Source organism: Papaver somniferum, chromosome 5, assembly GCF_003573695.1.
Source record: "Papaver somniferum cultivar HN1 chromosome 5, ASM357369v1, whole genome shotgun sequence".
In the NCBI taxonomy this organism is placed as follows: Eukaryota; Viridiplantae; Streptophyta; class Magnoliopsida; order Ranunculales; family Papaveraceae; genus Papaver; species Papaver somniferum.
Window position 1 is genome coordinate 130,591,467 of NC_039362.1, and position 72,089 is coordinate 130,663,555.

The 72,089-nt window shown below is 37.3% G+C and overlaps 3 protein-coding genes, 1 long non-coding RNA gene and 2 pseudogenes across 5 annotated transcripts; 2 read left to right on the forward strand and 4 right to left on the reverse strand.

Annotated features, from left to right (window-relative positions):
• Positions 1–28,050: 28,050 nt before the first annotated feature.
• Positions 28,051–28,150, reverse strand: LOC113284815 (annotated as a pseudogene).
• An 8,773-nt stretch (positions 28,151–36,923) lies between these two features.
• LOC113277809 lies at positions 36,924–38,206 on the reverse strand. The gene is made up of 2 exons (XR_003325146.1): positions 38,056–38,206; positions 36,924–37,922 (listed from the first exon to the last, which is right to left on the reverse strand). It is a non-coding gene; the product is annotated as an uncharacterized LOC113277809 (long non-coding RNA).
• A 4,480-nt stretch (positions 38,207–42,686) lies between these two features.
• On the forward strand, positions 42,687–44,615 carry LOC113282713 (probable protein phosphatase 2C 27). 2 transcript variants are annotated; one of them, XM_026531772.1, is made up of 4 exons: positions 42,687–43,024; positions 43,182–43,385; positions 43,543–43,754; positions 43,900–44,615. In XM_026531772.1, the coding sequence occupies exons 1-4, from the start codon at positions 42,860–42,862 to the stop codon at positions 44,492–44,494; spliced, it is 1,176 nt and encodes a 391-aa protein (XP_026387557.1). In that variant the 5' UTR covers positions 42,687–42,859; the 3' UTR covers positions 44,495–44,615. The 2 variants fall into 2 exon arrangements, with proteins under 2 accessions (XP_026387557.1, XP_026387556.1); XM_026531771.1 differs by having other exon boundaries at positions 42,691–43,024; positions 43,179–43,385.
• On the reverse strand, positions 44,511–46,240 carry LOC113282712 (hydroquinone glucosyltransferase-like). The gene has a single exon (XM_026531770.1). It carries the CDS (start codon positions 46,172–46,174, stop codon positions 44,744–44,746), a length of 1,431 nt encoding a protein of 476 aa, XP_026387555.1. The 5' UTR covers positions 46,175–46,240; the 3' UTR covers positions 44,511–44,743.
• Positions 46,241–53,535: 7,295 nt separating this feature from the next.
• LOC113279600 lies at positions 53,536–55,353 on the forward strand. Its single transcript, XM_026528281.1, has 2 exons — positions 53,536–54,428; positions 54,660–55,353. Exons 1-2 carry the CDS (start codon positions 53,536–53,538, stop codon positions 55,351–55,353), a joined length of 1,587 nt encoding a protein of 528 aa, XP_026384066.1.
• A 5,433-nt stretch (positions 55,354–60,786) lies between these two features.
• LOC113277810 lies at positions 60,787–62,261 on the reverse strand (annotated as a pseudogene).
• Between the last annotated feature and the right edge of the window lie 9,828 nt (positions 62,262–72,089).

The window sequence follows — 72,089 nt, forward strand, 5'->3', positions numbered from 1 at the left end:
CCATCATTGGATTATGAACATAGTATGTATTCTTGCATATATGTGATCCATGTCCGGAACTATAGTATGCATACCCGTATGTGTACCTGTTAGTTGTGAAATTCCGAGAGCCTAAGTACACATACCCATACACGTATTGGCGAAGGGTTTGGGTCCGGGAATTTCTGTTGTGCTTGGAAGTATGCGTGCGTACCCGTTTGCATACTGGCGAACCCAAACTCAGTCCGGTTATTGAAAGTATGCATACCCGTTTGCATACTTGAGTGGTTAAAGTTCTAAAATCGGTTTGTTCATGAACTAATACATTTATATATTAAGGAATGCATTCTATGCAAACCGTGGCTATAATTTTCATGAATTGATTCGAGTAAATCAACCCGATTTTGCTTCAATTGTGTTCTTGTATACTTCTATGAGAATATAGCAATTGAACAACTCTATAACTAGTTTCATTTGAGTCATATGAACTAGTTGTGGTTAAGATGAATAAGGTTGATAAGAGAGTGTTCATATAGCTAACTTTGGTTAACTACTTTGATCCAACCTAGTGTACACGTTTAGGTACGGTTACTCAAACCTAAATGAAGGTATATTTTATTTGTGTATAACAAGTTAAAGTTTGATCTAACGGTTGAAAGATATTAGCTTGAATATAATCAGGTTTTCATCTAACGGTGAATATTGAATGCTTTGTTACCAAGGTAACTTAGATTGCAAACCCTGATTTGAAAACTATATAAGGGAGAACTCTAGCAACTGGGAAACCTAATCCCCACACCTTCTGTGTGATACTAGTTGCGAATAGAGTCGATTCTCCTTTAATCTTATGTTTTTCACGAAACCCTGTAGGTTAACGACTTGACATTGGGATTGTGAAGCCAGACCCAACTATTTTCTCTATAGTTGCGTGTTCTGATCTTACTTCTAAAATCGTGATTGAGTATTATCTTTGCGAAGATTTTCTTGAGATTTATCTCCGATAGGTAAGATTAAAATTAGTTACAAACATCTTCGTCTCATCAGTCGTGATTCCACAATATCTTGTTTCGCTTCCATACGGTTAAGATTATTCTGAGGTGATTGATAATACTAGGCTGTTCTTCGGGAATATATGTCTGTTTTATCAATTGGTTCCTGTGCACCTTGATTTATCAAAAGACGAAACAAAACTCATAGGTATTTTTGTGGGAGACATATTTATTTATTCCAATAGACTTTTCTGTGTGAGACAGATTTGTTTATCAAGTCTTCGACTTTGGGTCGTAGCAACTCTTGGTTGTGGATGAGATCAGCTAAGGGAATCAAGTGCGTAGAATCTTGCTGGGGTTCAGAGACGTAAGGAGCGCAACTATACCTTGATCAGTGTGAGATTGGTTAGGGCTCAACTATATTCCAGTCCGAAGTTCATTGGTAGTAGGCTAGTGTCTGTAGCGGCTTAATACATTGTGATGTTCAAATATGGACTAGTTCCCGGGGTTTTTCTGCATTTGCGGTTTCCTCGTTAACAAAATTTCCGGTGTCTGTGTTATTTCTTTTCCTCATTATATTTTGTTATATAATAGAAATATCACAGGTTGTGCGTTAAGTTCAATCAGTTCTTGAATCCGACCTTTGGGTTGTTGATTGAATTGATTGACACTTGGATATTGGTTTGTGATACCGTCCAAGTTATTTCTCTTATTCAATCGGGTTCGCAAATTCCTATTTGTTTGATTGCAGATTGAATTGAGAAATTGAGATATAACTCTTTGATATACTTTTCTATAGATTGAGTCTGACGGTCTAGTCGATTCTCTTGAAAGTATATTGGAGTTTTTCTATTCAGATTGCGGAATGAAATATTGGGTGTGGTTGTTAGACCCCCGCTTTTTCACACCATAATTACTTCCTTCTGGAACTTTACCATTGTTACCTTCTTCTGGAACTTCATCATCATCAATACCTCTTCTAGCAGCTAAAATTCCTTGGTCATGATTAGTTTTATCAAAATAACTTTGTTCTTCCGGTGACGATGCCTGAGAAGGATTGCATTCATGGACTGCAAGTATTCGCAGTTTCATAAATTCCCCTCTAATTAAGTGTCGCAGCCAAGAGTTTGTCACCTTTGCAAGAAGGTGTTGAAAGAGGAATAACATGTTTATTTCCTTGCTTAACCTTTTGGAGCATATAGAAATAACACAGTACACAAGGAATAAATTAGAATTTGCATCTTAAAGCTAGCTACATGGTCAGGAACAATGTAAATGCATTGCAATAAGTCATCATGCTCGAGAATGTAAAAAATGACGACTAATCATGGACACGGTTGGCATGTTATACGACTAAACTCAAACTGGATACATGGGAACTTGTTTTTGGCAGTTATTAGTCCTTTTTTTTTTTTGAAAACCAAAAACTGAAACTTTATTAAAAAGAATTAAAGTTCACAAATACAAGGCAAAGTAGAAACAAGAAAACTATAAAAAACAAAACAAGAAAAGTTACTTAAATCTGTAATAAGGTTGGTCAGGTCATTCCATGATAGTCAAACTATTTGGTCTGTCTTCATAAGTAATTGTTTGCCCCTTCATGAGATGTACACCCTTCTTTGCAAAGTGATCAGCAGAAAAATTGACTTCCCTGTGACCATGCCTATAAGAAATTGAGAGAACTTTATCCTGCACTCTTTGCCATCTTGCAAATAAAAACCAGGGGATCTTCTGTTGCATTAGGGAATGTATACAAGCCTTGGAATCTGATTGTAAAATAATCTTGTACCTTTGATGTTTAGTGGCCCATTCTAAAGCTCTAATACTTGCAACAAATTATGCAATATAATTTGTAGTCACCCCAAGACCTCCAGATTCAGCAAAAACAAAGTCACCATACTGATTTCTAACAACAAAACCATATCCAGCAATGCCAGGGTTACCCCTTGAGGCACCATCACAGCATAAGATAATTTCCTCATAACTGGGAAGATAGAAGAACAGTTCAATAATTCTGATTCTTTTCAATTTCCTTTGTTGAATCAAAAAGTATTGCAATATCAGTACTTCATATTCAGATCCCCACATGGTACCTTTCATTCTACATTCACAGTCATGTGCCATCTTTTTAATCTTGAATTTCACCTTAAAGAGATCAGGTCTTGTATTTTCAAAGAAAATCTCATTTCTTAATAACCATAGTTCTGTTATAAGAGTATAAGAACAGACCATCCATATGTCTTTTATGATGGGACTAGAATTCTTGCATAGTGAAAAATACCTCCCATCCAGCTCCATAAGAGTTTGCTAAATTGACAATACCATAGAATATGGTTCATTGAATCTTCCTCTTGGTGACAGATGAAGCATCTAGAAGCAAACTGATAACCCTTTTTTTTTTCAAATTTTCATCAGTAGGACAAATTTCTCTGGTAGTTTTCCATAGATTAGCTGAGACAGAAGGCAGAACAACATTATGCCAAAAAATTTTATACCAATGAAGTTTAGGCAATGGCTTACTAATTTTCTCGATTGCATCAGAAACAGTGAAACAACCTGAATGGGAATTAATCCAAATCAAAGTATTTTTACCTGAAATTAGCAGTGATAACTGAGTAGCATTGAAGAACAAAAGGAAATCTTCTTGAATACACCATTGTCCATTTACTATAAGGTGCCGCACCTTCAGATTAGGATGTTAAAGAATAAAAGGATGATCAGGAAATAATTTAGTGATAGGTTCCTCATAAATCCAGATATCTCTCCATATGGAAATGTTTTCTCCAGTGCCAACAATCCATCTAGTATTTTCTTGGAAGTCTTTGATAACCCATTTGATACCATGCCACACTGTAGGCTTCTTGTAGTAAAATATCCAATTACCCTCTTTATCTTTATATTTAGCAAGGAAAAAACCATCCCATTCATCTTGAGAATTAAGAATTTTCCATAAAAACTTCATAAGCGATGCTTTATTTATGTCTTCAAGTTTTCTAATTCCAAGACCACCTTCTTCCATAGGAGAACAGACTTTTTCCCATTTCAATGTTACACATTTTTTTTCTTCAGCATTCCCTGACCAAAGATAATTCCTAATAATCCTTTCACAAGCAGCAATAACTCTCCTTGGCCACTTGTAAATAGACATATTATAAATAGGGATACTGCAAAGAACATGTTTCACTAGAGTAAGTCTTTCCTGGAAATTTAGTAATCTACCACTCCAAGCAGTGAGGCTAGATTGCATATATTCCACTAGGTGCCATAAATGAAAAAATTTAATTTTACCCAGCACCAACATTACACCCAAATATTTATCAGGGTAGTAAGACAGATTCATATGGAAAAACTCAGCAATTTGTCTTCTCCTTGTAATAGAAGTACCATTGACAAAGCATTTGCTTTTATCAGCATTTATAACTTGACCAGAAGCAGCTTGATAATCAACAAGTAGAAATTTCAGATTAGTAATACTTCTCATACTCCCATTACAAAATAACAATATATCATCAGCAAAAAGTAAGTGTGTAGGATGGAACCCATTCCTTACCACCATTGGCTGAATTTTATGATCAATGACCATTTTATGGATATTTCTACTAAGGACATCTTCAGCAATTATAAAAAGAATGGGAGAGAGGGGGTCACCTTGCTTGAGGCCTCTGCCAATACCAAAAAAACCAATTGGTCCACCATTTAACATAATAGAGATTTTTGAAGATTTAAAAAGCACCAAGATCCAGTTACAAAATTTTGCTGAAAAACCAAGTTTCTTCATAGTTCTATAAAGAAATTCCCAGCTCATAGTATCATAAGCTTGTGATATATCCATCTTGAGACTCAAATTCCCTCCTCTTCTAGTAGGAGACATTTCATTAAACAACTCAGAAGCAAGAAGCACATGTTCATGGATATATATTCCTACCCTTAATAAAAGCAAATTGTTGTGGAGAGATAATTCTATGCATAAGTTTACTAAGTCTCACAATAATAATCTTGGTGATAATCTTAAAACAAAAATTGCTTAATCCGATAGGTCTGAATTTTTTTGCATTTTTGGCACATTTAAATTTAGGAATTAAAACAAGGAAATTTGAATTCATACCACTAGGAATCAAACTGTTCTGCCAACAAAACTGAATAGCATCCACCAAATTATAGCTGATGATGTCCCAAGTTGCTATATAGAAGACACCAATGAATCCATCTGGACCTGGAGCACCATCCTGATTAAGCTCAAAAACTGCTGTTTTAATTTCATCAACATTGGGAGTTTTTTCTAAGAAACAATTATCATCTTCAGTAAGAATGTAGTTGCAGGAAATCCTACACTACGCCCCTCATATGATTTCATTAACACTCAACTCATTTTAGATTAACAATCTTAATTTTATTGATGAATCTTTGAACAATCTTACAAGAAAAGATAAAGGAATCAAGAATAACCACTGCTCTATATTTTCTCTCTCCTATTTACTTGTTTCTCACCCATAAAAAGATCTCTCCTCTTTACTTTACAACTGAACGACTATTTATAGGGAAGTACATAGTGGATGACAGCTAATCTGTCCTTTATTTTTGGATATGTCTTGCGACATTCTCGCAACCTTACAAATGTTAATCTCGCAAACTCTCTTATTTCCGCAGAATCATCACATTTTTCTCATGATTTTAGCTGACGTCGTTTATTATGTCATATCTGAAATTGTTCTGCGACACTGTTGTGTTGTGTTGTTGATAATTTCGCTGAGGCATTATTGCTGCGAGATTCTGATCCTACATCTTGCCTCTTCTCATATCTTCTCTGCAAAGTAGAGAATGATGTGAGAAATGTCGCAGCTGTTCATGTCTTCATATTCTGCATTTATCATACGTATTCTTTCTTCCATCTGTTTCTTGACACGTCTTCTGTAACCGCTGCTTTTCAACCGCTCACGTATTTTCGTCTTAATGGTGTTTATTTCTTCGAGTAAAAAATCTTCTTTATATATTCTTCTTACTCTTCTTTCCACTTTCTTTTTACTTTCTCTTCTCTTTTTATTCTCTAATCTCTGCAACTCTATTGTTCTTCCGTAAGTTCTGCTATTGTAATCCTTCCCTCTTCAATCTTCTTACTTTTTATTCATTCCCATACTCTATATTCAAATATTCCTCCAAGTGGCCATAAACATGAGAAAAACTTAAAAGACGTCCAAAAAGATCTTGCTGAGAAAGGTTTCACACTTTCTACCATTCCTGGTGAATGTGCCAAATCAATTCTTTCTATCAAACTTTTCTCTGATCAATATTGTGATGATCAATCAATCATAATTTCGCTAGGTCAAATTCTCGCAGGTCTCCCCATTCCTCTTTATGACCCAGATATTCCTCTGTTCTATGAAATTCTCGCTCACTCGGGATTTTCGCGAGCTATCTTCCAATTGAGTGGGGATTGCATCCGTCTGATGCTAGAGTTCGCTAACCGTGGTGCTGGTAAAGGGTCTCTGTACTCCAAAGAACTTAGGGATCTTAAATTCGCAGACTTAGAGATAATTGCTGAGAAATACACAGTAGCGAGTTTCTTTGAAAATTATGAATTGATCTCCAAGAAGAAAGAGAATACTCGCTGGGGTATTCGTTTGAAAAGAAAAGATAACATTGATGAAGCTAAAATACTCACGCAAGACATTGATTGGCATTATGGTAAGAACACAACTCCTTGCCAATCCAAAGATGATAAATGGTGTGTTTTTCCCTTGATGCTAAAAGGACCTTACATTGCTGGGTCAAATGTTCTTCCTGAGAATCTCGCTACCTATCAACCTTGGGTATTATCTTGGCCCGAGAAGGAGAAAGAGGTATGTTTCTTCCAGTTTCGTTCACTTTATATTTCTTTATTTATCTTTATTCTTTTGTTCGCTGAATCTTGCGACATTATACAGATCCAAAGACTGAAAGATAGTTATAACAGGACTGGGAAGACTAGTACCTTGTTAGCTCTTCGCTCATACACAGATGAGGTAAGAAATATTCTCTTATGATTTTAAACAGTATACTGTTGCCTCTATTTCTTATTTCTATCTGTGTGTAAAGATTATTGCTGAAATAAAAGAGTCTTCCAATGTTGCGAAGACTGGTGATAAAGGCAAAGGTGCTCTTCACAGGGAAAAACCAACTTCTCCTCCTTCAAAGAAAAGAAAAGTCTTTTCTTCCTCTCCTTCAAATATTCCTTCTCATGAAAACTCCGAGAATGATGAGGATGATAAGGATAATGATGACCTTGCTGCAAATGAAGATTCTCCATCTGAATCTTTTATGGCTAAGCTCTCTGGCCTCTTTTCTGATTCTTTGCAAGGAACGGGAGATAGTCAATTAGCTAACACCTGTAAAGCTATCGCTACAATTTGCGATGTTCCTTTGTTGGATGGTGATAATTCTCTTCGCGGAGTTTCTATATCAGTGACTCCCAATTCCTGCATTCTCTTAATAGTCTGGTATGCTTTCATCCTTTTACTTCTTCATTGTTGTAACTCAAAATCTCTTTCTATTTTAATACTTTTTATATTTTTTCGCAGGATGGAAAAGCTTCTTTCGCTGTTGCCTCAGATCTAGAGAGGAGACGCGAAAATCTTGAAAAGAAGAATCTTCAATTTCGCACAAAGAATGAGAAACTGGAAGCTGAAGTCAAATGTCTTCGCGAGAAAAACAGACAACTAGAAATTGATTCTTCTTCGTATAAGAAAAAAATCTCTAGTCTTCAGCAAGCTAATAATCAACTCTATGGTATGTTACTTTTCTCCTTTCCTTTCATTCATTCATCCTGTTGTTTTATCTTATTTAATTGATCCTTTTTGCAGACATTTATGGTCTTTCTGATGAAGCTACCATTATTTGTTCATTTCCTAATACCTTGGATAATGATACCCTTCTTGAGCGTCTAAATAAATCTTTAAATAGTTTCTCAAATGATAAAATTTCATCTCTTTCTCTGAATGAACTAAGATCTAAATTCCGCCTCTTAGAAATTGACCATAGATCTAGTTTAGGCTTAGCCAACTGATTTAAGCGTATCCTTCTTAATTCTAAAGAGAAAATCAACGAGTTGAGAACTGATAGACGCATTTATGTGTCTAATATAGCTCATTTGTATATATTGTTAGTACTCGATATTGTACTTATTTGGTTATTTTATGTCTTTGTAGGTGTTTTTGGAGAAATAAGCTTTTGCGGCGAAATTGGCTAAAAAGTGGTTTTTGCGCTCGTGGGAGAAAATTACTATACGGACTCTCACTTTGGATAAGGGGTAACCTAATTACTAAGGGGCACCCCATTTCAGGGCATGTACTAAAGGGACACCGGAACTGGATAGGGGGAGGTCGTCTTCAAAGTTTCAAAACTGGATTTTGGCGGGAAAAAAGGCAGCAGCGTCAACAGTTTTGGATCAATGATTTGAGCGACCTAGGAGGCGATTAAATGGGCAAATTTGGTACCCACGGACTCTACAAGACATAAGGGACCTGTTAGAAGCGATTAGACCCATCTAATTGGGCTGGATAAGTCAGAAAATCCACACAAAGTCAAGACAGTGCACACGGTTTCTGTTTAGGGTTTGAGATTAGTTTGAGAGATTTATGGGATATCTTGCGTGGGATATACATCAAAACAGTTAGGTAAAAGTCCTAGAAGATATTTGAGACGAGAGAATAGCTAGAAACAGCCTGTAACGCAACAAGAAGAAGATTATTCTTCAAACAACCCGTAAAGAATAATGGAGATTTCCAAGGGGTTGGATCGAGTTTCAAGGGGATTTAAAGCCTATAAATAGTTGGTTTTATGTCAGAGAAGGGGGATGAAGAGTTTGGGGTCAATACAGAGCCAGGAGGAGCGAAGAAGAAGGAGTAGCAGCAATGTTCACCTGCTGCTGCTGCTGCCATTAAAAAGCTTCAAGAACACGAAGAACAGACTCTCCAGGACAGTCTTATTTTCAGCAGCTTCATAGCAGTCTTATTTTCAGCAGCTCAACAGCAGAAGAGAGGTGTCGCAGTTTGCTGCAGTTTTCTGTTGTCGTTCTTTTCTGGACGTGTTTTGTGAGTCTCAGAACTACTATTTTATAACTTTTGACTCTTTTAATCACACTTTGAGCTTTGAATTAATATGTTGAGTGTGTGATTGATATGAATAGCTAAACCCCAATACTGGGATGATGGAGGAAACCGTTCTTTATGCATGAGTAATTTTATTTAATTCTTTTATGACTATTTGCACTATTATGAATGGAATAATGATTTTTATTGATTATTTGTGATTTTGTCTGATGATGTATGCTTAATCCATGAGATTCTTGATGCATCATGCTTATGATTTACATATAATACTTACAAAATCTATTTTTGGCAAAGTAAGAGTCGATATTTGTTATCAGTATAAGCTTTAATTGTCTAGAATTAATAATTGAATCGCATGAGTATAAGAATTGGTGAAATCCTGAGTCCCGGTATCTCTTGATCTTGTGACAATTTTGTATATATTTTTGCTTTAAAAATCTTTTCAAGTCCGAGCATCGAATCCGTATTTACCGCAAACTTAAGACTACAACAAGAACCAAAATTAGCAGTCTCATAGATGATAAGGATCGCATTTCTGATCAAGGTGCTAAGGCTTTGGCGAAATTCCAAGATACCCTTCTTGAAGTTCAACTTGAACGAGATGAAGCTAACCGCAAGAATACCGAGCTCTGTGAAAGAGAAAACCAAATTCGTTCTCGTCTTCTTATAAGTAATGAGGATGAATTTGCTTGGTCTGCGAAAATCTTAGACGATGCCAGAAAAGATTTAGGTGTAAATTTTAGTCTCCAAGTTGAGCATACAACCTTGATTAGAGATATGATTTCTGACAGAGAAGGTTATTAACTGTTCTCCAATACTAATCTTTTGTTTCTTATGAATTTTCATCAAGTTATTAATTGATTGCCTTTTGCTCACAGATTCTAAAAGTAGATATCGCAAAAGGATCGAGGAACTTGAAGCTGAAAAAGTGGAACTCGCAAAGAATCTTTCTTCTCTCAACGAAAAGTATTCTAGATTAAAGAATCAAATCAAGATCACTGTTGCGAACTTTAAGAATGATGTTATGCATTTTCGCAATCAAACTATTCAAATAGTTTGTGATGACCATAGTATTCCTCATTCTGATTATCCTCGTCTCTTGGAGGAGATCCCAAAGAACATTCCCAGTCTGATTATTTCTGATAGCGAAGCTGATGATGAAGAATCTGATGGTGATGAAGGTTCTGATGGAGATGAAAGTTCTGATGCAGACGAAGAAGGGAAAAAGTCTGATGAAGATGATGAAGGATCAAATAAGAAGTAGTCTTTGTTTCTTTCTTTAATCTTCTGTAATACTTGTACATTTATTCCTCCTTTCTGTATATTTGCGAATTCTTTTGGTTTTCCATATTCCTTAATATATGAGTTTCTTTTGTTTTGACCTGCATTCATTAAAACAATTCTTCCTTGCAATATGGTTAATCAATATAATCATTAATTTTTTAATTTTTGCGTAAATCTATCATGTGGAGACAAATAACATTTTCTAATTTCATTCATTCCCATACTTGCCTCTGGTATTTGTATCCAAATGAGAGATTTTGCAGATTTTTCTTATTTTGTGCCTCAACTTCGCAGTTGTTTATTTATAATTCCGCAATCTTATGCGAAGTGAATTTTGATTCTTTTCAAAATCTCATTCCTGTGTGGTCTTATTTTTCCTTCCTAATTAAAGGTCTTATTTTGCCACCTCTTGTCATTGCGACAAAATCGCAAGACGTTCTTGCACTTTCATGCAAAAACCCATTGATCTTGCCTTAACTTTATCTTTTATATTACGGCCTCTTCAGGAATGTTGCGACAATATGATAGGCCTAAATATTCTTGCGAAAATAAAGCCCCATGACATTGCCGTCTTGCGACGAAATCGCAGAACATCTTCGCAATTCCATGCAAAAACCCATTGATCTCGTCTTATCTTTTTCTTTTGTATTATTTCCTCTTCAGGATTGTTGCACAAATATGACAAGCCTTAATACCCTTGTGAGTAAAAATCCTCATGACATTTGCGTCTTAAGACACTTATCAGCTCCCTAATGGAGGGTGCCGCCCTTATCTTCCCCCTGGTTGCCCCTTCAAGGAGGCGTACTTCTACCATACAAGGTTAGCTCCTCCCATCCAGTCTTAACAAAAACCAGTTGTTTTCGCAACCTCCTATTCCGTTTACCTATAGGGCTTATGGTTACGAGACTGCACCCTAAGTGGGGTTTCTTCTGGCCGAGTGCAGTATAAGCCAAGACTTGTCAATAATGGAAAGGTACGCTTCAAACGCCCCTGGCACTCTTGACTCAACCGTGTACCTCGGCGTCTTGATCAGATTCTGCACTCCTTGGGAGAGTCCTTATTACCTTAGTCGCCCAACCTAAATCATATGCTTAAGCTGAGAATCCAAGGTGCCTCTCCCGGATGGGCTTTATTGACCCCAAATCTCCATGATTCAGGTTCCGGTGGAGGTGTATCCTTTCCCTGAGCCATGCAACAGGTACCCCCTTATATGACGTACTTTAGGTCTTACATTTTCCTCTTGCGAAATTGTATTCGCGAACTAGGGTGTACGCCATAAAGGTTCGCCCCTTTCTCTTTTGTCATTGTTCTCTGATTGTCTTTTGTAGAATTCATTATCTCTGCGAGATTCTTGCGCATCATCATATTGTATTTGCATTTCGCAATCTCAATTTTGTCATTCAATAAAATGTATTTTTGAGAATTTTATTTATTGCGAGAGTGTCGCAGCAAATCAATCATTCATACATTAACTTTGTTATCCTCTGCTTCTTTGTTATTTTTTGTTACTGTTTCCTTGGTAGTGGTATGTTCACCATTTTTTATTCTGAGCTAGCATTAGTTTGGCAACATCTCTTCTTCTTTTCTTTCGATTGCATCCACCATCAACCTCTCACTTCTTTGTGTCTCTTTGATTTTGTGTCGCCAATTTTCCTTGTTGTTTCCTCTTTCTTCGCAAGATTCTATCTCAGTTTCGTAACACCTCTTTCCATCAACCCAATCTCCCTTTATGATTCATACACCACTGGGGTGAGGGAATTTGATGCACTGGTGGAAAGTTGAAGCTACACCTAGAATCCCATATAGCCAAGGTCGACCAATTAATGCATTGTAGGATGATTCTACATCAACGACACAGAATAGGATTTCAGAAGATATTCGCTTCAATGGAATTTGCATAGTAACCTCCCCTTTAGGCTTGTTGGCAGTACCATTAAAACCATATATCTTATATGTTGATGGTATAAGATCATCATCTATTCCTCCCATAGTTTTATAAGTATGATAAAATAAGATGTTCACAGAGCTTCCAGTATCGATTAGAATCCTATTAATTGCCCATGAATCTTCAGTTTCATCATCCTCATCTTCTTTCGGTTTTGGATTAATTTCTAATTTTACTACCAATGGATTATCATGTACCTCTTCACCTTCGGGGATTTCTTCTGCGGTAAAAGAAATAATTTGTTTCTGCCATTCCTCTAGTGGCGATATTTTCTCAATATTCATAATTTCTCTTCCATCGTTATCTCTTGCGAACACTCTACTCAAAACATTGTCATGAAAATCTTCAATTGTCTTGTATGAATGTACGATAGAGTGACAGAATAGATTCTTTGCTTTTGCACCAACTTCTATGAAGAATGTTTCCTTCTTTTTCATCGTGTTTACTTTGTGATGTTCTGGTGGTGGTGGCAATGGTTGAGATTGTAGGTGCCCTACTAAAAAGTGGTTTAGTTTTCCTTGATCTATCATTCTCAGAATAATTCTTTTTACTTTTCTGCAATCATTTGTAGTATGTCCATGAAAATGATGATAAGAACAAAACTCATAACTTATGTGGTTTGGAGGTGGTTCTGTTCCCATGTTCCATGGTGTTGGTATATTCTCCATTAAAATTATAGCTTCCCATATTTTCTCCACACTTGCATTTAGAGGTGGCATCTTGATTTCTTCCCATACTACCTTGTGACCTCCTTGTCCTCTATTATAGTTTTGTCTTTGACCTCCATAAGTTTCTTGTGGCTGATCGAGTCTTTGAATCTTGTTATTTCCACCACGATTGTAGAAATTTCTTTCTCCTTCATACTCCTCTTGATCTCGGCTTCCCATAGCCACCAGTTTTTGTTGATTGTTACTCGCCACCTTCTCTTGTTGCACTTGCGAAGTATTCGCCACTGTGTTTATTAGCTTGGGTAATAAGCTTGCATTCGTTGTTTGTGAACTGGTGTTCGCAACTGGGTATGATTCCATTTCATTTTGCCTTTCCTCTAGATCAATATATTCTTCTTGAAGTTCTCGCAATTCAGTCATTGTGATCGTATTCTTGACTCTGAAAATTTGGATATACAATAGGTTGGTTGCAAACATAGCATTGATGAATGATAAGATAAGATATCTCTCATCTACACGGCCAGCCATTTCGCTACACATAGTCCTCCATCTTTTAGTTAGGTGCTTCAAACTTTCGTCAATCCTTTGTTTTAATCCAAACACGTCTTCAATACCAGGTCGCGAAGAATTATTACTTATATATGCCCCCAGGAATGTAGTCTGCAAATGATTGAAGGATGTTATTGTATTCTTTGGTAGACCTTCGGACCATTTTAACGCCTCCCCTGTGAAGCTGGATGCGAAATACTTGCATAATACGACATCATGATTTTCCCATTGCAGCATACACCTCACATAGGCTTTAATGTGTTGAATTGCACATGTTGTTCCATCAAAAATGCTGGTTAATGCGGGCAAATTGCATTTTGGAGGTATTCCTCCTAGTTGTACTTCCCTTGTAAATGGAGTTTTCGCAGCTTCTTCTATAGCTTCATCCAATTGTCTTCTGCCTACTTCTCCTCTATTATTTAGCACTCCTCTCATTTCTTCTAACTCTTTCAAGATTTGTTTATTTACACCTGAATTTTGATCCATTGTTCTTTTTAATTTCGTCTCCCTTCTTCTGCGTTCATGTCTTTCTTCTCTCGCGAAATTTTGCATTTCTTCTTCATTATCCTCATCTCGTCTTCTTCTGCGAGTCTCTTCTTCATCTCTATCTTGAATTCTCATATGATGATGTCTCTCATTTTCCCCTTCATGATTTTGTTCATTTCTTATTAATTCCATTCGCTGTCTTTCAGCCATCCTCTATACTCTATCATAATCTTCATTGATATTACCGTTATTCCGATTTTGTGTTCGTCTTCTTTCTCGGTTGTCGTGATTGTTCTGGCGAATTGTTTCCTGAAGCTCTTGTTCTTCCATTTCCGCTCTCAATCTTTCACGTTCGCAAATTAAACGTGCTTGTTCAGCATAATGTCTTTCAATTTCTTCCTCAATCGTTTGTTGATTTCTTTGAGTTTCTCTTTCATGTAAAATTATCCTTCCTTCCTCTCGATTTCCTTCGCCATCTTGATCATTTCGTCCCTGACGTTGTCCATTCTCTTGATTTCTACCATTTTTCCTATCATCAAAAGTTTCATTTTGTGGAACGTAACGATCATCAGTTCTTTCTCTATTTTCGCGATATTCTTCATTAGGATTTGATATTTTTTCTTGAATATTGTTTCCAGCATTAATTGTGGGTGAGTTTCGCCTCATTTATCTTCTAGTCGATCTTGAATATGATTTTGTAATACTTCTCGATCTTCTACTCTGTAGTCTCATATTTTTCATCCTCAATTCGTGATTTTTCCTTGTTAAATTCGCACGTTCTTCTGCCTCAGCTATTCTTTCTTTGTGTATTCTTTGTCTCAATGTTTCTAACGCTCCAATTTCCTCATCTCCATGAATTATTCCTTCATCTGCTTCTTGATTTCTCTCTACCTGTATATGGTTTCTGGTTTGCTGCTCTTCTTCTACTTCTTCTGCTGAATTTGATTGCCAAGTGTGTATACTCACCCTATCATAATCTGTATTCCTCCCTTGTACTAGTGTTTGTTGAACTGGTGGTTGAATTTGTTTTTCTCTATTATTTCTCATTCTAGTAGATTCTCCTATTTCACTTCTTTCCCTTCCAGCAATTCTCTTGCTTCTTCTAACAGTAGTTGGTTGTTATGATGTATTTCTTCTTCTAGCCATTTCTTCAATGTTAACGAATTGCAAGAAATTATGTAAAACTCTTAATCAATCACTCCAAATCTTCACAAATCTCAATATTAATCTTCAATTTTTTCTAGAATAATCTTCAATGTTCCCTGTTTCTAGCGCCATTATGTAGTTGCAGGAAATCCTACACTACACCCCTCATATGATTTCATTAACACTCAACTCATTTTAGATTAACAATCTTAATTTTATTGATGAATCTTTGAACAATCTTACAAGAAAAGATAAAGGAATCAAGAATAACCACTTCTCTAGATTTTCTCTCTCCTATTTAATTGTTTCTCACCCAGAAAAAGACCTCTCCTCTTTACTTTACAACTGAACGACTATTTATAGGGAAGTACATAGTGGACGACAGCTAATCTGTCCTTTATTTTTGGATATGTCTTGCGACATTCTTGCAACCTTACAAATGTTAATCTCGCAAACTCTCTTATTTTCGCAGAATCATCACATTTTTCTCATGATTTTAGCTGACGTCGTTTATTATGTCATTTCTGAAATTGTTTTGCGACGCTGTTGTGTTGTGTTGTTGATAATTTCGCTGAGGCATTATTGCTGCGAGATTCTGATCCTACAAAGAATATGATGAACAACATCAAAGATAGAATCATTAATTTGGGTAGGCTGGTATTCAAACTTCTTACTAAAGTAATCAATTAATACATTAGAAATACCCTGTTGATTAGAAATAATATTACTAGAACTGTCTTCAATTTCAACAATGGAATTTTGTTGCTGTCTCAATTTAATACTTGTATGAAAAAAATTAGAATTAATATCACCCTATTGAATCCATTTTTGTCTAGCTTTATCTCTCATAAAAGTATGATAGTTGTTTGCAGCAATATCATATTCACCTCTAGCCGTTACCAACTTGTCTAGCAGATTAATATCAGAAGGAATATTATCAGATGCTAAAGTAGCTGCCATAACTTTTTCTTCAGCAGTTGTAAGATTGATTTTCACATCACCAAAAACCTCCCAATTCCAGACTTTTAAAATCTTTTTGAGCCTTTTAAGTTTATTCATAAAAATAAAAATAGGATTTCCAACTAATTCTTCATTCTAGGAATTTAACACCACTTGCATAAAAGAAGGATGAGAGAGCCACATCTTCTGGAATCTAAAAGGAATGTTTGTAACTCTAGGAATTATAGTATCAGAACCAATAAGATAGCATGATCAGAAATACCCCTAGTACCCACATGATAATGCCAACCATTGAAAAAATCTAGCCATTTCAAGTTAAAGAAAGCTCTGTCCAAGTTACAAAGAATCCTTTTTGAACCAACTCTACCATTACACCAAGAAAATTCAAGGCAAGTTTTTGGTGCTTGAATAAGGCCACAGAAGTTGACACAATCCTGAAAGTCTCTCATAGCAGAATACAGAGGACTTCTACCACCTTTCTTCTCATCCACAGATAAAACAGAGTTGAAATCACCCAATAAAAGCCAAGGCTTATTTAATAAACTAATATCACATAAATCTTACCATAATTCTCTTCTATTGACAGTAAATGAATTAGCATGAACTCCAGTAACCAAAACTCCACTTATTTCAACAGTAATACATTGCCTAGAAGAAGCAATAACTGAGGGAGAACTAATTGTACAGTTTCAGAGCAACCAAATATTAGCTTTATTGTTATCATCAGAAGCATTATGAATAATCTTGTAATTCATACCAGGAAGTTTAATAATATTTTTCTTAAATTTAATTTTAGGTTCTACAACCCAAACCAGAGGAGAATTATTTGAACTGACTAAAGAATAAAGTTTATCTTTGGCCTTTTGTCTTTTAAGGCCTCTAAGATTCCAAAAAATTACTTTCATGTGGGGAGGGGAGGATGAGAGGGGGGAGATAATCCCCCTTTTTCAACCACATATTTTAAAACTTCTCTACTGGTCTTCCTAGTGGCAATAGATTTAGGAGGCTTTGGAGGAGGTTTTTCTTAGAAGCTCCAACCACCTTACTAGATGTTCCAATCTCAGGAGCGATAGGAATAAATTTTTCAATATTGGGTACAATGGTAACATGTTGAGAAATAGTACCAAATTCCAACAGACTAGAGGTACTAACCTCTTTAATTTCACCATCTTCAGAAGAAGAATCATCATCATTAGTGTCTTGAAGCATTTCAAACTTGTTAGTATTCAAGGGAATACCAGAATCAAGGTTAAGAGAAGTACCTTCCTTTTGGGGGGTGATCAAGGTCTCCACAAGTGTAGATTGCACAATAAAAGGAGAAGGAATCTCTGAATTCACTGATTGTGTGGCATTAAGGATTGTGTCAATGAAGCTTGTGGTTGCTCAGAACCTTGCATTGCTGGAGATGAAGTACTCGGAACCTGAGTGGCCATCTTAGATGATGCAATTCCATTGTGTATTTTTGGAGAAGTAGGATTGTGAATGACATGTTCATTTACTGAGTTCTGTTTATTAAATCTGCATTCACTTAAAAGATGTCCAACAATCTTGCATTTGTTACAAAATTTAGGTAGGTTAATGAGAGTAACCCCCTGAGAAAAGGCTCCAGATCTAGTGATGATCCATAGTTTATTTGGGATTGGTTTTGCTAAATCTACTTCAACAAGAACTTTAGCATAGAAACCAGTCTGGTAATTTAAGGTTGTTGCATCAACCTTGATTGGATTCCCAATGGCTCTACTAATAGTAAAGAGCGTTTTTTCATCTCAATATTCCAAACTCAAACCAGGAAATTGAACCCAAATCACTGCCTTAGAAGTACGCTGATATTCTGATCTAAAGTTAGGAATCCAATTTCTAATTTGAAGAATTTGATCAAGAACTTCCCAATTACCAGATTTGATATAGTTTTTATCTTCTTCATTATCTCATTTGATAGTAAAAAAGCCTTTCCTTAATGGAATCAGTTGACATGACCCTTTAAACTCCATTGTTTTCTCAAAATAGAACTTGCCTCAGAGAATTTAAGATGAAGGAGATCAAGTCGACCTATTAAAGAGAATCTCCAAGATCCATATCTATCATTATCCTGATCATCTATCAAATTAACAGAAGGATGATTATCAATTTTTTTTGAAAGGTCAACTATCGATGGATTTATTTCAGATCCATCGATATTTTCCACAAAACTCATATTTAATCACCACAAAAAGAGAAAAAACTACACAGAGATCCCTAATAAAATTGAGATGAGAAAATCGAAACACCAATCATTGAAATTATGAAGAGAAACACCTGAATTAATGTTGTTGTTGACCTTGAAGAAGAAAGAACGGAGAGAGAAAAAGGGTTTGAGTTGATCGCCGATTTACAGAGCCCAACTTAGCCGATCCCTAATAAAATTGAGATGAGAAAATCGATACCAATCATTGAAATTATGAAGAGAAACACCTGAATTAATGTTGTTGTTGGCCTTGAAGAAGGAAGAACAGAGAGAAAAAAAGGGTTTGAGTTGATCGCCGATTCACAGAGCCCAACTCAGCCGATTCCTAAATTTGTTTGTAGATTTTTTGGCAGTTATTAGTCATCATGATCGAAAATGCAAAAAATTGACCACTTTCTGTTAGTCATCAAGTTATTTTTTTCAAAACCATGATAACTAATAACAAAATCCAACACACGAAAACTTGTTTTATGGCAGTTATTAGTCGTGTTCATACTATATCACTAGTCGTCAAGATTTAGGGATGAAGATCATGACGACCCTTCCAGTGTTACTTTCAGTGATGAAAATGTTTTGAAACTCGTCATATTATTCATCATACAACCGTGAGTACCAAAAATAAACATGAAAAGTCGTCATGGTAGGTAAAGAGATACCATGACGACTGTATAATTGCAATTTAACAGACCTAATATGTCATTCAAACAATAAAATAAAATAGTAAATTGAGTTTATGTCATCACTTAGGCTTTGTCCTATGGGATAGATACCTAGCTGCTAGATTTGCCATCCACGTCAGCCTGGACAACCTCCTAAGTCCTATGGTATTGCTAATCTAGCAGCAAAACGCCGAATAAAACAGCGCTAAACGCCGAATGGTTCGGCGCTATATAATTTTATTTTTTAAAAAACTAATCATTATCTTTCTCTCCACCTTTTTCCTCTCTCTCTCCAATTTTTTCCTCTCTCTCTCCCTTTTTTTCCTCCCTCTATCACGTTCTCCCTCTTTTTTTCCTCTCTCTCTCCCTCTTTTTCTTCTCTCTCCATCACATTCTCTCTAAAAAATTAGTAAAATATATAGAGCGCCGAATGGTTCGGCGTTTATGTCACTTTTTGAACGCCGAACGGTTCAGCGTTTCAATCTCGCTGATAGTTGGACTGCGAGCACTTGCTAGGTGAGAGAACTATCAACTATCACTGTTAACTTTTGTCCAACACTTTTTTCTTGATTTGCAATATTTTTTGGCCAATCTAACGCTCCAATCTAGCCCATAGGGGTTAGCCTTACTTTCTCATTCTTACAATTTCTTGGTTCTTCACTTTCAAAGATTTTTTCTTCACCAACTCATTGTTTTTTTCTTGCATTTGCATTACCTTTTTCCAATTTGAGTATCACCAACAGGTTTTCTAGTAGGTTGTTTCATATGATACATGTTTGATAAGATTAATGAACGATAGAATTTTTCAAATTAACATCTAAAGATGAACTAATTAATGAGTTTTTTTCTTTTTTTGAAAACGATGGAGAGAGAGGAAAGAGTGATCTGGGCGTTAGGGTTAGAACTTAGAAGGAAAATGAAATAAAATGATTTTGATAAACTCGAAAGGCTACTTTTAATTAGGATTTGAACAAGGTATTAGGATAACTTTGCATTGTTTTTATCTCCCCTAGCTTCTGGATCCGCTTAAATGTTCGTAACGCCCAATCAATTTACCAATACTCGATCCGGTTAGTATAAAAATAAAGAACCGTTTTTTTGAGAACTACTCCATTTTGGTGGGGGACTAATATGTGATAAGAATATCTATCCTACAATTATAAGGGGTGTCCTAAAATGTGGAAATGACTAATTTAGCTTTAACCTAATTTAATTTAAAACCAACCTAATAACCACTTATACAAACAAGTTCGGGGTGTATTACTATCAAAGTACTAGTTTTTCACCCGTGCGATGCATGGGTCTATTTTTCGGTTATGGAATATTGAACCTCTGTTATAAAAATGTGTAACAAAGCATTAAGTATAATACTCTCTTACAGATAAAATAATCAATATTTGCAAGAAAATAAAATGAACAATTTTTAGTTAGTGTGTAAGAAAATAAAATGAACAAAAATTGCCTTAGCAAATAAGTTCCAACGAAGACAATGCAATTTGATCATTCTTTTGTTTCGTGTTCTTAGCATTCTTTTGATCATTCTTTTATTTCCTATTTGTCTTGGTAAATCGCACCTCTTTTTTTTTTATGTTAAGCATTTTATTATATGTACAATGGTTTAGTTGACGACGCAAAAGATTTACATCCAACAAAATATAACCGATGATCGTTGCGTACGATTTTCCTATTACATTTGCAACAATTCATGTAATACCATTCCTTCACACAAGAGTGTTTTTCCATGCATGAATTTTAGAACTCAATAAAACTCGATGGTTCTAAAATACGCGAGATGGAAAAATAAATTACATTGATATTGATTGCATCCAAGATAGATGCCCTCATGTTGGAACCAATTAAAAATAGCTTGGTATTCTTAAAGTAAACAACTTCTTAGTCTATGTACCATGGAAAGTGATATTAATATTTATCACCTGGTTACTCTAAGACTACCCTGAACTTGGAATAAGCAAAAGGTGAACAACATTCAACACAGTCATACATAAAATGTGCAAAACTTCAAATTTGACAACTAAATGAAGGCCAAAGACTTCTAAATATCGGGTTTTAACTAGGGCTGCACAACGGGTAGGGTGGATAGGATATGACCTATTTCGCCACCCTACCCGCTAAATGGCGGGTAAGAAATTTTTTACCCGCCACCCTACCCACTATTAAACGGATAAGACCCTATCCGACCCATTATTTGGCGGGTCGGGTAGGATAGCGTAGCGGGTATAATCGTGTTTTTTCCCCCTTCTATGTTCTGGTTCCTACTTTCTATTATACAATCCCTCTTACGTTCTGTTATTTTTTTTACAGTGAAGAGTGTGAAGATACAATTAGGATAAGTCTTACAATAGATGACCTTCACCTTTCTATCGCTGATATTGCAATCATTTTCGTATAACTTGTTGCTGATATCAATTCTCCCAAAGTTTGATGGAATCTTTCTCTTTTTCATCAGTTGAAACTACTTGCAAAGGCTAGATACTCTTCAGCGAAGTTCAAGGGAAAACAGATTATCGTCCTATCACAATTGCTTCATATCTTATCCATCAACTGCTCTGAGTGAACTCTTTTATTAAATTGGAAAATCATGAAAGCTTATCATTCTTTCTCATTGACGTTTTTCTTCTGATAAATGGTATTGTTTCTTTCATGTTATTTCTGCTTTTCTCATGCACTTATATTTCATAAATCTTGGCAAACGAAGTGAACATTGGATACGAAGATATGGGCAATCAGCAGGCAAGTCTTCGATCTTGTTCCTTCTTCGTTTTCTTAAATCACACATCTTTCTGCCAGCTTTTGTTGTCTTTCATTTTTCTTAAAGATGGATTATTAAACTAAAATTACAGGTCTTGAAATTCAATGGAGTTAACATTTTACCCCTTGTTTGTTTTAAAATAACGGTACAATGGACACGAGACAGAAGAAAGGATAGGGATTATTTGGTCTTTTAAATATATCAGGCGGGTAAACGGGTAGGGTAGGATAATTTCGGGTTTTATCGGTCACCCTACCCATTTGACGACGGATAAGATAAAGTTTAACCGTCACCCTACCCGTCAATTATCGGGTAGGATAGGATATGGATAAAAATTGTGACGGGTAGAATAGGGTGGCGGGTAAGGGTAGGATATGTGCACCCCTAGTTTTAACTTCAAAATGCATTCACCTCCTCTAATACCTCCTTGTTTAAGTCTTTCACCATATGATGGAGGATACAGGACCACCACTACGAACTGGGTGGAGGATATCGGAATGTACGAAATTATGTTCATGACTAATGGACCAAGGTGGATACCATCTTTTGAGTTGGCTGAACTCCTTGCATGCTTGCCTTCCCAACCTATGTATATTTCTTTGGAAATACAGTATAACCAAGTTATGTATGCACATATCACCGCTAAAGGGTGAATTCAATGGTAGACAACAACTTAGATATACTAAATTGAAGTCCAGTCGTAGTCAATTTTTCGTGTAAGATGTATAATAGTTTTAGAGAGATATCAACCTAAAATATCCGTATGCAAGATAATTTGGCTACGTGTAATAAATTATCAAGAATTCAGACCCAAGACTTCAAATGATAAATGATGAAGCCATTAACACTCATTGCTCTCATGTGGATCTTCGGTGCTGCTTCTGCAACAAATTTTAGGAAGAAAATCAGTAAAATTATAATCAGGAATCAACAACATTGGTAGAAAAATATAATACAGCTCAAACTTGGCTCATCAGATTAGAATTTCTCATATATTGCCACGAAGTTTCTGCTTACCCAATATGTTCCAATGCAAGAACCATTCCCTTTAATTTTGTTACAGATTTGGTGATATTACAAATGGACCTATTATTGCGAGTACCAATAGAGATGCTTACATTTTCCTGTTCCATTTGATTATACATGCCTTGAGAAACCACCACGCAGTATATATAGGATTGCAAATAGTGTTTTGGAGAAGCTTCAAGTTATTGGCTTCAACCCTTGTATCCAATATAGGTTATGATGAAAAAGATTTCTGGTAAGGCTAGTGGAAATGCTCTTGTTGTTCTTCTGTAAGCATCACGCTCCATAAATGGAGGAATACTAAAATAGTATATGGGCCCATTCTGCTCAAAATCATAGTTCTCTCATGTCAGTTAGGGGCGTGCAAGAGACGGACGGATGCGGATTAGGGATCACCCGCGTCCAATCCGTCAAAGTTGCGGATTTGAAAAATCCAACCGCGACCGGCTCAATCATCCGCGGATTTAACATCTGCGGATCAACGGATGATACGGACCAGATGCGGATTAACCGCGGATATAGTCAACAAAATAAAATAAAAAACAAATTAAACAAGAGGGATTTACTGTTTAGTACAGAAAACCCGATCCGGATTACTGGCTAGTCCAGCGCCAAAAAATATTTATTCCCCAATCCAAAAAAGTTTTGAAAAGAGTAAAATTACTCTACTAACCCTAATATATAACATTACGTATAATAATACATATTTTACTACATATTACATATGTAGTATACTAGTTACTACTAGTATACTAGTTACTACTATACTAGTATACTAGTAGTAACTAGTAGTAACTAGTATGTAGTATGTAATATACTAGTTACTACTAGTATACTAGTAGTAATATGTTATGTATTGATACTACATATTGATATGTAGTATGTTATGTATTGATACTACATATTGACATATAGTATGTTTGATATGTAGTGTTATATTATATATTGATATGTAGTATGTTTGATATGTAGTATGTTATGTATTGATACTACATATCAAAAAAAATTATTATGTATTGATACTACATATTTTACTACTAGTACTAGTTACTACTAGTTTACTAGTATACTATACTAGTATACTAGTTTAGTATAGTAAAGTAGTTACATAATTTACTAGTAACAATAAGATATTTTTGTTGCTACTAGTACAATACATATTAATATGTAGTATCACCGTATTGATATTACTAGTATGTAGTAACATACTACTAGTAACATTTACATGTGTTGATACTAATTAGACTTGGAAGGATGTTTTAGAAATTTATAAAATACACTTTATAGTCTCCACAAAATTTTTGGACTAGAGAGTAAATCTTTTTCACGGGTGGACTAGCCATTAACTGGGTCTGCTAGAACTGGACTAGCCAGTAATTCCTACATTAAACAATACATAATTCTACAAAATACCAAGTAATCAATCATCGTTTCGCTTTACGTTCAAGATTGATTTGAGTGAGGAATAACAATAATACGTATCTCCATCTCCTCATTTCTACAATCTTGTGCTCACGAATACTAATGTTACTATTCCTTCTTTAAATTTTCAGTTATTTCTGGCTATAGTAATCCAGTTTTCTTTCATTTTTTATAATAAAACTGATACCAAATTACTCACTGAGTAGTGGTAGAATTTGAACCAGTTAGGCTATTCGTGACAAGTGCCATCTAGTGCAATTAGTAATAACTAATGTTGGCTACGAGATCTGTCTGATGTTGATGCTAGGGTCCAATCTGTTCACGACAAGTGCCATCTCAGATTATTCAGTGATCTGTTGTATTAATTTTAAAGAAGGCATACTAACATTAGTATTCTAACATTGGTATTTAAGTGAGGAAGGGTGCGGGTGAAACCGTGGATTTCAAAGTCCAACCGCAACCAAACTGTTAAAAGTGCGTATTTGAGAATCCCATCCGTGTCCGGTCCATAAATCTTGTAGATTAGGTTTCGTCCGTAATTTTACGGACGGATACGGGTGAAATCCGCGGTTCCAGACTTTTTGCTCACCCCTAATGTCAGTAAGTAAATCATGCATCATCCGGATCAAAAAAATGTATACCCATCAAAAGAAAAAGAAAACAGTTGGCTTCTGATAGGCACATTTTTGTGTCTTATATAATCTCAATTGTATATATTATTAGTGCTCGATTCTATATTTATTATGGATTTTTATGTCCCTGTAGGTATTTTTGGAGAAATAAGCTTTTGCGGCGAAATTGGCTCAAAACGTGGCATTTGAACCTCCGTAGCAGACGTACCAGTGACATCCCAGAAATACCCCAGAGGAACCCCGAGAAAAGTGTTGAAAACATCCCAGAAAAATTACTAAACGCACCCAAGGGACAAGTGTTATACGGACTCCAGAAGCGGATAAGGGGCGACCACTGGATAAGGGGTAACCTTTCCCCTTCACGTTCAAAAACTGAAATTGGCGGGAAAAAAATGGCAGCAACGAGCGAAACTTGGTTCGAATTTCTCGGCTGTTTTAGAGAGATTCAATCGCTGGAATTTGTTGGGCTGGACGTGATTAAGCATAACAGGCTTGGTATGGGCGCTGGAATGGATTGAATTGGTCTAGAAATCGATTTGGAGCAAAACAGAGGTGGAGTTATACACGAGACCCTATTGAGATTATTTTTAGAAATTCTAGAGAGACTAAAGACCTAAAAATCTTTCCAAAGATACATATCTATCTAAGGAAGAGTTTGAGACAATCGGGAAAGCTCAGAAACGCGTGGAACAATTTAGAGAAAAGATTATTGCCGTAACTTCCAAGAAAACAAAAGAGGAGATTTCGAGAAGATTTTGGAGAGATTTAATCGGCCTTTTTGATATAAATAGATTGGTTGGGTCATATAGAAGGGGGGTCGAAAGTTTGGGAACTTTAGGAGAGCCATAGAAGAAGAAATCAGAGTTTGATCAAAATATTTTTCTGCTGCTGCTGCTGCTGAAGAACACGAAGAACAGACCTTCACTGACAGTCGTTCTTCAATAGTGACAACGACCAGCGGCTGACGGTCTTAAAACAACAGCGTAACAACACTTTTAATTTATCGTTCTTCTGTGACCCTTTCTGGCACTCTTAAACTCACTGCTTTAGCACTATTTCATCTTTTAATCAACTTTTGGGATATAAACATGTATTTTGAGCAATTGATTAATATAAGGAGCTAAACCCAAACACTGGGATGACGGAGGAAGCCCTATTTCATGCATGTGGTAATTATAATAATTCTTTTATGACTATTTGCATTGATTTTTAATCGATTTACGATTTTTATTGAATGGGTGTGATTTCGTTTGATGGTGTATGCTTGGTCTATGTATTTTTGATACATCATGCTTTTGATTTACAATCATTGCTTTTCAAAAATCTACTTTTTGGCAAAGAATAGAGTCCATATTTTTGATATTTGATCTATAATTGATTGGAATTATTATTTGAATCACATGAATGGAATTTGGTGGAATCCTGAGTCTCAGTCTCTCTCGACGTTGTGACAAACCTTTTGTATATATATTTTCTATTTTTATTTTAAGTCTAGAACCCAATCTTATCAAGTCCGAGTTGAACGAACTTTACTACCACTTTCAAAACTACATCAATTTTTGGCGCCGCGGACGCGGATTTTCTTTTAGGGTTTTTAGACTTCGTTTTCTTTTATTTTTATTTTTTAGGTTTTTATTATTTTTGTTCTTTTTTACGTTTTTGGGTATTTATCTTTTGTCTACAGGTTTGGATCATAAAGCGAATTGAGCCAAGGAGTTTGGTGATTTCGTAAAGACTGGAACTTAAAGCATAAAGACTTGGAGCGAAAAGAACGGAGAAGAAGACAATTTCTTTTTAGATTTTTTATTTTTTTATTTTTTTTATTTTTTTAGGGTTTGTTTATTTTTCTTTATAAAAAAAAAGAGAGAGAGAACTGTATTAGGGTTTGTTGTTTTTGTATTTTTCTTTTCTTTTTTGGACACTTGGACATTGGACTTTGGACATTATTATTTTTTTTAAAACACTAAGGAAGGGTTGGTTTAAATATAAACTGTGTGCAGAGAAGGACGGTGATTACGATATCGCCTTGGCCCCTCGGGTTCGTACATGACATAGGAGTCGTGGCCCGAATCGACTTCAGCGGTTCTTCGCCCGTCTAGTACGGGAGGTAAGTTTTTCGAAACACCCGCGAATCCCCTGTCAGCGGGTTTACTGTATTCCTTCGTTTGCATATATGCTGAGGACTTGAAAACGGCTGCTTTAATTTCCTAGTAAAGGGCAAGGACTGGCCATACAAGATAAGGGTTCGGATTTCATCACCGTTCTCTTCTTGCCCGCCTTAGGAAAACGAAACCAAACGCGAACCTAAGCCTAAAATTTTGACTAGAACGAGACCTATAGGGTAACGAGCTTAATAGGAAAGTCGTTCGAAGAATATTGGTTACTCTTTTGAGCATACTTCGAAGTTCTTGAAGGTTTCTGTGAGTTGAATGCGTGACTGCGCCGCCTTGTAACCGGTGAGGCCTTGGCTATCAAAGATCCACTAAGCTTCCCTCGCCTCGATTCAACTTACTTTGACTCGGATTGATTCCAGAGGGGTTTGCTTAAATTGTAACGAGTTCCTTTTCGAAAGAATAGAAGCTGGTCTAGAAACAATCTAAGTGGAGCCATCATGCTTTTTGTTTGCTAGAAATTTAGGTTTGATTTTGTTGAGTCAGCCTTATTTTGTGTTTGCATAACATTACCTACCTTATTCTGTTGCATGCCTGAACGTAAAAGAGATGCCCTAGGTAGATTTGTGAAAGAGAAACCTAGTAGTTCTAAGCGTCTTGATTACCTCAATTTAGAAAGTATGATTCGTGAAGATTTCGTTTTTGAACGTCCGTTTGAGGAAAGAATCCCTGATAGTCCAATAGCACCAGAAATGGAAACTTTGAAAGCCTTGTTGAATCCTACTAGGACTACTCGTCCCTCGTGTGTCAGGTTACCTGAAACTGAAGCAAATTATGAACTTAAGTCTGGAACCTTACAGTTGCTGCCAATCTTTTTAGGAAAATAAAATGAAAACCCCTATTTCCATGTTAGGGACTTTGAGGAAATTTGTAGTACCCTGAAAATTAGAAACCTTGATGATGATGCTTTAAAACTCAGGTTATTCCCCCTTTCCTTAAAAGATAAAGCCAAGTCGTGGATGTATAGTTTGGCTTCCGAATCAATTGAAACCTATGAACAACTTACATCTGCCTTTTTGAACAAGTTTTTCCCTAGGCACAAAACCTCGTCTATTAGGACGCAAATCTACACGTTTACACAACAGGAGGGAGAATCTTTGTATAGGTATTTGGAAAGGTTCAATGATTTATTAGCCCAATGTCCTCATCATGGTTTAGAAAAGGTTAGGTTAGTTCAGATCCTTTATGAGGGTTTAGATTATCCCACCACAACTACAGTAGAGTCCATGTGTACAGGTGGGTTTGAAAACCAAACAGTTGATGATGCGATGACATATTTGCATGAAATCGCCGAAAAGACCCAACAGTGGAAAAGCAATAGGGTACCCCAGAAAATAATTTTTCTAGGCAGAGGAAACGTTAATAGGGTAGAAGGAAGCTCTGAATCAGATGCCAAAATTGTTGCTATAACGAAAAGGTTAAAAGCTTTAGAAGTGGGTCACACTAGTGGTAGATTGGAGCTTTTTTGGGAAGGCCAGAATAATGAAGAGCAAGCCAATGCTCTCTATAATAACACTAGGTATGATAACCGTCAGAAGTTTGACCCATATTCAGAAACCTATAATCCTGGTTGGAGAAACCATCTGAACCTTTCATGGTCTAAGGGCCAGAGTCATGGTCAGTTTAGTAATTCTAATGCTCCCCCAGGTTTTGGTTACACTAAGAATTCATTAGGCCCAGAAAACAAAACGACTAGCTTAGAGGAATCTATTAAGATGTTAGCAAAAACTCAGGATATGTTAGCACAGAGCCAAATTAGTTTTCAACAGGAAACCAAACAGAACTTTCAAACTAATGCTCAGAGCCTTGCTAAGCTAGAACTTCAATTCGGCCAAACAGCTAAGACCTTAAGTGAGAGAGATAAAGGAAGGCTCCCTAGTCAGACTACCCCCAACCCTAGAGGAGTTCATGAAGTAGGTGCAAAACCATCGAATCAATTGAATGCTATTAGAACCCTTAGGAGTGGTAGAGTAGTAGACAATCAGGTAACCATGCCCGATAGTGAACATACTGTAGTTCACCCCTCAGGATCTCATCCCTCAGGACCACTAACTGAGGGGACTGATAAAATTTCCGATGATGCCAATTCGGTTCCTGAGAGGTCTGATTCTGTGCCTAGAGCCCCATCTCCCCAGCTATTAGCATCAACAAAGAATGAATCGAACTTTAATGACATATTGGAGGTTTTTAAGCAAGTTACCATAAACCTTCCTTTATTAGATGCAATTAGGCAAATTCCTGCTTATGCCAAGTTCCTTAAGGATATGTGTACGCGGAAGCGAAAACTTAGCGTCCATAAGAAATCCTTTTTAGCTAGTCATGTAAGTTCAATCATTCAGAACACTACCACTCCAAAGTACAAAGACCCAGGGTCCCCAACCATTGCTTGTACAATAGGTAAACACCGGGTATAAAAAACTTTACTTGACTTATGAGCCAGTGTGAACTTACTGCCGTACCATGTGTACTTACATCTAGGACTTGGTGAAATGAAACCTACTCAGATAACACTGCAGTTAGCTGATAGGTCCATCAAAATTCCTCGAGGTGTTATCGAGGATGTTCTTATTGAGGTCGACAAGTTTATTTATCCAGTGGATTTCGTGGTCCTAGATACCCAACCTGTCCCTGACCCAGAGAACCAGATACCTGTGATTTTAGGTCGCCCATTCCTAGCTACGTCTAATGCGATCATAAACTGTCGAAATGGTGTGATGAATTTATCCTTTGGTAATATGACTATCGAAATGAACATTTTTAATGTCAGTAAGCTACCTTATGAGCTAGATGACACATGTGTTAAAGAGGTGAATATGATAGAATCCTTAGTTCAGGAGTCATTACCAAACATCTTGTCTGAAGACCCATTAGAGAGTTATCTATCCCATTTTGGTTTAGATTTTGACGATGATAGTACCATTGAACAAGTGAATGCTCTATTAGATTCTACCCCTGTGTTAGACACTGATAGATGGAAAGCTAGGTTCGAACCATTACCAGCTTCTGAGACTACCTCAGTTCCTTCCTTAGAAGAGCCCCCTAAGTTGGACCTCAAACCACTACCAGATAACCTGAAGTATGTGTTCTTAGGCCCATATGAGACTTTACCTGTGATTATTGCTGCCGACTTGGATAGTTATCAGGAAAGTAGGCTAGTAAAAGTACTTCAAGATAATAAGAAAGCTTTAGGGTGGTCTATAACAGGCATTAAGGGTATTAGTCCTACCGTTTGTATGCATCAGATTTATTTAGAGGAAGACTCCAAACCTTCTAGGGAGATGCAACATCGTCTGAACCCTAACATGAAAGAAGTAGTTCGAAAAGAGGTGCTTAAGTTTTTAGATACGGGTATTATCTACCCAATTTCAGACAGTAAGTGGGTCATCCCCGTTCAGGTTGTTCCCAAGAAATCAGGTATCACTGTAGTCCAGAATGAGGATAATGAGTTAATCCCAACCCGAGTGACCACGGGATGGCGTGTCTGTATCGACTATAGGAAATTGAACAAGGTCACAAGGAAGGATCACTTTCCCCTTCCTTTTATCGACCAAATGCTAGAGAGATTAGCTGGATATAATTTCTATTGCTTTTTAGATGGCTTTTCCGGATATAATCAGATCGTTATTGCCCCAGAAGACCAAGAGAAAACCACTTTTACCTGTCCCTTTGGTACATTCGCGTATAGACGCATGCCTTTCGGGCTGTGTAATGCCCCTGCGACTTTTCAGCGTTGTATGATGAGCATATTTTCTGATATGGTAGAACGGTTTTTAGAGGTCTTTATGGATGATTTTTCAGTGTGGTTCATCTTTTGATGAGTGCTTGCATCATTTGACATTAGTGTTGACTAGGTGTAAGGAAAAGAATTTAGTGCTTAATTGGGAAAAATGCCATTTCATGGTTAAATCAGGAATTGTTTTAGGGAACATCATTTCTTCAAAGGGTATAGAGGTAGACAAAGCCAAAGTTGACCTTATTAAGACTTTACAGGTTCCAAAAACCGTAAAAGACATTAGGTCATTACTAGGGCATGCAGGTTTTTACCGTCGATTCATTAAGGATTTTAGCTTGAATTCTAGACCTCTTTGCAGTTTGCTTGCAAAAGATGTTAAGTTTGTCTTTGATGATGCTTGTTTAGAGGCTTTTGAGAAGCTTAATAATTTACTCACTACCGCTCCCATAGTCCAGGGACCCAACTGGAACTTACCCTTTGAGATTATGTGTGATGCTTCAGATTATGCTATAGGCGTTGTGTTAGGTCAACGAGTAGACAAATTACTTCATGTGATTTACTATGCTAGAAAAACTCTGAATGATGCCCAAATGAACTATACAACTACCGAGAAGGAACTGCTAGCCATCGTGTTTGCCTTGGATAATTTTAGATCCTACCTATTAGGTTCTAAGATCGTAATCTATACCGATCATGCTGCTTTGAAATACCTTTTGTCTAAGAAGGACACCAAACCTGGATTGATTAGGTGGATCCTATTGTTACAAGAATTTTCTCCAGACATTAGAGACAAAAAGGGTGCTGAAAATGTAGTAGCAGACCACTTATCCAGGTTAGTTGTTAGTTCCCCTAGTGATGCCCTTTCTATAAGGGATAGCTTTCCTGACGAACAATTGTTCTCTGTTTCCCAATCACCTTGGTATGAAAATATAGTGAATTATCTTGTTACTGGCCGTACCCCTCAACATTGGGGTAAACAAGATCGTTCTAGGTTTTTAGCAGAGGTTAAGCATTTCTTTTGGGACGATCCTTATTTGTTTAAGTATGGTCCCGACCAGATTATTAGGAGATGTGTACCTGAGAGTGACCAGTCCAGTATTCTCTCCTTTTGTCATGAACATGCTTGTGGAGGTCATTTTAGTGCTAAGAAGACTGCTGCTAAGATATTGCAATGTGGATTTTACTAGCCTTCATTGTTTAAAGACTCCCATAGTCACTGTGTTTCTTGTGATCGTTGCCAGAGGTTAGGAACCATTTCCCGTAGAAATATGATGCCTTTGAACCCTATTTTAGTGATTGAGGTCTTTGATGTGTGGGGCATTGACTTTATGGGTCCATTTCCTAATTCTTTAGGTTATCTTTACATACTTGTCGCTGTAGACTATGTGTCTAAGTGGGTTGAGGCGGTTCCGTGTAAAAAAAATGACCATAGGGTCGTAATTAAGTTTTTGAAAGAGAATATACTTACACGTTTTGGTACACCTCGAGCTATAATTAGTGATGGGGGTTCACACTTTTGTAATAAACCGTTTGCTCTGTTAATGAAACAATATGGTATTACCCACAAAGTAGCTACCCCGTATCACCCACAGACTAACGGCCAGGTAGAGGTTTCCAATAGGGAAATTAAGCGTATTTTAAAGAAAATAGTTAATCCTAATAGGAAAGACTGGTCGTCGAGGCTTACTGATGCCTTATGGGCTTACCGTACCGCGTTCAAGACACCCATTGGAATGTCACCCTACCGTTTAGTATTTTGCAAGGCATGTCACTTGCCTGTTGAGTTAGAGCATAGAGTCTATTGGGCTATTAAGCAGTTAAATTTTTCACTTGACAAGGCAGGAGCTCACAGAAAGCTCCAGCTCAATGAGTTGGACGACATTCGTAGAGATGCATACGATAGTGCTAAGGAGTATAAGAACAAAATGAAACTTGTGCATGATAAGAATATTTTACGGAAGTCATTTTCTCCAGGTCAAAAAGTTCTTCTGTATGACACTCGTTTGCATCTATTCCCCGGGAAACTGCGCTCTCGGTGGACCGGTCCTTTTGTGGTCCGTACTGTTTTTCCTCATGGCGCTATTGAGATTGAGACATCAGATGGTACTAGTTCTTCAAAGGTTAACGGTCAGAGATTGAAGCCCTTTTTAGAGCCTTTTCCTACAGGTGATGTTGAGGAGGTCCCTATGGAGGACCCTGTTTACCCTTGATTGACCATCGAGGTGATTTTTATGTTGTATAATATTTTTGTCAGTTTTTGGTTTCACTTCACCCAGGTACTATCTTTCCGAACTCTCTCTTTACTATTTCCTCATGTTACTTATATTTTTGGTACTGTTCTTTCATTCGAAACATTGAGGACAATGTTAGATTTAAGTTTGGGGTGGGGTAGAAACTTTTTGTTTTAAATAAACTCCAGAGCCTAGAAATTTATGCATATTAAGGATATCACTAACCAACCTAAGTGGATGGAAGCATTTTGGTTGTAGGAGTTGAGGAACCAATCTGATTAGATGGAAACATATAGAAGAGTCTATTCATAAAAGCACAGAGCTCAGGTGTTAGAAATAACATGATAGTTTCACCATATCTCGTTGAGTCCTTTTCACTTCTATTTTTATTTTATTTTGTTTTTAAACTATGTTACTCTAAGTGATTAGGTGGGGCTCACGATTCAAGTTGTTACCAATGCTAGGGTGAATTAGAGTGATTGAGATACCATGAAAAAAAAGAGAAAAAAAATTTGAATGAAATGAAAAGGCTGGAAAAAAAATGTTCAGTGAATAAAGTCGACCACTGGTACCCTTGTATATGCCAGTTGTGTTGAACTAGAATTAGGATTATCGATCACTGGTTCCCTTGTATATGCCAGTGTGTTGATATTAGTCAGACTAGTATCTCAATCCATTGGGATAGGTTCATTTTGGCGGAGGCCTTCAGACAGATATGGGAAACGCCGTTCACTTAGTAAACATCAAAACCATCTATGTTTTTCTATATCCATCTTCTTGATCTATCCATGTGATTAGTTTTTGACTCCAGATATTGATGTCCATAGTGCAACTATCTGAGTAGAGATCTGTCACTTTATACGAATTTTAGTATGCTTGAGTGCAAACTCGTGTACAACAATTGGAATTTCGCATCAGGGTACTTCCTCTTGTAGTCAATAAGTATGCCAACCAAGGAGATTCTTTAGTGCCTTCCAAGGTTCTGTGTAGATAGCTAAGGTCTGGAGTACAGGTTTTGTGGGTATATCTCTTGTAAGACCTCCCGAGACTATAACTCGGCCACTAGGGCCACCTAGGGGTTTAAAGGCTTATTGCATACGCTACATGCAATCGACGATGCCTGCGACAGTGAGTTAGGATTTTATTTTCTATTTGATTTGCTCGAGGACTAGCAAATAATAAGTTTGGGGGTATTTGATAGGCACATTTTTGTGTCTTATATAATCTCAATTGTATATATTATTAGTGCTCGATTTTATATTTATTATGGCTTTTTATGTCCCTGTAGGTATTTTTGGAGAAATAAGCTTTTGCGGTGAAATTGGCTCAAAACGTGGCATTTGAACCTCCGTAGCAGACGTACCAGTGACATCCCAGAAATATCCCGGAGGAACCCCGAGAAAAGTGTTGAAAACATCCCAGAAAAATTACTAAACGCACCCAAGGGACAAGTGTTATACGGACTCCGGAAGCGGATAAGGGACGACCACTGGATAAGGGGTAACCTTTCCCCTTCACGTTCAAAAATTGAAATTGGCGGGGAAAAAATGGCAGCAACGAGCGAAACTTGGTTCGAATTTCTCGGTTGTTTTAGAGAGATTCAATCGCTGGAATTTGTTGGGCTGGACGTGATTAAGCATAACAGGCTTGGTATGGGCGCTGGAATGGATTGAATTGGTCTAGAAATCGATTTGGAGCAAAACAGAGGTGGAGTTATACACGAGACCCTATTGAGATTATTTTTAGAAGTTCCAGAGAGACTAAAGACCTAAAAATCTTTCCAAAGATACATATCTATCTAAGGAAGAGTTTGAGACAATCGGGAAAGCTCAGAAACGCGTGGAACAATTTAGAGAAAAGATTATTGCCGTAACTTCCAAGAAAACAAAAGAGGAGATTTCGAGAAGATTTTGGAGAGATTTAATCGGCCTTTTTGATATAAATAGATTGGTTGAGTCATATAGAAGGGGGGTCGAAAGTTTGGGAACCATAGGAGAGCCATAGAAGAAGAAATCAGAGTTTGATCAAAATATTTTTCTGCTGCTGCTGCTGCTGAAGAACACGAAGAACAAACCCTCACTGACAGTCGTTCTTCAACAGTGACAACGACCAGCGGCTGACGGTCTTAAAAAAACAGCGTAGCAGCACTTTTAATTTATCGTTCTTCTGTGACCCTTTCTGGCAGTCTTAAAATCACTGCTTTAGCACTATTTCATCTTTTAATCAACTTTTGGGCTATAAACATGTATTTTGAGCAATTGATTAATATGAGGAGTTAAACCCAAACACTGGGATGACGGAGGAAGCCCTATTTCACGCATGTGGTAATTCTAATAATTCTTTTATGACTATTTGCATTGATTTTTAATCGATTTACGATTTTTATTGAATGGGTGTGATTTCGTTTGATGGTGTATGCTTGGTCTATGTATTTTTGATACATCATGCTTTTGATTTACAATCATTGCTTTTCAAAAATCTACTTTTTGGCAAAGAATAAGAGTCCATATTTTTAATATTTGATCTATAATTGATTGGAATTATTATTTGAATCACATGAATGGAATTTGGTGGAATCCTGAGTCTCAGTCTCTCTCGACGTTGTGACAAACCTTTTTTATATATATTTTCTATTTTTATTTTAAGTCTAGAACCCAATCTTATCAAGTCCGAGTTGAACGAACTTTACTACCACTTTTAAAACTACATCGGCGTCAACAAATAAAATTACTATTACTAAGGAAGTAAAAGTAACTGTATATCATTATTGAGAAGTAGGAGTTTGTCACCAAAGTAATCCAATTAAAAAAATCAAACAAAACTTGAAGATTTTAAGAGGTTAATAAGGGTTTTTAACCCAAAAATCAATCTTTTCATTTACAATCCAGATATTCTCAATCTATTATTCTCAATTATGATAGTACTTGAGATAGCGCTGCACATGTACCTGGTTAATTACCTCCTTAAACTTTGATATTTTCTGAGCTCCTAAATGTAATGGGGCCAATTAAAGAATGGTCATATTTTTGTAATTCGGTCACAAAATGACCATACCTTTGTAATTCATTTACAAAATGGTCTTTTTCCATCCGATTTCACACTTTTGAATAAAACGGTGTTATCTTTTCCAAATATACCTTCCCTCAAAATACCCTTCCTAGTTAACTAATTGGTTGAAGTGGTGGTGATGAAGCAGTGGTGGTGGTGGTGGAAGCTTAAGAATACCTGCTAAAGCCCGGAGGGGAAGCGGTGAACCCGTTGGGTGAATGCGGTGTAACGATCCTGAATGCGGTGTAACGAACCTGAATGTGATTTTACGATCCTGAATGCGGTGTAACGATATGTAAGCAGCACCACCACCACCAACAAATAGCACCACCGTCAAAAAAAATTATAATGAAGGCAAAAGTTAAAAATGTGTGTGAAATGATAATATGAAGGACATATAGGTAATTTCATTAACATATTTAACTGTGAGTCACCACTTAACTCCCTTTTTAACAGAAGTATGATCATTTTGTTAATAGTTTGTAACAGTAGGATGCTTTTGTGGATCGGGTTCTAATACTAGGACTGTTTCGTACATTTTCGAATGTAATACTACCTAAGCTATCCATCTACATGGAAAGTACATCCACAACCTAAGCTAATAGTAGCTTCACAAACAGGTAATGGTATTGGATTGCAGATCTCTGTGAATACGTAAAATGATTCCTATACATTAATAGATCTATCTGGAACACCTGAACCAGCTGCATATACATACTATCAACAAAATCAAACAAAAATAAAACCGAGTTTAACACCATCAGATGATGTGTGGACAGACTGTCTTGAATTTAGTTAAAAGTAAACACGTCTTTACATTGATGCTTGAACAGAAAATGACGAAGAAGAGAGGTTTGTTATCATGGTGAAATTTGAAAGGGGTGTTTTGATTGGAATTTAAATACTTGTCAACGTAATTTGCCAGTCAATTACACTTCTCATTAAACTGAATCATAGCAATGGTATAAGATGTCCCATCATATAAGAAACCAAAAAATTACAAAATCCAACATGCTAGGAACTCTTTAAGATTCGACGGTTACTTCATGCAAACCAGATCATGTGAAAACTCAAATTTCTGTAAAGAAAACGATCCAATAAGTAATTCAAACTTCAAACTGAAGAAAAACATACAATCTGCCCTTGCTTAGGACATTTCTCGACCCCCACAATAAGTTCCTTCTCTTGTGCATATAACCCGCGTCTCTGCCTCTCAATTTCGCCCATGAACAAAATTACACCAAGTTACCTGATTTTTTCTGCATAAATCTTTTTCGACACATTTGCTCTTATGTATTCACAATTTGAAGTAGGATATTCAAGAAAGAAGTGAGATGGAGAAAAAAAATAGTAAGATTAAATCTACAAAAGCTTTTAAGAAGAAAAATATGCATGTGGTGAGAAAAACACCTTTCTCCTTACAATATCTTGTTTCTCTGGCTCCGATGAGAGTTTTTTTTTTAATCGGTCTCCTATGGGAATTGGTTTCTCATGACTTCCATTGTTATTCTTGTTTCATCATAGAATAAAGTAATTCCTCGGTGCGAGGTACGACGAAAATATAAAATCAACGAAAGAATCAAATAAATAAAACTTCTGTAAAAGAAAAAAAATATGCTTTCCTAGCTAATAGAGTTTATATGATCTGATAGATCACACTTTAACAACAAAACAACAAAAAACGTATAGCTGGGTTAAAATCATAGGAACCACAGGGAAAAAAATAAGAAACAGAGTTGCAAAGATCACTACACACAAAAAAGTAAAAAGACCCTAAAAGTGATTCTATTTCTTTGTTTCATCCTTCACTGCCATGATTATATCACCAACAATTGCAAAGCAAAATCAGTAAAAGAAAGACTATTGCACATAAAAATAAGAAACAAACCTTTATTGCGATGACTTATCACCTGCAACTGTAAAACAAAATCAGAGAAAAAGAATATAAAACATTCAGTGGTTATTATTATGGCCATAAAGCTTAAGAATATAAACAAAAATACAATCTCAAAACACAAATATTGCATAACAAAACATTAGATTTATCACCTTATAAATACACAACATCATCACGTGCCTTGAGTTATCATCAATACAGTGAGAAGAGATACAACAACACATGCAGATCAGAAAACACCATCAACGGATATATTGCTAAAAATACTGAAAAAAAACAATACAAAACCCTTGAAGAAGAAAAAAAAACAGCACGTAAATGATGAGACCTGCATTTGTTCAAGTGCTTTATATAGAAAACATCCAAGCCCAGAATTTTCAGAAAAAATATTAATCTAGGGAAAAAAAATCTATGGTGTAGGAAACATTACTCTAAAAGTTACGAAACTTTCCTAATTTTGGCTAGAAAATATATTTGTACCGGTACGACTACGATGTGGTCGGGCCACATACTTCAAGTATGTGGCCCCTCTTTAAATGCTGACACCTCATATAAAGTAAGAAAAAATTTAGAAAACTGTTTTATTACCTAACTGTTTTGCTTTTCTATATTTTTAACTTCAAACTTTTTCTCAAAAAGTGAAACAGTTAAGGGGATTTGGAGGGGGTAGGTTTTTTGGTTGAATAGGTGTCAAAAAATAAAGAGTGGCCACATACAAAATGGATGTGGCCCGACCACATCGTAGCCGGGGCGTATTTGTACATTATTCTCATATCACCGCTTTTAGATGCGGCAAGTATTTTTGTATAAAAAATATATTACATATCAAGACATCACCCACTTAGAAATCTGCCATAATTAATTTATTTTCCATTTTTAGACGTATTTTATGGTATGAAAAAAATTTAAGAAAAATATATGAAAATTGAAAATGAGGTTCACTTTTTTTGTTATTGCTTGTTTTTTTGTTATGGTTCGAGTTAGATTTCAATCCTTGCTTTAACAATTATGTATATTTTATTGTTGGACAGGATCACTAAAAAATTTGCTCGCAAGAAAACCACAACGACCGATTCAAAGGTTAGTACCTGCAACCATCTTGATTATTATTATTTTTTTTTTCCAATTCTCATCAGAAGTGTAATCTTCTTCGTAGAATGTAATGTAATCAAGAAATTATTTTTTTAGTTTTAATTGATAAAATAGAGTTGTAATTGGAAAAAATGATTAAAAGAATTGTAAGCGGACATTGGTCATCGGATATTTTTCTTCATTAGTTATGCGGTTTATTATGTGATTGATGCATGATTGATTTTTTCTGTGAAATGTGATTATTTCTTGATAATGTATTTTTGGCAACATTTTATTTTTTGAGATAATTGCTTTAGGCAACAAAATATATCTTTTCTATTAAAAAAATCTGCTGGGACCGGAATATATTTTTCACTTTCTTCATTAGGCCACGTCAAACAAATTTCCTTTTAAAAAAGTTTGATGGGATCATAATGAACCAGAAGCTCCGGTTAACCACGTCGCTCGAAAAAATTCTGTTTTTATATAGAGAATTTATATATAGAATGTATGTATGGAGGGAGCGTCCACCTAGTGGCTAAAATGCACCACCCCCAAAAAGATGCCGATATTCTCTTGCTCTAAAACATCTACTCCCCATTGACATATGGTGTATGGAGAGGCAAAATCAGAAGGAAGCGAAAGAAAACCTAGTGCATCCCTGTTATCGGACTCCTACGAGTTGACAACGTTCTCCAAGATAGATTTATCTATAATCCTCGAACCAACCAAATTACGCAACTCAATTATACCTGTTGGTTTTGGTTCTGGACCAACTTTCTTTCATAATTCGTGGATTCTGTTTACAAATCTCACGTTGCAACTCCTGCCCGTGGGTGCAAACCCAAGAGAGCACCATGACATCACTGTCCCAAGCAACATCATCTATTTTCCTTCTTGTCCCTGTTCTCTGGAAACTTGCCAATTCCAAAACATCCAATAGATTTTTCTGCTTGTTTCAATTGCTTTTCATTGTTATTTTCATAAACATGCAAACAAAGCCAATTTGAATCCATGAGATTCATGGGAGTTGTAATCAAAGAAAAAAAATGCCAAATGTGAGTGAGACATTGGTAAGTAAGGCTTCAAATGTAGCCCAACATATCATAGGATACAGCCTAGAGGACCACCACATAACTAGGAGGATCTCTCCACAATCAGCTAAGTTAGGTTGCTGCTGGAAGTCACACTTTACACGACACTTGTGGAAAGTTATGTTTCCTTTGTGTGGTTGTTGATAGCTAAAAGAAAAAGCATATAATCATAAAATCAAATCCAGTGGACCAGTTGCACAACAATAAATAAATGAAATGAAATAAGTGGACAACAACCTTATGTCTTGTTTAATCATAGAACACAAAAAACGTTTGGGGTAAGTTGTTAACCTAGATTGCTTCTTGTTAAAGAAACATTAGCATAATCCGTAGCCATTGGTGTGAAAGAACCTTGCTGGTGACAGCTGAATAACATCAACTTAGAAGTCACGGAAATTCTAGATTCTTTTTACCAGAATGCGGATATGAAGATATCCACGTCTGAATTGTCTGTAACTAATAAGCGACATGGATTCATATATCTTTTACACTTATGAAAGCATCCATGCCCAAGGTGTATGTATATCCACATCTCCCATCTTTTTTTCCTTTTTTTTTTTAATTTTCTTTTTATTATAAAACATCATTTTTTTAATTATTTTTATCCCCTTTTTTAATCATGGGTGATCAATTTTTTTTGCAATAATTCTAACAATTTCTTGTTCTTTCTCTTATGATTCGGGATCGGATATACTCTGGTATCCCGATAAAAACTTGAAGTGAAAAAGACGACATTTGTTTGGATTTCAAATTGAATTCGGTTGTTGTGTGGTAGTTTTGGATTTCGCATACGAATTATCCACTTCAATGTACACCCTTAATATAAACCTTTGTAGTTAATATCAGTCGAGATGGTCGAAATCTCATCCTTAGCCGAAATGAGTCTCTCAACTATTGCGAGACGAGATATTGATTAGAAGCTAGTTGAAATTTCGCCGAGATGGCAGAGATCCCACCAAGGCGAGTTCATTTTAAATCCAAAATAAGTCCTATAAAAGGCAAGTTCGAATTAGTCTAATTATAATATCTTTATTAACTGTTTCGCTAAATAATGTGAAATTCGAAAACAAAATTTTCTGAAATTTCACTCAAAATATCGCCGAGATAGAACCGTTAACACCTTCTGATCCCTGCCGAGATGAAACTGAAATCCGTAATTCACACACTGATCGAAACTAGTTTCGAATTGCTTTTTATTTAAACATCGAACCAAAAAATTAGCAAATTTGGTAAATTCAGGTGACAGAAGAAAAATACAAGCCATAACTCCAAGGATATAGGAACAAGATACAATGAGATGGAAACATCATCATTCTGGAAACTTCTCATCCAAAAACATCTATAATTTCTTAATCAATCAAGTTCAAGATAATAATATCCTGATTGAATTCCCATGGGAAAATTTTTGGCAAATTCAGGTGATTCCAAGAATCAAATTATTTATTTGGAAATTAATTCAGAAAGCTCTTCCTACCTCTGTGCGACTTGGAGACCATAACTCATACATTTGTCATATGTGTGATTCCCAAGTTCAAGAAACGGACAATCATCTTTTTAGATCATGCCCTTTCGCTAGAGCTGTCTGGTTTAGGTTCTCGCTTGACAGGCTCATTTCGACAGGAGACACTGACTTGATTGATCATTGGATTAAAGGGTGGATTTCGGAAAAAGAATCAGTTAACCTAGTGGAAAAAATAGCCACCATTCTTTGGTTCATATGGAAATACAGATGCTCGGTAGTCTTCGAGAAAATAACTTCTGACCCAATTAAACTGATCGACCAGATAAACAGATATTTGCACTCTATACCCTCAAAAACAATTCAAAAGGGAATTAACAACCAAAAATTGAATCCGGTCAGTTACAAATGGTCTGATTAAATACAGATTGGATAATATTTATAGACGCTTCTTTTAAGAAAGAAGACATGTTTATGGGTTATGTTTTTATTCTTTACTCAGTGGACCACGAGTCATTTATGCACATTTCAGCGGGTTCGGAGAAGACGTCATCGGCTCTTGATGCAGAATCGACAACCTTATTAAAGGCAGTTACTTGGTTAAAAGAAAAAATATTGTCAAGCGTTTCAATAGTCTCCGATTGCAAAGTACTAGTCGACAATATCAACAGGGTGAGCACAAGCTTCTCTTGGCCAGCCGAAAACACTCTACAAGAGACCAAGATAATTTTGAAAGATCTCCCTCGAACTCAGATAAAATTTATAATAAAAAAACACAATTCAGCAGTAGACTACTTAGCTAAAGAAGTAAGGATAAAAAATCTCCAACATAAATCTACCAAATTGCAACAAAAAATCCAGGAATCTAATGTTTTTGATAACACATGAAATTGTAAATCTCTTAAACTATAGTTGCTGGTTAATAAAATTACTATTTAGCATCAAAATGTCGAGACAGCGTCAACGTAATGGTACCACTGGATCTAAGCCGCCACATAGTGTGAACTCATTTTTGATATTTCGGCTTTCCTTTTTACATAAGTACCAACTTTTAACCGATATTTCTCAAAAAAGACATGAAAACATGACATCAGAATACCCCACCAAACGATACCTTGCTTAGAAAAAAAATAAAAATCTGGACTTTACTGCAACTTGCTGTACTCATCTCTTTCTCTCATTTCTTCTACATACTTAAATAAATTATTACGTCTCCATTTTCTTACCTGATAAAAAAGATTTAAACAGAGATTCCTCAGAATATTTTCTAGTTTTATTCTTATTCCTCTTCATCTCCTCCTCCTCCCAACCTGCATTTTCATTTTCATTATTATGTGTAATACAGACTCAGAAGAACAAGTTGAAGAAGAAAAAACAATGAACAAAGAAAAGGTCTGGCCTTTGGATGATTCTGATGATGGGTTTATGAATACTCACTTGGAAAGTCTTCAAATTTCTGCTCCTGGGATTCAATCACTTACCAACCTTTCATCTCCTGTAAGTTCTTTTTGTTGTTTTTTACTTCCTTCCATTTTTTGTAAGTTGGATCTGATTTGAACTGAAATTTGAAGTATGGGTTTTCAAATCAGTGATTTGAGCTTGCAATTTTCCTGCTTGTATTGTTCTGAGTGTATGTTGTTGTGGGTTTTAGCAGCTAGAGACTATCTCTGAGAACAAGGTGGTAATCGACAGTAAACAGAATGAATTACCAAACTTTATACCTGTTATTCGATCCGGTGAGTGTTCTGATATCGGAGGACGACAATATATGGAAGATACTTCCGTCTGCATAAGTGATTTGGCTCAGAAATTTGGGTGCAATTCTTTTGATGGGGAGGAACGAATCTCTTTCTTTGGTGTAAGTTTCTTCAATTTGATCATACTTTTTTGCATTACTCAATTAGAAAGGCTTGAAATGAGAACAATTGTGTATGTATGCACTCAATCGAAAGATGTAAATCGATGCCGTCCAATTCAATTGAGTCTAAAATGCACCTGGCATGAATTTGTCACAGGTATTTGATGGCCATGGAGGAAAAGATGCCGCGCACTTTGTTCGGGACAACTTACCACGCCTCATTGTAGAGGATTCATATTTCCCTTTGGAACTTGAGAAAGTAGTCACAAGATCATTCAATGAAACAGATGCGAGGTTTGCAAGAAATTGCATTCTTCAGTCAGCCTTGTCTTCGGGTACAACTGCACTCACCGCAATGATATTCGGAAGGTTAGTTCCCCGCTGGTAAACAACATATATATCAATTAGGTGTACTCCTTTATTGTTTGTAGATATCATTGCTAATCGAATGTGGTTATGTCAGTGTCTCTTAAAACCGAATCTACATATTGACTGTTGGAAAATTACATTGCAGGTCTTTACTCGTAGCAAATGTTGGAGACTGCAGGGCAGTTTTATCAAGACTAGGGGTAGCAGTGGAAATGTCTAAAGATCACAGACCATGTTGTGTGAAGGAGCAGAAGCGTATCGAATCCCTTGGAGGGTACATTGATGATGGATATCTGAATGGTCAATTGGGTATAACTCGAGCGCTTGGTGATTGGCACATAAAAGGTTTGAAATCGAAAGAAACTAACGGAGAAGAACAAATCGGACCTTTAAGTGCAGAACCTGAGCTTAAACTGATAACATTAACAAAAGACGATGAGTTTTTAGTCATAGCAAGCGATGGATTTTGGGATGTATTTAGAAGCGAAAATGCAATACAGTTTGCGAGGAGAAGACTTCAAGAGCACAATGATGTAAAGCTGTGTTGCAAAGAAATGGTGGAAGAAGCAATCAAGCGAGGCGCAATGGACGGTTTAACTATGGATAATTTGACTGTTCTAATCGTTTGTTTTCATTCGGAACCACCTGTTGATGTTGCAGTGCACAATAGTAGATCTGCAATTAAAAGAAGTATTTCTGCAGAAGGATTACAAAGTCTTAGAGGTCTATTAGAAAGTTAAAGACTCACAAATCTTATAGTTTAAATCATGATTTATTTCTTGGGTATTTCACCTGAGTTCCAACTGTAAATATACATTTATGAAAGTAATAAAGATTTACCATCTCTGTTTATTTGGACAAGCTCTGTGCTCAATGATGAAGCGTGGCCTGGCCGGCAATCTCCGTTGGCTTAATACATTTGTAAACGCAAGTTGGCTTCCCTCCTTGGCTGGTCTTTTATTTTTCGTCAGGATAGTAAAAGATTACATCTAAAGATTTTTCCACTTGTTTGCCACCTCAGCAAGCGACTTAAACGACGAGCCACCCTCAGACAACGAACTAGCAGCAGCACCTTTAAGATCTCCCATCCTGCACCTAAGCTTGTGCCCTTCTTCTCCTCCCATAACTCCCTTAACACACCTAGAAATCTCACCACTCTCTATAATCCCATTTTTGTTTACTTTCGGCCTTAAAGCTACCTTCAAATCATCTGTAAGCATCACCGCATTCATTTTTTGCTCAGCAAAGAGTGGCCAAGCAATTAAGGGGACACCATTTATAACACTTTCAAGAGTCGAATTCCATCCACAATGAGTTAAGAACCCGCCAGTTGATCTGTGGCTAAGGATGCGCACTTGTGGTGCCCATGAAGAAACAACAAGACCTGACACTCTTGTTCTATCCAAAAACCCTTTTGGTAAGAATTCAAAAGGATCCCCAACGCTTTCGGAATTCAAGTAATTTGCATCTGCAGACGTATCAGTAGGGCTTCTTAGAACCCACAAGAACTTGTGTTGACTCATTTCTAGCCCCAAGGCTAATTCAGTTAGTTTCTCATTGGAGAGGGTTCCTGCACTACCAAATGAGATGAACAAAACAGAACACACTGGCTGATTATCCAACCACTGCAAACAACCAGACTGATCGTATCCATCATCGCTCACACCCGTTCTAATAAGTGGTCCGATTGGGTAAACTGGCGGGTTATCCCATTCTTTTCCATTCAAAGCCTTTATAGGACCGGGTTCGAGATCTTCAGAGCTATTGAGCAAAATACCTGCAGCTATATTTAACCTCCTCCAGTACTGTAAACTTCTGTTATAAATTTCTGGCTTCCTATCTTGAAGTAGATCCAGAAGATCGGTCCCCCAGGCCCAGATTGGCACACAACCTGGAATCTGAATTGGATGAGATACATCTCTATACTCACAAGAGTAAGCCTGGTCCATAACAGGTAAATGGTATAACAAAGACAAATACATAGCTGTTGATGGAAAGAAAATATAAGGTGTAATATTGTACTCGTTAGCAACATCAAGAGCACTAGTACCAAAGATATCAACAACAAGAGCAACAACACGATGACTAGAAGTAATGATTTTAAGCGACTCGATAAGAGAAGAAAGGGAACGAGTCACTGTTGAAACAATTCGGGAACCAATAGGGACATCATTCGGAATGTCACTTAAATTCACAGGAGATAAAAATATGGAATTGATAGAACCTGGAAGAGAATCAAGAACTAATTTCTGAGCTTCAGATGTAGAATTAATACTCTCAGTTGGAATGGTGAATGTAATTATGATACCATGATTAAGAACGAGTCGTTTAGCAAACTCAGTGAGTGGTATTAGATGACCCATACCTGGACTTGGAAGAATAATTACATGGGGAGGAAGAGATTGGTAAGTTTCCTCCATACCCGAACAAAGATCTGATAAATATGAAGACAAGGTGAAATTTGATAAAACTGAGCACAAAGTAGTGGATCAATGAGCTTTATATATTATATTCATATTTTTTTGGTAAACTTAAGGTTTATATAGAAATGCAAGAACAAATAATAGTTAATTCTCCCTGACACCACCTTGGAGAATTTTCCTATCATAATTCCTATAACGGTAAGTGCGGCACTCGCAGCAGTGTCATATTTCCTATAACGGTGAGTGCGGCACTCGCAGCAGTGTCATATCAGAGCCTCGTGGAGGAGAGTAGAATGTGACTCCTGCAGCAAGGACTGGACTATAGAGGAAGGTCCAACTGCGGTGCAATCGGATGGACAAGCTATTGGCGGAATTTGATTGTTCCAGGGCCTTTAAGCAGAGAACGTACGACACATTCCAATTGGACAAGAAAGCTGCAACCTGGTGGGAGTCCATGAAAGAACAGTTCCGATCTCATGCAAAAGAAAAAAACTGGCAACCTTATTTTCAGCTGATGAGTAAACAACAAAATACAGTCAACATCACACTCATATCCTAGGTATGGGTAGCCATTAACCAATACCAAAACATCCACAGTTCAATTACACAATCTCTTTGTAATAAGCTACTTACACGGGTCCAAGAGCATAGCTCAGTGGTATCCCATCAACTCCAGTAAGGAGGAAGTCAGAGGTTCGATCCCCACCGTAGAGGTTTGTAGTTAATTTAGTTGTACAGAGGGATTTGACGGGGTTGGGTCTAGCAGTGGGACTAGTCCAACTTGCTGGATTTGGGTAGGGACCTGGGTCCGGCTTTAGCCTTTTAAAAGAAAAAAAACACAAAATTGGTTAAAAAGACCAAAATCAACAATTCCTGGGTGAAATGGACAGACAAAAATGTAAAAATAGGCAGGATGTAACCAGTTTCATCGTCCCCATTTTCAAATATTTTTTCTTATTTTTAATTTACACAGGATGTATCCAGTTTCATCCTTGCTATTTTTTAAATTTGAGCTAGGATGAAACCAATTTCATCCTTACTAATTTTTTTGGTCATTTCACCCAAACTATTTTTTACTCGTCCATTAGAACCGCGATAATATTTGGACAAATGACCCATTTTCCGAAAAAAAAGGACTGCTTACACGCCAAATTTAAATTATAAAGCATTCAGCACTAATTAAAAGTGTTGTTTTTTTTGTTTTTTCTCTTCTTAAAATCGCTATTTTTTCTTAAAATCCCCTTTATCACTTTCTTTTTTCCATCAATAAAAAGCATTAATCTCCTTCTCTTTTAAAACACAATTTTCATAGACGAAACCTCTCTCAGAAACTCCATTTCACACTAATTACCATTTTTACCATTTTCTAATGGAGATACTTCTGCTAATAAAAGGTTTCGAGAAAAAAATTTGTGTCGCTGATTTTACAACCACGTGCTTTACTAGTAGAAGTAATCTCCACCGAAAAATGATGTTAGTATGAAATAGAGTTTCAAAAAGAGGTCTCGTCCAAGAAAATAAAATTTTGAAAACAAAAGAGATTCAGGTTTTACTGATGGTAAAAAAAATGTGAAAAACATGTTTTATGATATAGAGTAGTGATATAAATTTTACTAAGAAAGACTGCCGGAATTAAAAGAAAATGGGGGTGAAAATCGTGGAGGATATTATTGTAAGAGGAAAAACTTAAACTTACTTATTTTCTAAAATTAAATTTGATCTGAATTATATAGTGAAACATGGATGTTTTATGTAAGTGATCAATGGCAACCACTCTCTCGATCAGCCCCGTAATAATAATGTATGGGAGTCGGGCAATTACAAGCAACAAATAAAATTTAACAATATTGTTCCTTTTCGCATAACCTATGTCAATTCTATATTCACACACTAGACACCGAGTGCATACCACACCAGAATTTTTAGCTAACAAAAATGAACACACTTACATTATGGATGGTGCATATTTCTATCAATCATATACCAAACTGATCAAGAATCTCAAAATTGCTAATAGGGTATCAAACCGGTTGAGGACACCCCGGATTGACGGGGACAGGCTTCATCTGCAGAGACTCGGAAGCAAAAGTCATAATGGCTCTTGCACAACCTTTAGGAATTACTACTGCTTTAATAGCAGAAACCTGGTCGTTGCTCCTGACCACAAGAACTGCGACAGATAGACGATGGATGAAAGTACTTTTCGACACAGATTCTGAAACTCTTCTGCACTTTGTCACCTCCACTACAGCACCACCTTGGTATTTAAAGAGAATGATAAAGGAAATAAAGTACCATTTTAATCAGATACTACACAAAGCCACCCAGCACAACTACAGAAAAGGAAACCAAGCGGCGGACGACCTTGCTAATCACGCAGCGGATGGAAGCCACTCGGGGAATCTTGGAACCAAAATCTGGGAATATACAATTCCAACTTTCATTAGTCAAATTGTACTCAGCGACTCCATGGGTACTAAATACCCTCGTCTAATTTCCTCCTAGTTTTATTATTAGATACATGCTTAAAAAAAAAGAAAAAGAAAATCAAACCGGTTGAGGGTGTAACATTCCTATGTTTAGTACAACCTCGAGGAATTTGTTACCCCCTATTAGCAATGGAAGAATCCACTCATTATTCAAAAGACAATAGCGCGTCCAACTGTAGACGTCCAGCATATACACCGAACTTACTCATGGATCATGTATAGGCATATAGACATATGTCGCGGAAACAAAACATAGATAACTAGCTATTCACAAGACCACTTAATGTTCTAGATAACTACCATGACGTACTTCAAAACATAATCATATAAGCAAGTGGATTTCAGAACATATTAGCCCCGACGACTACAGTCAAAAGATGAATTAACCGATGAGTCTATTTGAGGGAAGATCTCGCTCCTAGCTAATTTATCAGGAGGGGAATCGCTCAACAACTTAACAAGAGACTCGCACAGACGGAGTTGAGAAGGATCGCAGGTAGATGAACGTGCGACCTTGATTGTATCAAGTAGAGGTCTCGCTCCAGAAACAACACCATCAGAGGAACGCAAATCAAGGGAGGTGGCTCCCAAAATAGAGGAAGTAGTTGGGAGAAGAGGAAAAGTAGTCACCACAGTACTCAAGGAGGAAGTAATGAGAATAGATGTTGAAGAAGTTGTGCAACCCAAAAATACAGGAATAGTCACAGAAGAAGAAATTAAAACATCTCCTACTGACGCGAAAACTTCTTCAGTAGAAGGAGGGATAGTTTGAGTTGTCGATGCGACATCCTTGAAAATAGAAATTTCTTTCTGAGATAAGGAGGAATTTAGAGAAGCTGAGGCAGCGATATCCTTTAAGGAAGCATGGGATGCATCGTCAGAAGAGGTGTAGAATACTAAAGGCGCGGTAGTACTCGCTGGTATATGAGGAGTAACACTCTTGGAGGAGATACTAGCTCTCTCACCAGAAGAAAGCTGTTTTGCGGGGTTAGACTTCTTTTTGAATTTGGGCAAAACCATGGTGGTATTGATCGCATGAGGATTCTTGCTTCTCTTAGGATTCTTCTCATGACCAACTTTGCTTGTGCCAGCCTTCACAAAACAACTCAGATAAGAAACAGAAGCAACAATATTGTTTATAAGGAATAAAGTGTTTCTTACTACCTTTTCCTGCGAAGCCTTCCTCTTGAGAGATTCATCACTCTTGGACTTTTGTGAAGGATTAAGGTTTGTGACGGTAATACGGAGAGGACTAGGGGAAGAAGCTTTACTCCAACAACACCAGTACGGGAATGATCAGAATAACAATTGGAGTAAGAACAGAAACAACACCAGAGTAATAATGGCGACATAAAGGTAAAAATAGAAATAATGGAAGCAATAGAGAAAGCAATATAAGAAATAGAAACAAACCTTTGAAGAGGATCCATGGAAGATCAACACTAGCAGGAGTTGCAAGAAGAATTGGATGAAGAACACCTTTTCCGAAGTGAAGAAACTCGATGAAGAAGAAGAAAGAATATAATTTCTCTCTCCGAAAGAAATTAATAAACAAGAAGGTGCAGCAAATAATATGAGAAGGTGCGACAAAATGAGCAACTTAAGATTTTCTCATCGCTCTTCTTCCCACAAAAGATCGCTAAGAGAAGAGGCAAAATGTATGGGTAAAATATCGCACACTTAATTATCATGCGAGATGACCTTCTCACAAGGAAGCGAACGCCCTCACACCAAGCATATCCCAAATGACGAACCGGATGACGTCACCTACTCACGAGTAAAGTGTGAAGAGTCGTGCGAAGAAAAAGAGCACGCGCGAGAAGATCCGTTATACATATGCGACAACAACGCAAGTCAGAACCGAAAATAAGGGCTTTATTAGCTGTCCTCCACTATGTAAACTCCTATATATAGGACCAACCAACATTGTATTAGGAGAGATCTTTTGGATAGTGGAGATAGAACTTGAGGAGAGAGAAAGTTATTTGTTTCTCAAGTTAAGGTTTTATCTTATCATTTTGTATTGATTTCTAAACTTAATAAAAACCTTTTAAGTGTTCTTCATCATGATTTCTTAGTTAGATTCACATATTATTAAAGGGGTGTAGTTGTGGGATTTCCTGCAACTACATTTTGGCGCTAGAATACAGCTCGGAGAAGGGATTACACATGTTTGTGAAAGTTTTAAAGGGATTTTTCAAAAAAGTTTCTTATTATTCTTGTTTTTTGAACAAAGATTTTGATTATTTCCGAGAGTTTTAAAAGCTCATGATCTTTAAACTCATTCCAAAAGTCATCGGTTCACGATTTGTAAGACAAAAACCTATAGATTTGAAAGAAGAATTTTAGTGGAATTTGGAGATCTTGTTTATATTTCAGGAACATTGAAAGAGCACGAGAAAAGGATCTGTAGAAGGAAGGAGAATAAGATAAGGAAAAAAGAGCAACAAAAAGACATGTGGAATCAGCATCAACAAAACAAATCGCCAGGGATGATAAAGAATGTTAGAATAAAAGAGGGAATAAAACGTTTACAGTGCAACATGATAACGAAATCACCTATGAATGTTGCAGATTTTCATGCAGGAATTACAGGCCAAATACATAAGCGTGATTTTGAAGGAAGGAGGATGCTGACTGTTGCGAAGATTTCTCCCTTGAAGGAATGGAAAAATCAAAAGATCACATTCGCGGCAGCAGATATACCAGAAGAAAACTTTGGGCGAACAGATCCATTGGTCATCACTGTACCTGTGAAAAGAAGCGCAAAAGGAACGGACACGAAACTAGTGGATGAATGGGCGAAAAACAAAACTTTTGTGGATACATGAACTCGGTAGATATTTTTATTTTACCATGCATTCAGGAGTATGGGATATGATCACGCAGATTTAATGCCCTCTGCGTATAACATTCATGGATTTAACAAAGCGGTAACAAAACCAAAAGGTGAGATAATCATGAATATACCATTGGGTGAGATACAAACACATGTAACATTATGCGTGGTGGATGTGGAAACATCATACAACATGCTCTTAGGAAGACCATGGGTACATGGCATCAAAGGCGCAGCGTCAACACTACATCATTGCATCTGTTTCCCAATGCCAAATGGAATAGGAGAAATCAAAGGTGACACAGATAGCGCGAAAGATTGCAGTCAAATAGACGTCAAGAATTATGAGGGACGAGCGAAAAAGCGATAAAAAATATGGAGAAAAGCTAAAGAGTCCAAGAAAGAAGAAGAAATCAGAGTCTACATGGTACGAGCGAAGGAGGGCAAAGGAATACCGAGAGAAATTCCAGATAAGGAAGGAGCACCAGTGAAAGAAATCAAAGAGCCATCCCCACTAGGTGAACCTAAAGCGAATTTTACCGCAGTCGAGCCAACAAAAGATATAAATGTAGGTACTGAAGAACCAAAGATATTAAAGATCGGGACCAAGATGGCAGCAGAGGAGGAAGAAAAGACGATAAACCTTTTAAAGGAATACAAAGATATGTTCACGTGGTACATGGATGAAATGCAAGTATAGATCCTAAATTCGCATGTCATAGGTTAGACATCAGGAAGGACGTGCGTCCATTCAAACAAAGAATAAGAAAGATACCAACAACATACCATCCACAAATAGAAGCTGAGCCACAGAAGATGCTTGACGCAGGAATAATCCGACCAGCCAAGTACCCAGAATGGATAGCAAACATGGTGGTGGTACCGAAGAAAAACAGTGGAATGCGTATTTGCATCGATTTTAGCGATCTGAACAAAGCACGTCCGAAGGATAGTTTCCCACTACCAGATATACCGCAAATGGGGAAGTTGCGTCTGGGAATGACAGATTATCTCTGATGGATGGGTATAAATGCTACAATCAAATTCCATTAGCAGAGGAAAATCAAGAACACACGGCTTTCTTCGCACCAAGAGGATTATATTATTATACAAGGATGCCATTTGGTTTAAAAAATGCAGGTGCAACGTATCAAAGAATGGTGGAAAAGATATTCGCAAAGTGGATACATACAACTTTAGAAGTATACGTGGATGATATGCTGGTAAAAGTAAAGAGGCTGAGGATCATGTTGACTACTTGAGAGAAATATTTGAACAGATGCGGCAATACAAGATAAAAATAAACCAAGCAAAATGCATCTTTGGAGTAGCCTCAGGAAAATTTCCTAGGATACATCGTATCAAAAGAAGGAATACAGGTGGATCCAGAAAAGGTACAAGCAGTCCGCGACATGCCCACACCAGCGACAGTAAAAGACGTGCATAAATTAAATGGGTTACTGGCTTCACTAGGGTGATTCATTTCGCATTCATCGGATAAGTGCAAGCATTTTTTTCAGCATCCTGAAGAAGAGAACCAAGTTCGAGTGGACGGCAGAATGCGAAAAATCGCTGCAAAGTATAAAAGATTATCTGATGAATTTATCTATTTTACAGAAAGCAGAACCAGGAGAAGATTTATTGATATATCTAGCTTCCACACCGCATGCATTGAGTGTCGTATTGCTTCGCCTAGATGAAGGGATCGAGAAGCCAATATATTACATAAGTAAAACGTACAATGCTGCAGAGAAAAATTATGCAAAGATCGAAAAGCTCATCCTCGCACTGGTTTATGCAACACAAAAGCTTTGCACCTATTTTCAGGCACACAAGATTAGAATGCTAACCAAAGTACCAATTGAATCTGTAATGAAAAACTCCAAAAGGTCGGGAAGAATAGAAAGATGGAATGCACAAGTGGGGCAGTTCGAAGTCAAATATGAAGTATTGTCCTCACCAAATCACAAGTTATCGCGGACTTCTTAACAGAATTTCCGTTGGAAGAAGATGAAGGTGTGGAAGAAATGATGGACATAGATGAAGAGCAGGGAAATCCCAAAGACCTTCTAACAGAGCGTAACTCAAAGAGATGGGAAATATTCGTGGACGGATCAGTCAATGGAGAAGGAAATGGTATTGGTATAATGATCATATCACCAAAGGGAGCGAGAGTGGTGCACACATTCAGATTAGAGTTCGCGTCTACTAATAATGGGACAAAATATGAAGGAGTGGTACATGCGTTAAGACTCGAAGTGGAGATGAAGTTAGATGACATAAGAATAACTAGTGATTCACAGTTAGTGATAAGACAAATTCAAGGCATATACAACATGAATGAACCATCTCTACAACAATACAAAGGACTTGTCGCAGAGCTCTCGTCAAAAATAGAGAAAGTGAACTGGAGACATATATGCAGAAATGACAATAGATTCGTAGATTCCCTAGCATTCATCGCATCAATGATAGTGGATCCTACCACACGGTACATAAAGATTGAAACACTCTATTTTCCATCCATCAGGAAAGAAGAAGAAGAGGCAGATGTCATGATCGTGGAAAACACAGAGGAAGGAAAAGCTGATGAAGAAGAAGATTGGAGATCACAACTTCATTCATACTTGGAGAAAGGGAAGGTACCAAGGAACAGACTAGAAGCGCACAAGTTAAAAAGCTGTGTGACAAATTACGAATTAAGAGAAGGGGTGCTTTACATAAAATCATTCCTTGGACCATCTCTCAGATGCTTGACGCGAAAAGAAGGAATGGAAATCTTGAAAGTAGTACACTACGGAGATGTAGGGAACCATAGTGGAGGGAGATCTCTAGCCTACAGAACAAGAATGCAAGGATATTATTGGCCTTATATGCACCAGGATGCGAAAGAAATATCGAGAAGATGCGAGGAATGTCAGAGGCATGGAAAAATAATACACGCACCTGGATCAGAACTGAACTCATCAACAAGCGTATGACCATTTGCAGAATGCGGCTTGGATATTGTTGGGCCATTCATACCCGGAACAGGGCAGAGAAGATATTTAATTGTCGCAGCGGACTACTTCACAAAATGGGCAGAAGTAAAGGCAGTCCAACACATTCGAGATAAAGGTATATTTACCTGTATATTCGAAAACATAATCTGCAGATTTGGGATCCCGGTGCAGTTGGTTTCAAACAATGGAAAGCAGTTTGAGGGCGAAAACATAGAAATGTTGTTGAATGCATTCAAGATACAAAGTGGAAAATCTACCCCTTTATACCCTCAGAGCAACGGGCATGTTGAGGCAACCAACAAGACAGTAGCAGACATATTGAAGAAGAAGTTGGAAGGGAACAATAAAGGATGGTGCGAGCAAGTGCACAATGCAGTGTGGGAATACAGAACGACACGAAGAGAGGCTACAGGGATGTTCCCCTTCTGTCTAACATATGGAGTAGAAGCAGTACTACCAACTGAAGTCATCATACCAACCACCAAGAGAGAGGCATTGGAGAAGAATTTAAATACAGATTTAATCTTAGCAAAGATAGATGACTTGGAGGAAAACAGAGAAGTCGCTCTGCAATATATGGAAAATTATCATAACAGGTTGGCGAGAGAATATAACAAGTGTGCCAAGAAAAGAGAATTCCAACCAGGGGAGCTAGTGCTAAGAGAAATACCACCTTATCAAAAGGGAGGAGATGGAAATCTAGAGAAGAAATGGGATGGACCATATATAATAAAAAGAATAGTCGGAAATGGGGCATATGAGTTGATGGATCCAGAACGGAAGAATACCGGGCGAAAACTCGATCACCCATGGAATAGGATATATCTAAAAAAGTATTATCCATAAAGCGCGCGACAAGAATGAAAAAATCAATGTATGTGCGAATTAAAGAAAGAGAAATAAATTGGCAATGTATATGCGAAAAACAGTTTTAAGAATATATGATGTTTCATAAGAATATATGAGCAGAAGAATGGGGCAACAATAAGACCTCAATAGGAGGCAATAAAACTTAAAACCTCTAACTAGGGAGGCTAGGAATCCAATTGTGGCGTGCACCCTAGTTCGCACATGTGCAAGAGGCAATATAAATAAGCCCTAACGCACGTCATAATTGAGGGAAACCTAGTAATGCATGGCTCGGGCGAAATCCATACCAACCCTGGAATCCGAGTCATGGATATTGGGGGAGAAATAAAAGCATATCCAGTAGAGACTCCTTAGTCGAAAGATTAAGGTACTAAGTTCTCTATCATGGAGTGTAGAAACTCGATCAGGGCGCCGCAGTACACGGTTGAGCCAAGAGTGCCGGGGGCGTCTGGAGCGTACCTCGCCGCTCTTGGCAAGTCCTGGCTATGATACACTCGGTCCTCAAGAAACCCCACCTAGGGTGAGGTCTTGTAACCATAAGCCATATCGGCAGAGGGACAAAAGACCGCGAAAACAGCTGGTTGTTGCATCACTGGATGGGAAGAGCCCACCCTAACCCGGTAGGGGTACGCTTCCTTGAAGGGGCCATCGGGGGAGGTATAAGGACGGCACCCTCCATCAGGGAGATGAATTGTGTCAAAGACATTAATATCATAAGGCTTTTGCTCATGGGAGTAATTAGACTTGTCGTATTAATGCATTAATATATCCTGAAGAGGCAATAATACGAAAGATGATAAAATAGGGTCAATGGGTCACTACGGGAAAGCATAAAGACGTCATGCGACTCTATCGCACGACCAGAATATTATCCTGAGGAAAAGATAAGTCCTATTAATAGGAGGGGTTGATTAAGACCTCTACTTAGGGAGGCTCAATAAGATCTCACTATCAAACCCAGAGACCTGGTTCAACGTATAATATGATCATTTAAAACATAAAAGTGGCTATCTAAATAAGATTATAGATTATATGTACAAAGGTGATTATATTCGCATAAACCATTTCTGTTAACAAACATTTCGCAGGAACAAAATTTAAATTCCCTGCACAGGAATGAAGATAAAGAAACGCATAGGTAAATTCGCACAAAGAAGAAAACAAGATTATTACTTAAAATGCGAATAACATAGGCAAGTATGGGAGTTAAAGAAATAAGGTATTATTCGCACACTTAGAAATAACCTTGCATAGAAACAGACTTGTTCTTCTTGAAATATAAAACAGGTAGAAGGAAATCCAAACAACAAAAAAGAAGTCCAAACTTATAAAGAAACTAAATATCATCCTTGAGTAAATCTTCATGAGATTTGAGAACTTCGACATCAACCTCGGCTTCAGTAGTAGGAGCGACACTTGGAGAAGAAGTCTTAGCAGGAGCTTCAACATGGGGAGCGGTCTCAGGATTTGAAACATCAAGAAGACTACTATCAACAGTAAGGTTCGGATCCTGAGGAAGATCATTACCAGCTTCACTCTCCTTGGGTTGATCTTCAGGAGAAGAAACTTCTTCGTCACAACTCTCATTAGCGTAATCACTATCAGGCTCAGGGATGGCTTCATTATCAGAAACATCAAGAGATTCCACCTCCTCCAAAGGAAGCGTTCATCTGCATAAGACTTAGCTTTGAGATGAGCTTCACGTGTGGAATCTTTCTTTGCGTTATTCACATAGATCCTCAATAGAATTCTCAAGATATATGCATCTCGTTTCTTCCCTGTCACGCGAAGCGGCAAGTCTTGAAGAGATACTCATGCGTTCCTTATGGGCTTTGGCTAAGTCAGACCTTAACTTCTGAATAGTGAGTTGACTGGACTTTTCAGCTACTGCGAAGATGAAGAAAATTAGGTTAATACAAAAGCGATAAAATCGCATAAAATAAAAAAGTTAAGATGAACAAAGGGGAAACTGAGGCAGTCAGCTCGACATGATTACCTTCCTTCTGAGAAATCAAATACTGAGATAAGGCGAGACCACTATTTTTCATATTCTCCAAACACTTATCAAAATCACCAATCACCTATCAAGCCTTTAAGATGGGAGCGAATTTTCTTTTCATCTTGAGCGAGGGAGAGATTTTCCTTCTTTAAAATATCATGAGATCCCTTTAGTCGTATGTGTTCTTCGCGAAGCTTATTCATTTCCACGGCCACCTTTATTTTATTCCTAATAATCTTTTTGTTTTCAGAAGATAATTTTTTGGTATCTCTGTCATATTGATTCCTTAGAATGCGAAGAGATTCTTCCTTCTCATCACAAGATCGTCGTAAAGCAAGATACTGTTGAGTATAGATCGTCTTCTCGCTCAAAAGGGATTGTTTTTCTCTAGTAAGGGTGCGGTTCTCATCTGATAGAGTTTTATTCCTTACATCAGCACTATATAATAATCCCGAGAGATTGGAAATTTGGGAACCCAGGGAATCGTTTTGGTTAGAAAGATTATGGTTTTCGTGTCTCAAATTGTCAAGTTGATCAAGCACGTATGAGTGATTGTTAATTAGTTGGTCTTGTTGGTGCTACAACTTCTCATTTTCTACACGTGCATCCTCAGTGGAGAATTGGTATTCATATCTCTTCGCGACCCGCTTTTGGTTTAAATCTTTATATGTGTGCGAACAGAGGAAAAAAAGGGAAAAATACATGCGAGGAAATACATTTAAGTAAATTCAAAAGGGGGGGGGAAGGTAGTATCACAAAAACAACCAAAAGGCGAGAAGACGCACCTTTAAGCTCTTGATTCTTGTTGCGAAGACTCTCAGCTAAGGTCTCTCCAGCATGAACACCGTCTCTCAATTTAGCATTCTGACGACAAAGTTCTTGAATGAGGGAACTTGACTCTGAAAAACCTTCAACTTGGATAAAGCGACGGCGAGACTCCTAAACAAGAGGAAAAAGATTAGTAAGCAAAGACTGGTAAAGTAGGGTAAATTCAAGAGAATAAAAGGATAAGACATTTACCAAACAGTCAGAAGCTGCATTAACCGATGAGTCCATTTGAGGGAAGATCTCTCTCCTAGCTAATTTATCAGGAGGGGAATCGCTCAACAACTTAACAAGAGACTCGCACAGACGGAGTTGAGAAGGATCGCGGGTAGATGAACATGCGACCTTGATTATATCAAGTAGAGATCTCGCTCTAGAAACAACACCATCGATGAAGTAAGTAGTTCGGAGAAGAGGAAAAGTAGTCACCACAGTACTCAAGGAAGAAGTAATGGGAATAGCTGTTGAAGAAGTTGTGCAACCCACAGATACAAGAATAGTTGCAGAAGAAGAAATTAAACATCTCCTACTGACGCAAAAACTTCTTCAGTAGAAGGAGGGATAGTTTGAGTTGTCGATGCGACATCCTTGAAAATAGAAATTTCTTTCTGAGATAAGGAGGAATTTAGAGAAGCTGAGGCAGCGATATCCTTTAAGAAAGCATGGGCAACATCGTCAGAAGAGGTGGAGAATACTAAAGGCGCGGTAGTACTCGCTGGTATAGGAGGAGTAACACTCTTGGAGGAGATACTAGCTCTCTCACCAGAAGAAAGCTGTTTTGCGGGGTTAGACTTCTTTTTGAATTTGGGCAAAACCATGGTGGTATTGATCGCATGAGGATTCTTGCTTCTCTTAGGATTCTTCTCATGACCAACTTTGCTTGTGCCAGCCTTCACAAAACAACTCAGATAAGAAACAGAAGCAACAATATTGTTTATAAGGAATAAAGTGTTTCTTACTACCTTGTCCTGCGAAGCCTTCCTCTTGAGAGATTCATCACTCTTAGACTTTTTTGAAGGATTAGGGTTTGTGACGGTAATACGGAGAGGACTAGGGGAAGAAGCTTTACTGCAACAACACCAGTATGGGAATGATCAGAATAACAATTGGAGTAATAACAGAAACAGCAGCAGAGTAATAATGGCGGCATAAAGGTAAAAAATAGAAATAATGGAAGCAATAGAGAAAGCAATAGAAGAAATAGAAACAAACCTTTGAAGAGGATCCATGGAAGATCAACACTAGCAGGAGTTGCAAGAAGAATGGGATGAAGAACACCTTTTCCGAAGTGAAGAAACTCGATGAAGAAGAAGAAGAAAGAATATAATTTCTCTCTCCGGAAGAAATTAATAAATAAGAAAAAAGATGACCTGTTGAAGCAAGTGGAAGGGAATACGTGTCGGTTGAAAGTATAAAAATAAGAACGTGTGAACGGTTACACTGAAAATCCGGAAGATTATCGGCTAGAGATAATACGAAAAGACAAGAAGGTGCGGCAAATAATATGAGAAGGTGCGACAAAATGAGTAACTTAAGATTTTCTCATCGCTCTTCTTCCCGCAAAAGATCGCTAAGAGAAGAGGCAAAATGTAGGGGTAAAATATCGCACTTAATTATCATGCCAGATGACCTTCTCACAAGAAAGCGAACGCCATCGCACTAAGCATATCCCAAATGACGAACCGGATGACGTCACCTACTCACGAGTGAAGTGTGAAGAGTCGTGCGAAGAAAGAGAGCACGCGCGAGAAGAGCCGTTATACATATGCGACAACAACACACGTCAACTCCGAAAATAGGGGCTTTATTAGCTGTCCTCCACTATGTAAACTCTTATATATAGGACCAACCAACATTGTATTAGGAGAGATCTTTTGGATAGTGGAGATAGAACTTGAGGAGAGAGAAAGTTATTTGTTTCTTAAGTTAGGGTTTTATCTTATCATTTTCTATTGAATTCTAAACTTAATAAAACCTTTTAAGTGTTCTTCATCGTGATTTTTTAGTTAGATTCACATATTATTAAAGGGGTGTAGCCGTGGGATTTCCTACAACTACAACAACTTATACGTACCTCTTTTTTTTTCTTGATCAGTGACAACTTATACATACTTTATTCAAGTGGCATTGGTATGATCGGCTAATGTAATAATTATATAAGCAAGTGATGGATGTATTCACAAGCCAAAATGCAATGGATTAGCTAAATTGACCCTGTCTCCAAGTAACTAGTCTTTACCCAATTTATGGTCTCTCTTGCAGCTTTAGCTTCAGCCTGCTCCTCGGATAGAATTTGTCACACCCTCTCGAAAGATCCTGCTATTACAGCTGGTTCGGTCTTTCAAGGCTACGTTCCAACAATATTTAAAGACCAGCTCTTACTTCCGGACCTTAGCTTCGCATCAGTCCATAGAGGATGCAATGCAGCAAAAGAAATAACGGAGCAACAAAAAGAAGAAAACAAGCTATACTTCAACATTGACCTGTTCCATAATGTGAATGGAACACCTTATTGCTTTCTGGAAGGTACATACTTATAGTACTGGATCATTATCACCTTATTGCATTTGTAAATGCAAGTTCTACTGCTTCCCTTGTTGGCAGACCCTTCATTATTCGTCATTCGCTGGATAGAAGTTAGTTATATCTAATGATTTTTCCACTTGTTCGCCACCTCCGCAAGCGATTTACATGACGAGCCACCCTCAGACAACGAACTGGCGGCAGCACCTTTAAGATCTCCCATCCTGCTCCTAAGTTTGTGCCCTTCTCCTCCCATAACTCCCTTAACACACCTAGAAATCTCGTCACGCCTTATAATCCCATTATTGTTTACCCTCGGCCTTAAAGCTACCTTCAAATCATCTGTAAGCATCACCGCATTCATTTTTTGCTCTGCAAAGAGTGGCCAAGCAATTAAGGGGACACCATGTATAACACTTTCAAGGATCGAATTCCATCCACAACGAGTTAAGAACCCGCCGGTTGATTCATGGCTAAGGATTTGAACTTGTGGTGCCCATGAAGAAACAACAAAACCTGACATTTTTGTTCTATCCAAAAACCCTTTTGGCAAGAATTCAAAAGGATCCGCAGCAGTTTCCGATTTCAAGTAATTTGCCTCTGCAGATTTATCATTAGGACTTCTTAGAACCCACAAAAACTTGTGTTCGCTCATTTCTAGCCCCAAGGCTAATTCAGTTAGTTGCTCACTGGAGAGGGTTCCTGCACTACCAAATGAGATGAACAAAACAGAACACAATGGCTGATTATCCAGCCACTGCAAACAACCCGACTGACCGTATCCATCATTGCTCACACCCGTTCTAATAAGTGGTCCAATCGGTAAACTGGCGGGTTATCCCATTCAAAGCCTTTATAGGACCGGGTTCGAGATCTTCAAAGGTATTGAGCAAAATACCTGCAGCCATATTAAGCCTTCCCAATACTGTAAAAGTCTTTTATAAACCTCTGACTTCCTATCTTCAAGTGGGTTCATAAGATCGGTCCCCCAGATTGGTACACAACCTGGAATCTGAATCGGATGAGGTACATCTATATACTCACAAGAGTAGACCTGGTCTATCGTGGGTAAATGGTAATACAAAGATAAACACATAGCCGTCGATGGAAAGAATATGTAAGGTGTAATATTGAACTCATTAGCAACATCAAGAGCACTTGTACCAAAAATATCAACAACAAGAGCAACGACACGGTGACCGGAAGTAATGATTTTAAGCGAGTCAGAAAGAGAAGAGAGAGAACGAGTCACTGTTGAGACAATCCGAGAACCAATAGGGACATCATTCGGAAGGTCACTTAAATTCACCGGAGGTAAAAAGATGCAATTGATAGAACCTGGAAGAAAATCAAGAACTGATTTCTGAGCTTCAGATGGAGAACTAGTAGTACTTTCAGTTGGAATGATGAATGTAACTGAGATACCATGATTATGAACGAGTCGTTTAGCAAACTCAGTGAGTGGTATGAGATGACCCATACCTGGGCTTGGAAGAATAATTACATGGGCAGGTAGAGATTTGTAAGTTTCTTCCATGCCTGAAAAAAGATTTCAGGAATACGAAGACTAAACAATTGTATCAGTGAGTTATTATTACTTTGGTAAAATTAAGGTTTATATAGAGAGCAAAGTCAATGGATGGTACACTAAAGTGCTAGTTATATTCTCCCCAACAACAAAATGTTGGAATATTTTCAACACCGCTTACCAAAGGGGGGTCCTGGGGGGCATCGCCTTTGATATGAAGGATTTAGGAGAGGCTGATGTAATCTTGGGAATTAAGATCCTAAGAAAGGGAGATGAGTTGGTTTTAACTCAATCTCATTATATTGAGAAATTTCTCAAGAAATATGGTCACTTTGATGACAATCCAGCACCTACTCCTTTAGACCATACTATCAAGTTAATGAAGAACACCGGCCGTACTCATGCTCAACTTGAGTATTCTAGTGTTATTGGGAGTCTTATGTACGCTATGCATTGCACAAGACCGGACATAGCCCAAGCCGTGGGAATATTATGTCGTTTCTCAAGTAATCCAGGATATGAACACTGGAAAGCAGTTTCAAGAGTTATGGCTTACTTGAAAGGAACAATAAATTTTGGTTTGCATTACCAAGGCTATCCCGCTGCACTAGAGGGGTACAGCGATGCTAACTGGAACAATGTAGAATCAAATTCCAAGTCAACTTCTGGATGGATTTTTACATTAGGGGGTGCTGCTGTGTCTTGGAGTTCCAAGAAGCAGACTTGTATTTCTGATTCGACAATGTTGTCAGAATTGATAGCTTTAACTGATGCATGTAAGGAGGCAGATTGGCTTAGAAACCTACTTATGGAGATTCCTTTTTGGAAGAAGCCAACTCCGGCGGTCTTGATTAATTGTGATAATCAATCTACAATCTATAATGTCTCTAATAAGACTTATAATGGAAAGTCTAGACATGCAAGTCTTAGACACTACATGGTTAGACAACTACTCAAGAGGGGAGTAGTTACGGTTAACTTTATTGAATCAAAGAGGAATTTGGCAGACCCATTTACGAAAAGTCTACCAAGTTCAGTGGTTTCAATAAAAAGGAAAGAAATGGGACTAAGGTCTGTGAAGGAAGTTTGATCTCCCATAGCAGAAACCCAACCTATGTTTTGAAAAGGATAAACAAGGTTCAATGTGGTACCAACAAGTTATGGAAGTAGATTATGGAGCACTAATATAAAAACTTCCCATTTCTTATTAGTGCTGGTTTCTGCAAGAAAATAGGATGGATGTAAATCCTTAATGAGTCTATGATTAGTAAAAGGTGTATCGCAGAAACACCTTCGAGACTTACCTATATGAGTATGGAAATAAGGCCGTTTCCTAAGAGAAGAAGACCGTTCTCTAAAGAAGACTCATGAACAAGGATATAAGCACATGGCCATTAACGTGCTTGGCTACAGAACACATGATTTTATGAAATCAATATGTGTGGAGACTCCGGTTTTATCATAAGGGGTACTTGGTTCAAGACTGGTTTCACCATAGAACCTCGATAAGGCTTTGAGTTTCTTACACTAAGTGAAGGTTCAAATCCAAAAGATACCTATCATTTATGTGTTGATTTCAACGATGATGCTTAGTCTCAATTGTGCTTGAACTACGTTGGCTTGATCCCACTCGGGTACGTAGGCAGTCACTTCGGTGATGCAGTCACTCTGATTTAAAAGTTTTAACTTTGTTTTATGGTTTTTGAAAATAGGGGGAGAATGTTGGAATATTTTCAACACCGCTTACCAAAGGGGGGTCCTGGGGGGCATCGCCCCCAGGCTGTGGTCGACCTGACAGGTCAGGTCGTGGGGGTCCAGGGGAGACCGCCCCTGGTGGGGGTTTCAAGGGGGCAACGCCCCCGGAAGAATTTTTTGAACTGACGGTTTTATTTGGCCGATAAAAGCCTGTTCGAAAATTTCGAATCCAAAAGACACCATTGATGTCTGTTGATGAAGGAACCCGACGTTTCGTGAATAGAAACCTGTTGGCGAATAAAAACCTATTCCCAACAGGTGCAAAACCCTTTATAAATAGCTTCTCCCAGTTTCGTTTAAACATATAAGAAAATTCAATCTGTTTTCTCTGTTTCAAAAAGCATCATCAGAAATCAGAAATCTCTTTGTGTGTTCTTGATTGAATCAAGGGGTACAAACCTTGAATTCAGTTTTCGTTGCAGGGCTTTCATTGTATCCTGAAGGCAATATTTCGCATACCTGTTGTAATCGCCAATTGTTATTGGGAGGGTAGAAATATTTGTCTAAAAGAAATTTATACAAGCCTTGAAAGTTTTGGAGTGCAACACTTTCTTCTCTGATTCATTCATCCTTTGTGAAACCCAATTTTTTCCAACACAAAACGTCACATCGTGCCTGTAACACCCCGGCTACTTCCATAATTTAAATTACACGCGTTTATCTATCGTGGGCTGGGCAGATTAATTTATGAGCTAGGTATGCTTAACCACCCCCTCAGGTCATCATCACCTCAGAGAATCTGCTGGTAGTAGATGAGGCAATCGGCGAATCATCTTTTGGGCACCACACCACTTGCTCCATTTTTGTGGGCCATGAAGTGCTGAGGCCGTCTTCCCTACCCTTATAAGAAACGATTTTTTAGGCACCAACTCTTTTTCATGGGGAATCATCATTTCAGTTTTAGTATGTTATTATGAAGTAAACCTAATCCACTCCTTGTCTAGGTATTTGTGTTAATACCAAACTTATCATTGTTAAATAAGTTAGTAAGTATAATGATTAATTAATGATTAGTGGTTTATTAATAGGAGGGTTTTGGTAGAAGAAGAATTATTATTGAGAGAGAAGAAGAGGATAAGCAGAAGAAGATGGTTCTTAATCTGGCAACAAGAAGAGTATTTGGTGATTTATTTTGTATTAAGAAATGGGAAGCTACAGATGATCTGCAAGACTGGCACCCAACTTTGGAAATGTTCCTCATAACCATTAGTAATTTATTTCCAGCTCAAGTCACAAGTGAGAACCTCAGAAGATACCTTGCTTGCATGGGGGAAATTTTATCTTTCTCATATCCAGTGAGGAAAAGTAATGGGAGATTCTCTATCACTGTCAGGGCAAACATTAGGTTCAGGCAAAGACTTGTTTTTACTGTCAACGCAGAAAATGAACTGGAATATGTTAATAGAATTTACTTTAAGTTTCACAACTTTCCTTACAACTTTTGTGAGTACTGCAACCTGATTGGACACAAGATGAGTAATTGCTTCCAAGCAGAGTTAGCTCAACACCAAGCAGAGGTAAATCAAGCTCATGCAGATGCTTTCTTACTTGCAATGCAACAAGAAGCAGTCCTACAGCAGGAGCAAATGCAACCAGTGATGGCCCAAGACAACATGGAACTCTCTGAGGATAGCCTATTAGACTCTTCTGTGGAGCAAGCTACAACTGAGGTAACTTGCAATGATTACATTTCTCATTTAGAAGAGAACAAAGAAAATCAGAGTGAATTAAGGCAATTGGCAAGCCATTCAGAAGCTAATAATGAGGATCAAGTGGTTCCTAGTTCTCGTGTTTATGGTCATACTGCTGTTGGTCCTAGGCCAGATGCATATATGTGGAAGGTTATACAAAAGAGAGATAGACCTGGAAATCCTTTCACCTCTGCTTCTGCCTCTTGGGATGAAGGCTCCTCTTCTCAGCAGCATAACATCAATATGAACACATCTTATTTTTAGAACTGGAGCTTGATGCAGAGCTATTTTCACTGGGACAATCCATTTCCAGTACCAAAAAGGCCTAGAGTTGATGAACTGGAATTAACTCTGGCTCCTCCATCTCAAGACAATTGGTAATCAAAGAAGTTGAAGAATCTGAAAATGGGAATCAATTATTGAAGTATCCTCATCAGTGGTTTCATGGTGATTCTTCAAATGGACACACCCAAGATAGAAATAATGATGAATAGTCTACCTGATCATTGATCTCAACACAACAGCAGCACTTAAGAATCCATGGATATATAGCCATCAGAGCCCACAAGCTCCTTTTCATTTGTGATTTTTTGCTTAGTCTTCTGTCTTTCAGTCATGTATTTTGTTGTTTAGTTGTTTGCTTTTCAGTTGCTTCTGTTCCAGTCTTTGTATAGTTAGTTTGCCTGTTTTTTTTCAGTTCAGTTAATTCATTCTGCTTTAGTCTAATTATTAGTTATAGTTTATTTGATTTTATCTGCACCTTGTTATCTTTGTGTGATCTTCTTTCTTGAACTCTTAGTTGCCCTGTCTATCTACAAGTTGGTATAGCTTCTTTGTTCTGTGCTGGCTTGTATTTAGACTCATACATTTTCTGGCACTCTGAATACTAGCCTGTAGTGGATCACTTTTTGGACTGAATTTACTATCTTGTTTCTCTGAATTTTAAGGCTTCCCCTATAATACAGGTTTGGGGTTTCTCTGTGCTTTGTTAGTGTTTTGGGGTTTCTCTGTGCCTTGTTAGTGGATTTACTTGTTTTTTTTTTCTTAATCTCCACCTCTCTATTTCTTTATAGTCTTGACTGGCACTTTTTAGGAATTCAGATCCATGTACTTTTACACAAAAGTTCGGATTCTTTTGATTCTGGGTTATTCAAATTCTATTCTTTTGTCTCCACAAACTCTTTTCTTTGGTTTTCTCCTAAATTCTTTGAACTGTAGACTTTCTCTCATATCTTTTTATTCTCTCTGGTTTCTGTTTTGTGCCATGAGGATCCTCTCATGGAATGTACAGGGAATTGGAACCCATTAACTAAAGATCATCTTGAACATCTGTATAGTTCTTTCAAACCAGATATAGTTTTTCTTTCAGAAACTAAAGCGTCTTTCGCGAAAATGGACCTTATTTTTAAAAAATCGAAGTTTTTTGATTGGTTCATTATCCCTTCTGTGGGAATTGCTAAGGGGTTAGCAATTGCTTGGCATAACAACATAGAGTTAAAATTAACTTCAACGCAGCTTAATGTTTGCCACTTTGAAGGCTATTATGATGATAAAGAGTTTGAATTAACCTGTATCTATGGCGCAGTAGAAGATGAAGAAAAAAATAATCCAATGGTCGCACATTCAGAGCTTAGCGAGTCAAGTACAAAAACCATGGACCCTAATTGGCGATTTAAATATAATTTTGGACCCAGCAGAAAAACAGGTTGGTAATAGCACAAGCTCGAGCAGTAAAACTCTAATAAGACAGATAGTGGACTCTCTGGGACTCCAAGACGCAGGTTATGAAGGTGCCCCATTCACATGGTCAAACAACAGAAGCGGAGATGCGAATATTTGCGAGAGGATAGATAGAGCTATGACATCTTACCAATGGATACAATTATTCCCAAATACTAAGGTAAGTCATTTAACTAGAGTGGGGTCTGACTACATTCCAATCCTCTTAGATACAAATCTGGAAACTAAAAGATTAAAGAAACCTTTTAGATGTCTTCGGTCTTGGATTTCACAGCTGACTCTCAAATCAGTAGTTGAAGCTTCGTGGAACTCCCTCTCCTCCAGCTCTTGCCCCAAAAACTTGGCCTCTAAATTCATTTCCCTCTCTTCGGACCTATCCCATTGGAATTCTGATGTTTTCGGTAATATACATAAAAATATTAAAACCCTTAATAGGAAAATAGATAATATTCACAATTCCGGAAACATTTCCTCCAAAATTGATATTCTCAAAAACCTTCAAGCTGAACTAGGAAAGTGGTATAAAATAAAAAATGATTATTATCACCAATATCTAGAGATAAATTCTTCAAGGAATTTGACCAAAACACGGAATATTTCCATGTTTCCGCTTCAAATAGGAAAAAGATAAATGTTATTCACTCCCTTAGAGAACCTTCAGGTCTCTGGATTTCAGATCGTGATCAACTCAATTCTCTTCTCATCAATCATTTTTACCAAATTGGTGCTTCTCAAATACAAAACTATAATGTGGATTTAGGAGAATTTATTCAACCCTGCGTTTCGGATTCGGAAAATGCAGTGTTAACCCAAATTCCCACCTCCGATGAAATCTGGTCAACTCTCGCTAATATGAACCCTTGGGGCGCCCCAGGTCCAGATGGATTCCAACCGGGATTCATAAAAGCAAATTGGGACATTTTGGGCCCGCACATAATTAAATCTACTCAAGATTTTTTTAGGACTGGGATTATGGAAAAAGATTTTAACCACTCTTTCATTACTTTCATTCCCAAAATCTCAACCCCCCAAACCCCTGCGGATTTTCGACCAATCAGCCTTAGCAACGCAATCTATAAACTCATATCCAAAATTCTAGCAAACTGATTGAAACCTATCCTAAATAAGCTAATCTCTCCAAACCAATCCGTCTTTCTCCCGGGAAGACAAATAACGGACAATATCATTATAGCCCATGAGCTGATCCACTCAATGAAAACTTTTAAGAAGAAAAAAGGTTATCTAGCTCTGAAGATTGATCTATCAAAAGCGTTTGATAGAGTGGAATGGGTTTCATAAAAAATGTTATTTCTTCTTTTGGGTTTAATGAACAATGGGTTAACCTCATCTCCCAATGCATCTCCACAACATCCTACTCTATCCTGTTTAATGGTTCTCCAGTCCCAAACTTTTCCACGTCTAGAGGCCTGAGACAAGGAGACCCTTTATCCCCTTACCTTTTTCTTATCTGCATGGAAGTCCTTTCTAGGCTCCTTGAAAAGGCAACAACTGAAAAGAAAATTTCCGGAATTAAAATAAACAAACATGCCCCGACTATTTCCCATCTCTTCTTCGCAGATGGCTGTTTTCTTTTCACCAGGGCAGACTTAGGGGAGGCAAAAACCTATTAGATATCTTATCTCATTTTGGGGAAATTACGGGTCAAATGGTGAATCTTCAGAAGTCGGGAATTTATTTCAGCCCAAAAATTCATCCAAAACATGTAAAGAAAATAGCAAAAATTCTTAAAGTCTCATTGTTGACAAAGCAGGACAGGTATCTTGGTACACCTCTTTTCTTTGATAAGAATAGAAATGAGAATTTTGAACCCCTTCTAAAGCGATACTATAATACTTTGCAAGGGTGGAAATCTAAGTTGCTTTTTCAAGCGGGGAGAACAGTCTTAATTCAATCAATACTTCAATCTTATCCAACTTGCCAAATGCAAATACTTGCTCTTCCAAAAGATACTCTAGACAAGTAAGACAAAATTCAGAGAGATTTTTGGTGGAATAAAGATAAGTCAAAATCAAAAGGTGGATATATCAAAGCGTGGAGAGGCCTGTGCAAACCAAAATCGCAGGGTGGTTTAGGAATTAAGAATCCCCATAATTTCAATATCGCTCTCTTAACAAAATTAGCTAGTAGAGTGATGTCAGAAAAAGATCAATTATGGGTGAAATTGTTAGAAGCAAAGTATTTTCATGGCTCGAATCCTCTTCACCCGACAAGAAATTATGAACTCTCGTGGATCTGGACAAGCATTCAAAAGGGCCTCAATATCCTAAAAGGAAATTACAGGTGGCAAGTGAAAAATGGGGAAAGGGAAAGAATTTGGGAAGACAAATGGATTCCTAGTATAGATTCTTTAACTCAGCCAAATAATAGGGAAGACCAGTTACCACAAAAGGTCCATGAGCTTCTTAATTCTAATGGTGACTGGGACATTGAAAAAATTGATGCCTATTTCTTGCCAGAAATAAAAGGAATTTTTTTAGCAATCACTCCAAATAAAGATAGCAGAGACAGAATCAGATGGGAACACCATAATTCGGGAGTGTTTACAGTGAAAAATATATACAATTATCTGATCAGTCAAAATAATAATGATAGAGAGGATATCACCTTTCCATGGAAAAAAATTTGGAGTCTTAACTCAATCCCTATAATTAGACTATTTATTTGGAAATTGATCCAAAAAGCGCTCCCAACAAATAGGAGATTAGCAGCTCACAATCCGGATATATCCTCAGAGTGTCCCCTATGTGTTATGCAAGAGGAGGAAACAGAAGATCATTTATTCAGAAAATGCCCATTCTCTAGAGCTATTTGGTTTGGCTGCGATTTATTTTCAGTCAACACATAAATCAATACAGATTCTATTGTGGAGTGGGTTGAGAACTGGACTTCCAATAATAGATACTCCAATATTAGTGACCAAATAGCAACGGTCACGTGGTTTCTTTGGAAATATATATGTGAAGTTCTGTTTCAGAAAACGAGACCAGACCCATACTCTTTGATCCAACAAATTAAGAATTTTATTCAAGCTCAACCGATCAACAAGAAAAATTTACAGGGAGTGAATATAAATAAAGGGGTTCATAATTATAGATGGAACAATTTCACATCATACTGGATAATTTTCTCAGATGCCTCTTTTAACAAAGAGAATTTCTCTATGGGATATGCTTTCATACTTTATTATGTAGAACAAGAAACTTTTATGCATATTTCTACAGGTTCAGACTGGGCTTCTTCGGCATTACACGCAGAAAAAAAAAAAGCAGTTTTAAAGGCGTTACAATGGCTAAAAAACAATATCCTTTCTACTGTTACTATTGCGACGGATTGTAAGATCCTATCTGGCTGCATTAACAAAAAAGATGCGATAGTCGACTGGACAGCATAGAACTCAATAGAAGAAGCAATATCCATTCTTGACAAACTTCCTCAAGCCAGACTAAAATTCATCGACAGAGATTATAATGCAGCAGCTGATTCAATAGCTAAAGAAGCAAGAATACGAAGTTTACAATACGTTTCGAAGCATATGCAGCAACAAATTGAGAAAGAAAGTATCCTTTCTAATGTGTTTAGAAAAAATTAAATTGTAGATCTTTTGTATTATATTCCTTAATTAATATAATCTCTCTTTTTATCAAAAAAAAAAAATCCCCCCAAAAAATAATTCAATCAGTTTTAGACACTCATATAGAGAAATCAATTTCTCTGCAGATGCATTAGCAAAAAAAGGGGTTTTATTGGAAAGAGGTGAAACTCAATATTATGATGCAAAACCATTTTTCCTAGATGGTGTGGAAAATGAAGATGGAGTGTATTTTAGATTCTGCTAAAATGTAATATCTTTAAAGTTCAGTTTTAGTTTCATTTTGTACATACATCTGAGTTTAAAAAGCTCTTGCTAGCTTTTGTAACTGTTTTAGCCCATTTTCAGTAATAAAATTTAATGATTTAGCAAAAAAAATAAAAATGGATGCTCTTAATGTCTCTGTCGAGGATGTTGCAGATGATTTATTGTCTTCCATAAATGGTGTGGTTAATCTCTGGATTGATGGTTTATACCCTCCACAGTTGGGGGAATTTGTGGCCATTGCATCCCTTACTCCCTTACTCAAGCCAGATGGAGGTATTTGGCCTATATCGGTTGGTAAAGTTTGGAAACAGTTTGTGTCCAAAGTAGCTGCACAATCTGTTGGGAAGAAGATGTGCTCGTATCTTGAGGACTTCTAGTATGATGTTGGGGTACCTTGTGGGGGTGAAGCGATCTTGCATTCTGTTAACAAGCTTTTGTTGGGGAAAGGTAATGATTCTACAATGACGATGATGCTTGTGGACTTTAGTAACGCCTTCAATTTGGTTGACAGAACTGCGATGCTGCAAGAGGTTAGGAATCGGTGTTCATCCGTCTCTAAGTGGGTGAAAATCTTTTACTAGTCTCCCCTAGGATATATTACAATGATTCATCACTTTTTTTCGACTAGAGGAGTTCAGCAGGGCGACCCTCTCGGTTCACTCCTTTTTGCTCTCACTCTGTATTTGTTGGTCAAAATGATTGCTGAGCAATGAAATCTGGATCTTCAGGCGTGGTACCTTGATGATGGAACTGAAAAAGCGGGGGTCTAACAAC

Coding starts and splice junctions, on each gene's coding strand:
- LOC113282713 (XM_026531771.1), top strand. CDS start 42,860: ATGTGTAATACAGACTCAGAAGAACAAGTTGAAGAAGAAAAAACAATG. Junction 43,025..43,178: donor TTACCAACCTTTCATCTCCT/GTAAGTTCTTTT, acceptor TGTGGGTTTTAG/CAGCTAGAGACTATCTCTGA. Junction 43,386..43,542: donor AACGAATCTCTTTCTTTGGT/GTAAGTTTCTTC, acceptor AATTTGTCACAG/GTATTTGATGGCCATGGAGG.
- LOC113282712 (XM_026531770.1), bottom strand. CDS start 46,174: ATGGAGGAAACTTACCAATCTCTTCCTCCCCATGTAATTATTCTTCCA.
- LOC113279600 (XM_026528281.1), top strand. CDS start 53,536: ATGGACATAGATGAAGAGCAGGGAAATCCCAAAGACCTTCTAACAGAG. Junction 54,429..54,659: donor AGATGCGAGGAATGTCAGAG/GCATGGAAAAAT, acceptor CATAATCTGCAG/ATTTGGGATCCCGGTGCAGT.